Genomic DNA, 72089 nt, shown 5'->3' with positions numbered 1-72089 from the left:
TCCGAACTCTTGCCAATTCGTGTTCTGGGACTTTTGAGGTTTGTTCTGTTTTGTTTTAGTACAATGGGACTGATGTGACACTGAGGTTAAATAGCCATTGGAGCTACTTACCAAGTGTTGTGGCGAATTCTCCATCACTAGCCATTTTTCAATCAAGATTTGAAGTATTTTTCTAAAGACCTGCTTTAGTTCAGACGGGAATTATTTCAGGGGAGGTCTCTGGCCCGTGTTTTGAAGGCGGTCAGGCTAGATCACAGTGGTTCCTTGTGGCCTTAGCGTCTATATGTCTATTCCTACTCACTCTAAAACCCCTTTATATTGCTCTGTCAAGGTAATGGAAAGGGGCCTAATGACCAGACCGTATGTTTTGTATTTCTTTTCGTATAAGTGTTGATGAAAAAGTAATGAAGGATAGAATGGAATATTTTTCCAGTCAGGAATTTGAACAAAGTATAGGTAACCTTTACAATGTATAACACATCTGGAATATTATAGACCCACTTTAAATGTACATTACAGATTCTATGTCTTACAAATTACGCCAATAGGCCAAGCACAGTTCGTTGCTAGGCTGAGGCATAAAGACCGAAGTTACGTAGAATGTCTGAATACCAGAAATATTTTATTACTCTCAAGCGTGGTGCCCCCCTGCTAACCAGGGGAGGACCCTCGCTGCAGGTTACTGAGGGTTCATATACCTTTCAGTAGTGCATGCTGCCCTTGTGCATCGTAAGCTTTAGCCAATAAACAAGTCATTTAGCTATTTTCAACTTATCACAACCGAATGTTTTGCATGCTAGCCCTTAGTCAAGCAGTTATTTTACATGCCACAGCCTTCCTGAACTGTTAAGTTGCTTTTTCCTTTTTATCATATCTTAACGTCTCTCTTCCTTTTATGGTTTCATTATGTTTCAACATTGCCCTAGTGCCAACCCCGGTATGTAATGTACTTGCTTTCCCTTAATGGCGGCCCTATGCTGCCGAAATGGAGTTACTTATGCTAACTGCCCTTAACCTGTGCTACCACACTGTGGCTACTGAGGCCATGTCTATACTATGGGGACTATTGGGGCATAACTATGTTGCCTTAGCTATGCTAGCATAACCCAGCAATGTGTGCACAGCAAGGGGGTCTTCGGTCACTGTACGACCACCAACTAGCCAAATGACAGTAGCTAGTCAGTGGAAACATTCTTCTGTTGACTTAGCTGCATTTGCCATAGGGGCTAGGTCAGCATAGCTACAGCGCTCAGTTGTGGATTTTTCACAGCCCGGAGTGATGTAGGTGGATCAACCTTATTTTAAGAACATAAGAATGTCCAGACTGGGTCAAACCAATGGACCATCTAGCCCAGTATCCTGTCTTCTGACAGGTGCCAGATGCTTCAGAGGGAATGAACAGAACAGGGCAAACCATCCATGACTGCCATCCATCCATCCAGTCCCATCTTCTGGCAGTCAGAGGCTAAGGACCCCAAAAGCCTGGGTTTGCTTCCCTGACCATATTGGCTAATGGCCATTGATGGACGTGTCCTCTATGAACTTAGCTAATTCTTTTTTGAACTCTGTTATAGTTTTGGCTTTCACAACATCCCCTAGCAATGAGTTACACAGGTTGACTGTGTGTTGTGTGAAGAAATACTTTTTTTTTGGTTTTGTTTTAAATCTGTCGTCTATTTCATTGGGTGACCCCTCATTCTTGTGTTATGTGAAGGGGGAAATAACACTTCCTTATTCACTTTCTTCACGCTATTCATGATTTTATAGACCACCATGTCATCCCCCTTTAGTCATCTTCAATATGAACGGTCCCAGTCATATTAATCTCTCCTCATAAAGAAGCTATTTCATACCTCTAATCATTTTTGTTGCCTTTCTCGTACCTTTTCTATTTCTAATAACTTTTTTGAGATGAGGCAACCAGAACTGGCCACAGTACTCAAAGTCAGGGCATACCACAGATTTATATACTGGCATTATGAAATGTTCGGTCATATTTTCTATCCCTTTCCTAATGGTTCCTAACATTCTGTTAGTATTTTGACCGTCACTGCATATTGAGCAGACATTTTCAAAGAACTATTCACAATGACTTCAAGCTGTTTCTTGAGTAGTAACAACTGATGTAGGCTCCATTTTGTATGTATAGTTGGGATTATGTTTTCCAATGTGCATTACTTTGCATTTATCATCATTAAATTTCATCTCCATTTTGTTGCCCATTCAGCTAGTTTTGTGAGATTCCCTTGTAACTCTTAACAATCTGCTTTGGACTTGACTATCTTGAGTAATTTTGTATCATCTGCACACTTTGCCACTTCAGTATTTACCCCTTTTTCCAGATCATTATTCATGTGGAAAAGCACTGGTTCCCATATAGATCCACTATTTACCTCTCTTCACTATGAAAACTGACCATTTCTGCCTACCCTTTGTTTCCTGTCTTTTAACCAGTTACTGATCCATGAGAGGACCTTCCCTCTTATCCCATGACTAACTATTGCTTAATAGCCTTCGGTGGGATACCTTATCAAAAGCTTTCTGAAAGTCCAAGTACTCTGTATCCACTGGATCACCCTTGTCCACATGTTTGTTGACCTCTCAAAGAATTCAAATAGATGGGTGAGGCATGATTTCCTTTTACAAAAGCCGGTTCCCCAACAAATTGTGTTCATATGTCTGATAACTCTGTTCTTTACAATAGTTTGAACCAATGTGCATTGTACTGAAGTTAGCCTTACAGACTGTAATTGCCTGGATTGCCTTTGGAGCTTTTTTCAAAAAAAAAACAAAAAAAGAACAGCATTACATTAGCTATCCTCCAGTCATCTAGTACAAAAGGCTGATGTAAGAGGTAGCTTACATACTGTTGGTTGTTCTTCAGTTTCATATTTGAGTTCCTTCAGAACTCTTGGGTAAATACTATCTGATCCTGGTGACTTATTACTGTTTAATTTTTCAATTCATTCCAAAACTTCCTCTGCTGACACTTAACTTAGGAACAGTTCCTCAGATTTGTCACCTAAAAAGAATGGCTTAGGTGTGGGAATCGTCCTCACATCCTCTGCAGAGGAGACCGATGCAAAGGATTCATTTACCTTCACTGCAATGACATTATCATCTTTGAGTGCTCCTTTAGCATCTCGATCATCTAGCGGCCCCACTGATTGTTTAGCAGGCTTCCCGCTTCTGATGTAATTAAAAATATTTTTATATTTTTGGCTCCTTCTTGCTAGTTCCTAGTGTAAACCAGGCCTAAGAAATACTTTCTGGGCCTGATCCTCCTTCCTTTGAAGTCAGTGGCAAAACTCCCATGGACTCCCGATGGGAGCAGGATTAGCACAATTTCTAATATGATATAGGTGCATAATTGTAGTGTTCATATCAGAGGATTTGTGTTCTAATCAAGGCAGGGCAAACTCCTCTTGTCATATTGCTGAATCCTCTCAGATCTCTCCGCAGTTAGGCTCAAAGCCAAACGCGATTGGGTTCATGTTCTGTTCTGGAGGAGAGGTGGGATGAAAGGAGAAGAGATGGGTCATGGGGGGAGGAGGGAGTCCAATGAAAAGGATGAATGGAAAATAAGCAGAGAATGGAGTGAAAAACTAACAGACTCCAGGAGACGCAGCAGTGAGGGGCTGGGAGAACAAATCTAACACCAGTTGATTTTTGGGTGAGTGGAGAGTATGTGTCTATCTCACACTCCTGCAAGTCAATAGTTCCTAACCCAGCCCCTGGAGGCACCCCAGCACAGGCGTCTCATTGGGGCTCCCACTGCATGAAGTTCCTTGCTCAATTGCCCCCACACCTCTTCCCTGCAAACCATCCTCTAGTAGTGGCTGGTCCCTGCCAGCAAAAGGCTACTTCCCAGCCCAGCTCCTAGTATGCTTGCTGCCCGACCTCCCCACTGCCCCGAGCTCCCAGGCTAGTATTTCCCACATGCACCCTCTGGTTCATTATTCAGTTCCTGTAACCTCAGGATATCATTTCTTTCCCCTGTACTTTGGGCATCACAGCTGCTCTGTAAATTAGTTAACTAGAAAAGCAGCAAAGAATCCTGTGGCACCGTATAGACTAACAGACATTTTGGAGCATGAGCTTTCGTAAGTGAATACCCACTTCGTCAGATGCATGTAGAGGAAATTTTCAGGGGCAGGTATATATATGCAGGCAAGCTAGAGATAATGAGGTTAGTTCAATCAGGGAGGATGAGGCCCTGTTCTAGCAGTTGAGATGTGAAAACCAAGGGAGGAGAAACTGGTTTTGTAGTTGGCAAACCATTCACAGTCTTTGTTTAATTCTGAGCTGATGGTGTCAAATCTGCAGATGAACTGAAACTCAGCAGTTTCTCTTTGAAGTCTGGTCCTGAAGTTTTTTTGCTGCAGGATGGCCACCTTAAGATCTGCTATAGTGTGGTCAGGGAGAACACTTCAACCTCCCTGATTGAACTAACCTCATTATCTCTAGCTTGCCTGCATATATATACCTGCCCCTGAAAATTTCCACTACATGCATCTGATGAAGTGGGTATTCACCCACAAAAGCTCATGCTCCAAAACGTCTGTTAGTCTATAAGGTGCCACAGGATTCTTTGCTGCTTTTACAGATCCAGACTAACACGGTTGCCCCTCTGATACTTGACTAGACTCTCTCGCTGCCTCCTCCAGGGTGGAGGGAAGCTAACTAATAATGAGCCAGCAAATTCTTTACAGTAGCGTGAGAACGCTCATTAAATCATCTATTCTTTAGAAGTCCCCTGGCTGCTGATTCTAATGCCAATTCCCTTGCTTCAAAAACAAATAAATAAAGGAAAGAAAGACGTGGTTTTTTTTCATTTGTTCAGATTTATCTTTTAAAAAATCAATCTCGGTGACATTTGAAAGAAAAGAATCCAAACTCCAGGAGCAAATGAGCAAACCTCTAACCAGTTTCATCCAATCGAACAAAGATTTCTTTTTCTCATTCTCTATTAAACTAAATTTCCAAATTGAGGCTAGGGGAAGGGAAATCAATGTTTTTTTTCCTAGAGTCATCATTGAAAATGTCTGACTATAATCAAAGTATATAGTAAGTGAGAAATTAATCCGAAAATCCAGCTTTTTTATTTGCATATTTATGGTGACTTTATTTCTAGTCAATACAGAGAATGTTAGTTCATGATAATTTAAGGGAGATTAAATTGCTGTCTGATGAAGAATTGTGTTACACTGAGAAATGAAAGATGGTTAGCTACAGAGATGTAATCGAACTCTATTTATTCCGGATGACAAATCTGCAAATTAGGTGTGTTTCTTTTTTTAAATAACAGATATTTTCCATTCAAACATATGAGAATATTGAGACTTGTTCAGGATGTTTTTGGCCACATTGTTTTATGTGGCATTTCATGACATTCTCTGCACTCAGAGGGCCTGATCGAAAGCCACTGAAGGTAACTGGAATTTTTTCCATTGACTTCAATGGGGCTTGGATAGGTGCTAAAAATGTAGAAATAGAACACAAATAATTTATAGTTAAACATGCTCTTCTGATCATCCAGCTTCTGCCTGAGGACATAAAATTCACATACTTTATGGGTCCATGAACAAGTAAAATCCCATCCTTAACCAAAACCTTGCGTATGCGTTTTTGAGAACAGTCTGTTAATATAAATATTAGATCAAAAGCTAAAACGACGGTACTGCTCTCTCAAGTGTTCTGCACAAGCATGAATTTTACCCTTCATGAGAGTGGCAAGATGACACTACAGGTGTCTGCAGCAACCTGAGGTTAAGCAATATAAATTCCTGAGAAAATGGTGAACATTTTCAAACCTGATTACCTAAAGTAGATTTAAGAGCCCACGTTTAGACCTCTAGGGGTGAACATTTTGGTCAGCTGTCTTCAGGCAGAGTCAGATGTTAACATAAACAACATATATGACAGTGAATAAATCAGTTCTTGCTGAAAATAAAAGTTTGATAATAGGTATCATCTTCAAAAGAACCTACGTGACTTAGGAACCTACATCTTATTGAAAGTCAGTGGATCCTACATGACTGTCATTTTTGAAAGGGAGACATAGGACTTCTCTACATTGAGTAGAAATCACACTCCCATAGCATGCATTGCTAAATCACACTAATAGGTTGTGCATTCATTGGTCCATGTAGACCCTGCTGGTGTGCACTAAAGGTCCCCTAGTGTGCTCTAACATAGTGTGGTTTCAAACAGCACAATGTTAAGGTGCACTAGGAAACTTTTCAGTTTACACAAACCAATTAATGTGCAACAGATTAGTGAAATTTAGAAATCACACTCCCATCATGTGTATTGCTGCATTGCTTGTGCTCCGAAGTCACTTGGGTAACATTTTCAAAAGCACCCAACTTTTATATTTAGATAGAGAATGACAGTCATCTGTTATAGCCACACTTTATATTAAAGTTTCATTCACAAATAATTTATTAAGAGTTAATAAAGAGCTAATAGATATTTTAATATATGATTATTCAAGTGCTATGCTTCCCATATCAATGGATTGCTTAAAACCATGGCTAATAGCCATCTCTAACTACCTCAACTGTTAAGTTTATAATTAGTGCTGGTAGGAATGCTTAGTGACATGTGGTGGTGGTGTTTGTAGCATGTTTTGTTGAATATGCTGTCTGATCACAACCAAAATGTATTTGAGACATATCAATTTTGACAAGTTTTTGACAGGAAGGTCTCTGAGGTCCAGGATGGAGTCTCGTATCACTTCCAAAAAGAGACCTGAATTAAAACCTGAACTTTTCAATCTGAAAATAATCATTTCGACACAATTCCATTTGGCAAAATCATTTGAAAGGGCTTGGTTTTGTTCCAATATGAAATAAAAACAAATGCTGAAACCTCAAAAGTTATTGTGAAATTATCATTCTCCAACCAGCAATACTTATGACCTTTCATACCACACACTGGTAATGACTATATCATCCTATAACATCCATCAGTCATTTACTACCGTTGATAATCTAGAGATGTACCACTTTGTTGGTTTGTCTGAATATATCTGAGCACTCCACCTCGTCATTTATATAATTTTACTCCCCAAGCTAATTCTAATACTCTAAATGGCTAAATTTAAATTCGGGGGAAAAATACATTGTGACTGGTTATTAACAGGTCTTAAGATGTGAAAAGAAAGGAGAAAATTGATTTGTGTAAAATAAGAACCCCCTAAAAACTTGAACTGAACCTACAACTGTTCTGAGGTTTGACAAAGTTTCAATTCACTTCTAGTCTTAATAGATTTTTGCACACCTTTTTTCCGCTGCTGAGACCCCACAAGGTCTCAGAGCCCTGGCTCCAGTCCAAGCTTGAATGTCTGCACTGCAACTTCATAGCCCTGTGACCCAAGCCCCACACACCTGAGTCAGCTCATCCAGGTCTGTCACAGCCCTGCCATGGGTCTCTTATTGCAGTTTAGTCAGACCCTGAGTTTCCAGTCTGGCCAAAACCAAGAACTGGAAATCTTATGAGACTTTTGGCTAAGGAGGAGAGAGAGGCATTGTTGCCAATGCCAACATGTGCAAGTTTAGTGTGAGTCTCATCATATCTGGTGTTTTACTTAAATCTTCAGCCTCTGGAGTCATGGGATTGGGTGATAATCACAGCTTGCTTTTCCTTTAAGCACATTTCTAGCCCTCATGGTGCAGAGGAAACCTCAAAGTGATCTCTAAAGACTGAGCCACCAGGAGGAAGATACAAAGAACTCAATACTTCTTAGTGGTTTAAATCGCATGGTTTTATAGGCAATCTCATCATGTGTGGGGACCTGTTTGATGTTTGGATGCTCAGAGTTGGCATTACTGGGCAGGGATGTCCCTACCCATACTCAAAGTAAGCAGCTCCATAGGGCACCAGAAAACCTCTTCCCCATGGCCCCCGCCCCTCCTCTTTCCATCCCTGCTCCACCCCCGCCCTGCCACCACTCCCCTGAGGACTGCTGCAGGGGTCGAGCCTGCACTCACCACATGGTAAGTAGAGCAACCCAGCCCCAGCTGTGCCAGTGAGTGCTGGGGGGCAGTTCCCTCCTCCCTGCTCCCCAAGACTGGGAGCCAGGGGAGCAGAGTGGAGTGGGCTGGGGCCAGGGGGCGGTTCCCCCTGTTCCCCAGCCCCCTTCCCATGGAGGCTTGAGGCCAGCCCCCCCCGTGAAGAAAGGTGCAGAAAGGGAGAGCAAGGAGAGGGAGGGGAGCTCTCCTTCCTCTCCTTGACTGGGGTGAGCAGCCAATCTGGTCCCACGGTTCCCCTCCTTTTTGCTGGCTAGGGTGAGCGGCAGTCCCCAAAAGACTGGGAGTTTTGCTTTTCACTTCAATGGAGCCTGCATTTCACTCATTGCTTTATAAGCTTGAGCAGCCCAACTGACACCAAAGGCTCTTCCCAAAGTGCTCACAGTCATGCAGGAAGATATTTCCAGGATTGGAGGTTTAATCTACTGACCTTCCCCCAGTTAGGGCTCCCCTGACCCACTCTCTTTACTTCACATGCTCCTACATCCTGGCATCCCAATCACTAGTGTGATCCTATACACGCAAGGAGTAGATATACTGGCATCTTCTTCTTGGCCACCTGCTCTGCTCTGATACATGGATTTCTTTCTGTCCTACCTCCCCCACCCCCCAGGAAAAAAACACAAAGCAGTAAAACAGGGGAAATCTCATAAATGAAGTGTAATCTTTTTGCCTCCTTTTCACCAGGCTGTCAAGATAATGATATATTCACAGTTTTTACTTGACGTGTGAAATTTCCAGCACGGATGCGAATCAAATCGTTTTATGCTATTTACCCTTTCAAAAGGATTTAAGCATGTTTTTAATAGATGGAGACAATTGTAAAAGGGAGAGAGGGACAAAATTATCTACACTTCAGTGGACAATTCAAGGTGAGAGGTACTGCAGGCATCTTAGTGTGTACAGTCTTGCAGAAATAGTTTTACCTAGGTCCCCATTTTGTGCCTAAACTAATTTAAGGAAGGAATCTATCTATCTATCTATCTATCTATAATTGAAATAAATATATTTTAAAATGTAGAAAAACACCCAAAAATAGTTAATAAATTTCACTTGGTATTCTATTGTGTGACTATGGGATTAAAACTGTGATAATCACAATTATTTTTTTTAATTGTGATTTTTTTTATAGACTATCACGTGTTAACTGTGAATAATAATTTATTATATTATATTATTATATATTATTATTCACAGTTAACACGTGATTGTCTAAAAAAACCAATCACAATTTAAAAAAAATTGTGATTAATCACAGTTTTAATCCCACAGTAACACAATAGAATACCAAGTGAAATTTATTAACTATTTTTGGGTATTTTTCTACATTTTAAAATATATTTATTTCAATTACAACACAGAATACAAAGTGTACAGTGCTCACTTTATATTGTTATTTTTGATTATTAATCTTTGCACTCTAAAAATGATAAACAAAATAAATACTATTTTTCAGTTCCCTTCATACAAGTACTCTATATCTCTACCTCTTTATCATGAAACTTCAATTTACAAATGTAGATTTTTTTTGTTACATAACTGCACTCAAAAACAAAATAATGAAAATCTTTAGAGCCTACAAGTCGACTCAGTCCTACTTCTTGTTCAGACAATCATTAAGACAAACAGGTTTGTTTACATTACGGGACCTAATGCTGCCTGCTTATTATTTACAATGTAACCTTAAAGTGAGAAAAGGTTTGCATGTTCTTTTGTAGCTGGCATTGCCAGGTATTTACATGCCAGATATGCTAAACATTTGTATGCCCCTTCATGCTTCGGCCATCATTCCAGAGGACATGCTTCCTTCCGAATGGTGCTCATTAAAAAAAATGCGTTAATTAAATTTGTGACTGAGCTCGTTGGGGGAGAATTGTATGTCTCCCGCTCTGTTTTACCCACATTCTGCCATATATTTCATGTTATAGCAGTCTTGGATGATGACCCAGCACATGTTTGCTTTAAGAAGACTTTCACTGCAGATTTGACAAAACTCAAAGAAGGTACCAATGGGAGATTTATAAACATACTTACAGCACTCGACCCAAGGTTAAGAATCTAAAGTGTCTTCCAAAATCTGAGAGGGATGAGGTGTGGAGCATGCTTTCAGAAGTCTTAAAAGAGCAACACTCCAATCTGGAAACTACAGAACCCAAACCACCAAAAAAGAAAATCAACATTCTGCTGGTGGCACATGACTCAGATGATGAAAATGAACATCCATCAGTCCACACTGTTTTGGATCGTTATCGAGCAGAACCTATCATCAGCATGGGCGCATGTCCTCTGGAATGGTGGTTGAAATATGAAAGGAAATATGAATCTTTATGGCATTTGGCACATAAATATCTTGTGACACTGGCTACAATAGTGCCATGAGGACACCTGTTCTCTCTTTCAGGTGACATTGTAAACAAGAGGCGGACAATATTATCTTCTGAAAACGTAAACAAACTTGTTTGTCCAAGCAATTGACTGACCAAGAAGTAGGACTGAATGGACTTGTAGGCCATAAAGTTTTACATTGTTTTATTTTTGAATGCAGACTTTTTTACATAATTCTACACTTGTAAATTCAACTTTCATAATAAAGAGATTGCATTACAGTACTTTCAATGAGGGAGTTGAAAATACTATTTCTTTTGCATTTTACAGTGCAGATATTTGTAATAAAAATAAATATAATGTGAGCACTCTACACATTGTGTTCTGTGTTGTAATTAAAATCAATATATTTGAAAATGTAGAAAACATCAAAAATATTAAATAAATGATATTCTAATAGTGCAATTAGTTGTGCAATTATGCTTTTTTAATTGACAGCCATAGTATATACACCTTTACCCCAATATAATGCTGTCCTCGGGAGCCAAAAAATCTTACCATGTTATAGGTGAAACCGTGTTATATCGAACTTGTTTTGATCCACTGGAGTGCACAGCGCCACGCCCCCGGAGCACTGCTTTACCACGTTCTATCCGAATTCATGTTATATCGGGTCACGTTATATCAGGGTAGAGGTGTATATTATATTGTGTGTGAGAGCATAGTCATTAATATTCAGCTAAAGTCTGCTGTCAGGTGGGCACAAACAGCTCCCTAGAGCTGGGTGAAATACGTTGACCAAGCCTTCTACTGACCTTCTATTAACTTGATTTTTTTTTAAAAATAATTCAACAATGAAATGAGTGAAATAGAAATGAAATATTTCTGTTTTGGTTGAACAAAATGTTTTGTTCCACCTAAAATTACTCTTTTAAATAAAATGATTCACCCAAAATTTAAAGATATGTTTTTGTCCCAAATTATCTTTTTTTCAGTTTTTCTAGGCTACCAATAACTGAACAATGGTTATTGGTCCTTTCCTATTTTTATTGTCTTCCAAGGAAACTCCATCTACAATTATTATCTGAGAGCAAAATTTGCCATGTGGGTTAATCAGTGATTAGCTGTTAGCTATTATATGTGGGCTTTAAAACTCCCACCAAAGTCAATGGGAGTGCTACCAGCTAGATCAGTGCTGAGTACTCTTGAAAATACCACTCTACAACCCACTGTAGGTCACTTGGTCCAACCTCATCAAACAATAGTTTTCCATTCTCATAGGGCCAGCTCCTCATCTAGCACAAGGTGGTGCAGCTCCACTGTTCTACTCCAGCAGAACATCTGATCCATAATTCCCAATTCCAAGTAAGAAGACATTGAGCTAACTTCCACTCAGTTACACCATTATGATACCAGAGCAGCTTAACCAAATTCAGAAGCAGTGCTTCACATTGACACTGGTATAATAGGAAAAACGATCCAATGGGCCTATATCTATCCCAGTTAGACACTTGCAACCCAGTTGAGAATGATGAGAGTTGCACTGATATAGAGGAGGGATGGTTGGGATTCCATGTTTTTCTGAGTGTTTGATTGGGGATTAGAGTGAGAAAATGTTATCCCATGGGTTAAAAATGTGATTTATTATAACATGGCCAGATCCTAAACTGGCATAAATTGCCATAGCTACTTTAATATCAGTAGAGCTACACCAGTTTACATCGGCTGACAATCTGACTATAAGTACAAGGAGGTGAGAGCTTTGGGGTAGGGACCGTCTGCTTGTTCTGTGTGTATATTGCCTAGCACAGTGGCTACCTGGTTGCTGTTTGTGGCTCTTAGGTTACAATAATGCATACAATAATAAAGAGACAAGGTTATGAATGTTCATAGAATCATAGAATATCAGGGTTGGAAGGGACCTCAGGAGGTATCTAGTCCAACCCACTGCTCAAAGCAGGACCAATCCCCCAACTAAATCATCCCAGCCAGGGCTTTGTCAAGCCGGGCCTTAGAAGCCTCTAAGGAAGGAGATTCCACCACCTCCCTAGGTAACTCATTCCAGTGCTTCACCACCCTCCTAGTGATGAAGGTTGTGGGAAGCTTTCCATTTGCAAAAGCCCAATAGAATCTCCTAGGGATGAAAACAATAGGATTCTATACAAATTGTACTAGAAACCTATAGAATTTAGCATAGAAAGTTATCCTCTGTGTAGGATTTTAAAGTCTTTCAATAGAATTCTATAGATGGACTATACTGTACCTTCTTTTTAAACCCTAAAAACTGGAGAATATTTTTATATTACAGTCCATAGGACTTTCCCAGAAAATATTAAATCTGTAGGCTTTTGTGAAATTAAAATCTAATACATATTTTTTGAAAAGTGTATTGTTTCTTATTGCACTAATGTAGGGTTTGTTTTTGTTTTTGCATGTGCTGTGCATATAACTTCCATATATATATATGTATAATGGCGTAGTAGGCACATTTCTATTTTTCCAGGAAAATCTTGTAGCACAGCTACAAAGATCTAAAGCCATTTCTCCATATCTGAATGATCCTGAACAAGCAATTCCATTAGATTATATAGAGCAAAGCATCTCTAAGAAGAAACTTACAGACACAGGAATCCAGACCTAGGTCATCTAGCCTTGTTAGTAAAACTGCAGCTGGGCAGATCTTTTTGTCTGTCTAAGCAAGGCCAAATTCTTTCTTGCTATGTGGTGTCCTTGCTTCCAGCGTATGGTGGCTAAGTGCACAAGATGGCTGCAGGTTATGTCAAGTCAAGTTATCTCACAAACAAGTTTTTATAGTCTCCAAAGAATGTATCCATCAGATTGGATCCATAAAGAGAATGTCCCATAGAATTGAATAAAAAATAAAATTTTAGTTGTTTCCCCATTCCCCAGAATTTAATAGAAAATGGCTAGGCAGCTAGTGTGTTAAGATCATGATCTATCGTACTCACCAATACTGTTCCATTGCTTTGTACTTTTTAAAAATGTATGGAGATAAACCTATCTCATAGAACTGGAAGGGACTGTGAAAGGTCATTGAGTCCAGCCCCCTGCCTTCACTAGCAGGACCAAGTACTGATTTTGCCCCAGATCCCTAACTGGCCCCCTCAAGGACTGAGCTCACAATCCTGGGTTTAGCAGGCCAATGTGCAAACCACTGAGCCCATTACCCCACTGTGTAGACAAGCTCTTACTGTTTAAGCTCCTTGGGGCTACAACCATCCTTTGTTCTGTGCTTGCATAGCACCCGAGACAATGGGGTCCTACCCCATCACTGGGATCCTACTGCAATACAAATAAATAATAAACGTGAAATTTTGTAAGATGTTTAAAAAAAACCTATAGAAAGTATTTCATTCCCTTTTAAATACTACAGATTTTATTCTGATTTTGATAGAATCCTAAAACAGTCTATAAAATCGTATAGACTTCATTAATGTCTATAGGATTTCTCCATAAGGGATTGGTTTAATGAGGACAACTTTGTAATGAACTGGTGATATAGCCCTAATTGAATAACTCCTCACCAAGGCTATGGGAACCTAAAAAGAATCATAGAAATGGCTTTTCAGTTTTCTAACCAAAGGTATCAATGGCCTTTCAAATGCTGATATTTGATGATTTGTTCTGTTTTTAACAAGACTGAGGTGAGTTTCATGACATGCTGCTGAATCTTGTAAGTGGTTTCCAGTCAAGCATGCAGTAGCAGCACAAGTTAATTCTGTACCTGCCAGGAGACGCTGCAAAGCCGGATGTCATGTGTTAAAGAGAGTTACAGCATTAGTGGCCCATTATTTCTAATAGAGATAATATCTTGTTGCAGTGTAACATGAGACCAATCAGAAGTTACATTCTGTCAGCAGTGCATGTTTTTCTATTATCCTTTTCTGCAGAGACAAATCCAGAGGATGATAGAATATTGCTCATCTCATTTTAAAGACTTATTTTATATTTCACATAGACCTATGAAGTATTCCATAGGGTGCTCTATGAAAGGTGATTTTTTGAAAGGGGTTTCTTTAAATTTATACAGACTTTCAGTCTGAGACCAGTTTTAGATATGGTTGAATCTCACAAGGTTTGGCGAATGTGTTTGGATAATCAGCCAAAAGTTCAGTTGCTTCTGGACTCCTCCAAACCTATTGGAGATGGTAGAAGTTTTTCTATTGAGTTTAATGGCTATATATGAACAGCTGAGGTTTTTCCAACCTTAACTGACTCCCTCTCCCCCCCCACCTATTTAACTCAGATTTTTCTCTTTTCTCTTAAACTCCTCTTTCCCTTCTTCCCAAGTCCTCAAACATTTTTTCTTCGTTTCTGTCCATGTACAACTGACTCAGCAACTTGGCCTATGCCCACTGACATAATGTCACGCTTTCCTAATGTTTTCTTGCCAAAACCTTTTCTCTCCCAAAGTTCAAGCACAGCGATTCTGAGATGAGTCTTGACTGTGTGCCCTCTTCACCACTTACTTCTCTCACACCAACGCAGAGCTTGGGACCATCCATCCTGAATAACCTAGTGTGGTGTTTCCTCTTTCAGAAGGTTGTTGCTGATTCTTTTCCATTATCTGCAACTAGTGAGGTTCAACACAGCCAGAGGAGAGGTGAGAGAATGACTTGTATGTCAGTGAGTGATAATGGCTGTCCCAGTACCATTCTAGCAATACTCCAGATGCTGTGCCAAAAGTGGTTGCCTCGTTACCATTGGTCTGATTTATAGCAGTACTGAGATCTAAAAGCTGCTTGAAATATTTTTGTCAAGAAAAAAATAAGTTGATAAAAAATGGAGTTTCAACCAAAATGTTTTTTTTTCCATTTAAATTACAATTTTCCAGATTTGAAAACCAAATATTTATTGGTAATTTATTTTACCAAGCCCCCCACATTTTGTCTGACAACCAAAATGTTTCAAGTTTTCATTTTTCATTGAGAGGGGAATATATGGCACTGAAAATCCCAAGAAAAATATTTGGAATTTTTGACCAGCCCTACAAAGTACCCACAGAATTCACTTAGAACCTGTGGTTTGTTCCAGTGTAGAATTCCTTGTGTCCTTCTGGATCAGAATTGTATATATATTCATAAGGAAAGAGTCCTTATAGGAAAGATTTTCCCAAAGAAGGATAGGATTGTATAAATGCACTAGTTATTTAAAATTATCTTCAGACACAAATTTAATAATATGACATTTTGATTACTGAAGAACCTTTTTCTTGGAGGAAACCTCAAAGCATTTTATATGGTTTTGTTCCAAGTTTCTGCTCTTCTCTTTCCTCTTGCTTTTGTCTAATGCGTGGTTCAGCTGTTGTGCTTTTTTGTTGCTTCTCGTTTTTAATTAACTTTGCTATCTTTTTCAAAAAATCTGTCCTTTAATGTTTAAACCTTCTTATTGGGATGGTGACAGCCTCCAAAGAAGACATAAACTAAGCAACGCATCATAGGTGTGAAAGATCCCTAGACAATGAAACAGACTCTGAAAGCAAATTAAAATAAATAACATTGACAAGAAAAAAGTCTTCATTATTATACCTTTGACAGAAGTGGCAAGTGAAATGTGTTGCCAACAAGAGATACACTCTGGTATCGATGTGAAGAAGCTTCATTTCGTCTCCTTGGGTGTGTCTACACTGCACACTCAGCCCAGGTGCTTATTCAGGTTTGAGCCCGCGCTCCCTTTCCATTCACACACAAATCAGTCTAACACGAGTGAGCAAGCGCTAAGGACACAATTCCTAGACTCTTGCTGGGGGAATGGATCAGAGCCAAATCCTGCTGAGACTCAGAGTCAAACCCTGTCATTTTGTAGTGTGGACTCAGGCCTGAGTCAGAAGGTCTGCGTAGTGCAGTATGGATGCATTAGAATGGCTGTGAGACCCAAGTCTAGCAACTGTAAACCCAGGTTTACAATACAGCATGGATGCTCAACCATGAGCTTGGAAACGGAGTGCGTTGTAGACCTACCCAAATTTTAAACTGTGTATCAGAGCATTATCTGATTCATACCTGGAGTCTGCTAACTGAAGTTACCGAGATGGCTCTTGAATTTTTAAGGCTTAGTGAATGCATATTACTCAGTGAACTGCAAACCATTTTTGGCCCAATACAAATAACAGCACCATGGAACTTTACTGCTTCCATTCCTCCCAGTCTGTGGGAGGAAGAGTCCAAGGGACTGAATTTCATGAATTAGTATTTAATGGTAACATTCACCTGGTGGACGTTAGCATGAGACCTACACACCACGCAAGTTCTACATGTAGACTTAAGTGGTGTTTGGGCCTTATGCTAGTACAGGGAACATATGTGACCATCCCCTGTTTTTTGCAGAAATAAGTGCTTATTCACGCAGTCCCTCAGTCTGAACACACAAATACACTTTTGTGTAAGCAAATGAGATGCTTTTTTATGTTTTTGGAAAAGTTGAGGACCCACATTTGATCCTAAAGCTGTCACGCAAAGATGGAGATTATGGCTATTTCCATATAACACAGTCTTGAAGCTTCACAGACTCATCTTAGTTATTAGTGCACGATCATGTGGTTAGATTAATAGGATCAATTTAGGTTGATGATCTTACTTCATTGCTTTCATTAGAATGGAGTCGTGGGTGTCGGTGTGCTTTTCATCTACAGCAAACTGGGAAATTTTTCCACATTTGCTGACTTAATGGATGATTTGACTTAAAACTACATTCCACAGTAGTAGAGCACCCTAGAGATATGTTGGGTTGTCATAATATATAAAGTTTCTTCCAGATCCATTGCACACAGCTTTGCTCTGCTCATTGCAGAGCCTGAAATGAGAAAAGACTCTTTTCTTGTCTCATTGCTCCCAGGATGATGCTTAATAACTGGAGAATGAAATATTGAACAGGCATTCCAGAGTTTTGTTACATATTTGTTTTTCTCTAAGAAATAGAGTGGAAAATGGCTACTTGCAAAGTCATGTCAGATCAGTATTATGAATGATCTTTATAGAAGACCTTGGGTGTTAATAGTTTACTTGTACAGGTATGAGCTTTTGGAAAGAGAGACGTGTATTTTCTATGCCATATTAATCAAGAAGACACCCTAACCTCTGAAGTAGCATATTCAGACAACTGGGTGAAATCCTGGTCCTAATGAAATCAATGGGAGCTTTGCCGTTAACTTGCCTGTTTTCAGACACTGGGACAAATTCAAACCTGGAGTAAACAAGTACAACTCCATTTATGTCAATGTAGTTGTCCACTTTTACACCGGGACCCATTTGGCTGTATCAAAGTAATAGCTCATCTATCAATATCGGGTCAGTTTCTGCTCACCCTCCGCTAATAGGTACCTTACTCCCTGAGCAGTTCCATTTTCTCAGTGCAGCTGTTTGTGAAGTAAGGGATCTCTCAAAGAGTGGCAGAATCTGGCCCATGGTTTGGCACAGAGGCAGCCTCCATTGATGTGCAGTGGACAGGCAGTTTCGTGCCACCTGTTGTCATGTGTGAGAAGGTCTTCAGCCTGAGTTGCTCAGCTGGTTACATCTAATGCTGCATTTAGCAAATTCTGCTTACACACCCTCTGCTACTGCTAACACTCATCATACTTCATACAGAGAGGCAGCTTTAATCACACCTTCATGTTGTGACATACATGGGGTACAATCCAGACTAATGAATAAGGGTGTAACACCTGCCCTCCACCCTGGGGTGCCCTTAGCTGCTTAGTGGGCTGGACTGCTCACAAACAGCCTCCAGCATGCAATTCACTCCCAGCTATTTCCAAACATTGGCTGCAGCCTCACCTTGGTTCTTACCAGCCTGGGTTATACAGCAGGATTTACCCCCAGATAGGTATGTTTTGTATTGCCCAGGATACTGTCCAGGTCTTGTACTGGATAATACAATTTTATATAAAGAAATAACAAACTTTAATAGAAACAATATGCACCCAATTTGCCACCTCAAATGGAATTTTCCAGACACATCAATTTAAACACACTGGATTAACTAAAAAAAAGTTTAACTACAAAGAGATAGATTTAAGTTAGTACAAGTAATGAGGCATAAAAGCCAGAAATGGTACAAGAAAAGTAAACATAAGTTAAGCACCAGTTGTATTTTAACTATGTTAAATTCAAAGCAACGTTTTCATGCTTTTAGCAGTCTAACTGGCCAAACTTCTTAGGTTAGGACCCGTTCTCTGAGAGAGGTGCCTTGGGATGCTTGTCCTCCTTTTTATAGTTTCAATCTCCCTCTTGAAAAAATAACATTTCCAGCTGAAATCCAGGAGCCAAAGAGTATATGCTGAAGGATGTTCCCTGCTGTTTTTTTTTACCTCTTTGAACTTCCTTTGTCTTCTCTTCCTACTCTGTGACTCTGTTTAATGCTTAAATGCTAATTAAGCAGATCACACTTTCTCTTATTTAGAACAGACCTGTTTGTCAACTTCTGTTTGAGTAGGGCTGTGATTCGGAACATGTATTAATAACATCTTACAGGGAAATTGTATAATGTCACATACAATGTTGCCACACTTATTTTATCAGGACAATATTGACCAGTGAAACATGAGTTTTCAGATGATACCTTACAAGGCACATCTTATACAAAGATTATAACAATAGTGTGGAGGATACAAACACAGGGATACATTCTGTCACATATGAAAAATCAAAATAAATCCATAAATCACATATGTGCATAAATTCAAATCTTGGAGAGGGAAGGCCTCTGTGCACAGATTTGGGGTAGCAGCATGCAAGTTTTCCCATATTCTAACACCTAAGTGCCTTGTCCTGGACAGATAGCCTGAAGGGAAAACATATATTATAGTCCAGGCCCATTCAGTCTTTGGCTTCCCTGAAGACCATGAACCAGTTCAGATCACAAAAAAACCCACACCTGGCAGTTCATTAGGAGTTGAGGCCATCAATCCGTTTCACATTAGCTACCATATAGGCACTACGTAGTACCTGTTCTTGATTACTCCATATCGGGGGTCAATATTGTGGGGGAGGGATTGTATTGGCCTGCTAAACCCATGGTTGCAAATTCAATCCTTGAGGGGTCATTTAAGGATCTGGGGCAAAAATCTGTCAGGGGGCTGGACTAGATGACCTCCTGAGGTCCCTTCCAACCCAGATATTCTATCATTTGTGCCATCAATCTCAAAGTTTCAGTGCATGGTATCATTCCCCAATGCACCAGGACTCGCATGTGATAAAACTGTGATTCCTTAGGAGAGAACAAAACAGTGACATATTCATGTCAAATGATATGTAATCTCTAAAAAAGCTGAGATCTGCAAGGTCTGGTGCAGATGAAAAAAATAGACTTGTGAAAGACTTTCAAGGAGCTAACTGGAGCAACTTAGAATTCCAGTGCAATTTCTGTCCTCAAGCCAATTCCTCTCTCAAACAAGGAAAATAAAATCAGGGCTGGAGAAGGACAGTTAGAAACATTGCCAGTTTTTATTCAGAAATCTTGTAGGAGGATTACAACCAAACCAAAACCTGAGACGTACTAGGGCTGGATCCACAGATACCAAGTAAATGGGAGCCAAATAGTGGTGACTGGGGCCAGGTCAAAATGGAGATGTGTGCAGAGGCGGTATGATATAGTAGACAGAGCACTGGACAGGAGTTCAGGAAATATTCCTAGCTCTGCCACTGACCTGCTTGGTGACCTTGGGTAAGTCACTTCACTTCCCTGTGCCTTTGTTTCTCCTCCCACCCTTTCAGAGGTTGCAAAGGCAGAAGGGACCATTCTGATAATCTAGGCTGACCTTCTGCATAACACAGGCAAGATAATTTCCCCAAAATAATTCCTAGAACAGGTCTTGTACAAAAACATCTAATCTTGATTTTAAAATTGACAGTGATGGAGAATTCACCAAAACCCTTGGGAAATTGTTCCCATAATTAATTACTCTCACTGTTAAAAATGTACATCATTTCCAGTCTGAAAACATCCAATTTCAACTTCTAGCCATTTGATCATCTTATACCTTTCTCTGCTTAACTGAAAAGCCCATTATCAAATATTTGTTCCCCATGTAGGTACTTATAGAGTATAACCGAGTGACCCCTTAACTTTCTCTTCAAGTTAAATAGATTGAAATCTTTGTATCTATCACTCAAAGGCAGGTTTTCTAATCTTTCAGTCATTCCTGTGGCTCTTTTCTGAACCTTTTCCAATTTATTATCAGCCTTCTTGAATTGTGGGCACCAGAACTGGACACAGTTTTCCAGCAGTGGTTGCAACAGTTCCAGATACAGAGGTGAAAAACTCCATTTCTATTTGAGATCTCCCTGTTTATGCATCAGCTATTTTGGCCACAGCATCACACTGGGAGTTCATGTTCAACTGATTATCCATCCCCACCAACCAGGGAACAATTGTCAAAGGTATTTGGGCACCTAAAGATGTAGCTAGACATCTAGTGGGATTTTCAAAACGTCCTGGCCCCTAACTCCTTACTGGCACCTGGGCACTTGTGAAAATCCTCTAGACATCTACCAAAGTCATTGAGGGCCTAAATACCTTAGAAAACGTGGCCCTATGATCTTTGAGCTTGGGACTGTCTGTTACTATATTTTTGTATAAGTCTGGCACAATGGGGCCCTGGTCTTAGTTGGGGCCTCTGGGTACTTTCGTCATGTAAATAATAACATAGAACCAGTATGAAAATCTGAAAATCTATCAAAACTTACACCAATTTCTAGAACCAAAAACTGTCCTCCTGTTGTATCGAGCTGTGACTGTAAGCAGTAATGCTGGGAGTCTTGCAAGAGATTGCATGAGATTGACAGCTAATTCTACAACCTGAAAAGGTAGATGAGCACCCATTTCACCAATCACCTGACCAAGGGAAGCACAATTTTGTCCCTACTGTTGCAAAAACATATCAAATTCTCGTTGAAGTCAATGAGTTCCACTGAATTCCATTGTAGAAGGATCAGGCCTTTGTAAAGTTAGGTGCAAGGTCCCTGTGTCCTCATAACACACTAGCTTCGCATGAAAGGGACAAACATTTTAGCAGAAAACACAATGATGATGCTTTTCAAGTGGTAGGGGATTATTAAAGATTAACCCCTTTATCGCTAAGGATTTCTAAGAAAAATATTACAAACCTTAGGCTGGTACATCAACCACTGAAAAGCTGTATGTTCCTCTTTGATGTCTTAGTCAAAAAACGACATCTCTCTTTTTCCTTGCCCTCCTGCATTCTTGAGTAATCTTAAAGTGTTATGAACATCTGGTCATGTGATCACAACATTTAAATCCAAATGCAAATTTGTAATAAAATCTTTTTGAAAAATGGCATTTTTTGCAAAGTTCAGTTGTAATTTTAAATATGCTTAAAATAGGAGATGTTAGTTACTGTCTCATAATGATCTCAGTAATTAAAATATGCAGAAATAACGTCCCATGCAGAAGCATAAAAAGCCACTGATTACTCTTCTCAACATATAAAAACCTTTCCCAGAAGGCCAACAGCAGTAGGATATATATAGATTTAACCTTTATGCAAGGCAACAAGAAAACTGAATGTTATTTGCATTTCATATCTGTAACGAAAACCATTCCACATATTGATGACAAAGCAGTAGAAAAAGGATGAGACAGGTTCAAGCTTAGGTATTAGGCATACATTTCCTAAAATTGCTTACGATGTGGATTTCAGAGCTGTAGATTTATTACACATAGAGTGTGTGTGTGTATGTGTGTGTGTGTGTGTGTGTGTGTACACGTTTGTAAAAATGCAAACTGAAAAAAGAGAAATTTGATCCTATGGCATCATATTGAGACCTATAGGGGTCATCAGCACAGTTGGAACTTTTAGATCCATCACACAGACTTCTGTCACTTGAGGTAATGGAGTAACTGATAGAAGTAGTAGGTTGTTATCCTCTATGTGGACCAGCATTAGAGGGGGGATGAGACTCACACACTACATTCCACAAATATTTGCTGACACACAGCAATGGTGAAACATAGAGATCTTGAGGTCCATTCAAGGTTCTGGAGAGGAGTGTATTTGCAGAACCTTCTGCCACTGTTCCTTCCTAACCTATTTCTTCTCCCCACCCAGCTTCTTGTTCCAGTCTCCACCCTTCCAGGATGCTCATCTCAGTTACTATCTACTTGGCCAGCCAGTCATAGTCTCCAATTTTCCCTTCACCCTGGCTCTCAGTCCATGTCTCCCCCACTAGCTGCATCATTCCAATCTTCTCGCCCCAGTCTCTGGGCAAGGAGACTGGGACAAAGGGCCAGGTGGAGGAGAGATGGAGACAATGACCCTGTATCAGGAGACTAATCCTGCAAGCAGGGGGAAATGACTGAAATTGGGTGAGGAGCCCAGGGCATGGGAGACTGGAATGGGTAGGCACAGCCAATCACAGTGTCCCATCCCTCGATAACTCCTCATCCAATCTGCCTTCCCACCCATGGGTTGGTGGGTTTCCACCCCTCCTGCTCAAGCCACTTCCGTAAGCTGCCAGGAGACTGAGTCAGAGTCTTCAGAGTTAACAGTTCTGGCATTGTCCCTTTCATGACTCTTCAGTGTCAGCTGATAGGTGACTATCTCCAACCACCTCCTCCTTCCTGCCTGTAGTCCAGGCAAACTGCAGCCCAATAGCAAGAATTAATATTGTTATTCAACACAGCATTGTTATTTGAGCCACCTATAGTATCTGTCGTGTGTGTGTATAGTTTAGTGTGAGCAGATGTATATGTACGGTAAAGTGAGATTTCTTTCTAACAGCATGAGCCTTTGGTTCTTATTTTGCTTACCCGTCACTTCCTTTTAATCATTCCATTGATGCAGCAGTAGCCCAATATGACTCGAAAGCACAGCCAGAATGTCACTTCATCCCCTGCAGAGTCAGGCAGGGGGAATGGCACTGAAGAAGTATTCTTGGACTCTTCTGACCTGGCGAGGTGTTCTAATACTGGTTGGACGTTTAGCACCGGTTAGTGTTGTAGGCAAACATTTTTAGGTGTCTTTTTTTTTATCCTTGTCTGGTTTTTATTTATTTATTTATTTTAGGAGACTCGAGTCATTTTCTTTCAAGAAAAAAGAAAGAAGAAAAAAAAGGCAGTTAATGTTAGAGCAGAAGCAGAAAAGTATGTGTCAGCCCAATTCTTTGTATGATGGCTATTACCTGCAGAAAACACGACAATGTTGAGGGGCTGATAGAAAGTGACAAAAGTGAGCAAAAATAGGATTGAGCCTGTCCTTAGCTCGCCCTATTGTATCTGCAAGGTCTCCGAATATCCTTAATGCTGGCAATATTGACTCCTGCTATAGCTAACTTTGAATACTCCTTTAGTACTCCAGCATCACTTCCCTCTTGTTCAGTTGCTCATAACTTTAGCAGATAAATTCTTTCAGGGCTCAAATATTACCTGTTTGATCTCAGCCCAAACGTAGTTTAAAAATATGGGGCCAGAATTTCCAAAAAGCTCAGGTTTTGTTCAGGCACTTAAAAGATGTAGCCATATTTGCAACGACCTCAGTGCCCAGCAGCTCTGCTGGGTGAAATAAATGGAAACACATGGGCAGAATTTTCAAAGAAGCCTAAAGGTCAGATTTTTAAGGGTATTTACGTTCCTAAAGATGCAAAGAGGCATTCAGTGACATTTTTAAAAGCATCTAGACATGGATGATCTAGACACGGAGATCTAGACGCGGAGATGGACATAGGAGATGGAAGGGTGGAGAGTCTCTGGGTTAGGCTAAAAGGGGTAAAAAACACAGGTGATGTCGTGCTGGGAGTCTACTACAGGCCACCTAATCAGGCAGAAGAGGTGGATGAGGCTTTTTTCAAACAACTAACAAAATCATCCAAAGCCCAAGATTTGGTGGTGATGGGGGACTTCAACTATCCAGATATATGTTGGGAAAATAACACCGCGGGGCACAGACTATCCAATAAGTTCCTGGACTGCATTGCAGACAACTTTTTATTTCAGAAAGTTGAAAAAGCTACTAGGGGGGAAGCTGTTCTAGACTTGATTTTAACAAATAGGGAGGAACTTGTTGAGAATTTGAAAGTAGAAGGAAGCTTGGGTGAAAGTGATCATGAAATCATAGAATTTGCAATTCTAAGGAAGGGTAGAAGGGAGTACAGCAGAATAGAGACAATGGATTTCAGGAAGGCGGATTTTGGTAAGCTCAGAGAGCTGATAGGCAGGGTCCCATGGGAATTAAGACTGAGGGGAAAAACAACTGAGGAAAGTTGGCAGTTTTTCAAAGGGACGCTATTAAGGGCCCAAAAGCAAGTTATTCCGATGGTTAGGAAAGATAGAAAATGTGGCAAAAGACCACCTTGGCTTACCCTTGAGATCTTGCGTGACCTACAAAATAAAAAGGCGTCATATAAAAAATGGAAACTAGGTCAGATCACGAAGGATGAATATAGGCAAACAACACAGGAATGCAGAGGCAAGATTAGAAAGGCAAAGGCACAAAATGAACTCAAACTAGCTATGGGAATAAAGGGAAACAAGAAGACTTTTTATCAATACATTCGAAGCAAGAGGAAGACTAAGGACAGGATAGGCCCACTGCTCAATGAGGAGTGGGTAACAGTAACGGGAGACTTGGAAATGGCAGAGATGCTTAATGACTTCTTTGTTTCGGTCTTCACTGAGAAGTCTGAAGGAATGTCTAGTATAGTGAATGCTTACGGGAAGAGGGTAGGTTTAGAAGAGAAAATAAGGAAAGAGCAAGTAAAAAATTACTTAGAAAAGTTAGATGCCTGCAAGTCACCAGGGCCTGATGAAATGCATCCTAGAATACTCAAGGAGTTAATGGAAGAGGTATCTGAGCCTCTAGCTATTATCTTTGGGAAATCATGGGAGACAGGGGAGATTCCAGAAGACTGGAAGGGGGCAAATATAGTGCCCATCTATAAAAAGGGAAATAAAAACAACCCAGGAAACTACAGACCAGTTAGTTTAACTTCTGTGCCAGGGAAGATAATGGAGCAGGTAATCAAAGAAATCCTCTGCAGACACTTGGAAGGTGGTAAGGTGATAGGGAATAGCCAGCACGGATTTGTAAAGAACAAATCGTGTCAAACTAATCTGATAGCGTTCTTTGATAAGATAACGAGCCTTGTGGATAAGGGAGAAGCGGTGGATGTGATATACCTAGACTTTAGTAAGGCATTTGATACAGTCTCGCATGATATTCTTATAGATAAGCTAGGAAAGTACAATTTAGATGGGGCTACTATAAGGTGGGTGCATAACTGGCTGGATAACCGTACTCAGAGAGTAGTTGTTAATGGCTCCCAATCCTGCTGGAAAGGCATAACAAGTGGGGTTCCACAGGGTTCTGTTTTGGGACCGGTTCTGTTCAATATCTTCATCAACGATTTAGATGTTGGCATAGAAAGTACGCTTATTAAGTTTGCGGACAATACCAAACTGGGAGGGATTGCAACTGCTTTGGAGGACAGGGTCAAAATTCAAAATGATCTGGACAAGTTGGAGAAATGGTCTGAGGTAAACAGGATGAAGTTCAATAAAGATAAATGCAAAGTGCTCCACTTAGGAAGGACAATCAGTTTCACGCATACAGAATGGGAAGAGACTGTCTAGGAAGGAGTATGGCAGAAAGAGATCTAGGGGTCATAGTGGACCACAAGCTTAATATGAGTCAACAGTGTGATACTGTTGCAAAAAAAGCAAACATGATTCTGGGATGCATTAACAGGTGTGTTGTAAACAAGACACGAGAAGTCATTCTTCCGCTTTACTCTGCGCTGGTTAGGCCTCAACTGGAGTATTGTGTCCAGTTCTGGGCACCACAATTCAAGAAAGACGTGGAGAAATTGGAGAGGGTCCAGAGAAGAGCAACAAGAATGATTAAAGGTCTTGAGAACATGACCTATGAAGGAAGGCTGAAGGAATTGGGTTTGTTTAGTTTGGAAAAGAGAAGACTGAGAGGGGACATGATAGAGTTTTCAGGTATCTAAAAGGGTGTCATCAGGAGGAGGGAGTAAACTTGTTCACCTTAGCCTCCAATGATAGAACAAGAAGCAATGGGCTTAAACTGCAGCAAGGGAGATTTAGGTTGGACATTAGGAAAAAGTTCCTAACTGTCAGGGTGGTTAAACACTGGAATAGATTGCCTAGGGAAGTTGTGGAATCTCCATCTCTGGAGATATTTAAGAGTAGATTAGATAAATGTCTATTAGGGATGGTCTAGACAGTATTTGGTCCTGCCATGAGGGCAGGGGACTGGACTCGATGACCTCTCGAGGTCCCTTCCAGTCCTAGAGTCTATGACTTACATAGACTCATATGAGTCTATGAGTCTATGTAAGTCCCATTTGTAAATCTCACCAGATGCCTATCAGCATCTTTAAACATCTAAATACCTTTAAAAGTCTGGTCCTAAGTGACTTAGGTGCACAAGTTTCTTTGACTTTAATGAGACTTCTGGATAAGATTTTCCAAAGAGCTTACGTGACTTAGCAATAGGATGGGTGATATTTTTTGACTGAAACTTTTTTGGGTTGAAAAATGCAGATTTGCGCATATCAAAACATTTCACAAATTTGCTTTGATTTTGCCAAATTGGGTTAAAAAAACAAATTAAGACTAAAAAACCTTGAGAAAATTGATGTCTCATATTGACATTTTTAAATGAAACGTTTAAATTTGTCAACTTGAAACTTCTTATTTCAAAATTTTCTTTAATTTTATTTTAATTTTAAAACATTCAAAAATGCTCAAAATCAAAACAAAATATTCATCTTAGGTCAAACAAAATATTTCATTTGACCCACAATGACCATTTTTATTTTAAATTTTAATTCACCCACTTAAAAAAAATAATCATTTTCAATTCATTCTGATTTTTTTTTTTAATTTCCAATGAACTGCAAAATCCATTATTTTGCTTTACTTAATAGCCCATGTCCCACTGAAAGTCAGTAGGTCTTCTGCTTTTATGGCATCTGTGTGCTTTAAAAATCCCACCTAATTATGGCTAAGTGTCACTTTGAACCTCCAATGGCATGATTTGGATGCCCTGTTGAAGGAGCCCACATCTGAAAATATCTAGGCCTAGTTATCCATATCCATTAAATACAAATCCAGGAAGATGCAGCTCAGTCCCAAAATAACACAATGCTAGAGGTATCCTGGCTGTCCAGTTCCAGTGGGACGTTACAAATGACAATCACAGCCCTATGTAAATGTCAGGAGATTTCATTTCCAGCTGCAAGTGGGGAAATCAGCTGTGTAGAAATATGGCTGATATTTTTAATTGCAAACAGCCTCACCTATTTTACATCTTCTTGCCACTTTAATTACCATAACTTAGGGAACATAGATTGCACAGCTGGACAATGCTGATTGCTTCTGTAAGTCATTTCAGGTTACAAACATATTCCATAATAGCTAATTACACTAATAAAGTACATAAGTTCATAAAAGCCAGATTTATCAGTCACTAAAAGAATTAAATTCCTACTTGTTAGCAGCCCATGCTTGGTGCCGTGGGAGGAATCAGATGCTGAGAACAACAAAGCTAGGATCAAATTGCAATTTAAAAACAATTCCTTCAATTATTGACCCACCAACCCTCCTCACTGGAATCCCAACTCAGAACCATTTCTTTTGCCTTACTGCACACCACTGTCTTGCCTGTTCTCTGTGCTCTTCCTCTGTTACCCCACCTCCATTTTTACTTATTAATAGCAAGTCAGCTATGATTTCCTGGCCATGTGATATTATTGATCTTCCTGCTGACACCAGAGTTGCCACCTATCTTAGAGGTCAGAGATATCCAGGACCTTGCAGCTCAGGATCTCAGTGGAGAGGAAATAGGTGATGCACTCTACTTCGCAGAGCCATTTATTCACCCCTGGAGCAACTAACCAGCTCCTCTGGCCTGTGAGTGTATGTAGGCCCCTGTGCCTCTCTGCTCCCTCCATCTCCACTTGCTTGCAGTGGGGGCCTCAAGTGAGCTGCCCCTGCGCTTCCCACAGCTGGAGTCACAATCTGAGCAGGACCAAGCAGGGGAGTAAGGGAGGCTTTCTTCCTCCTCCTTTTTTCTCCCCGTCCCTGCACTGCAGGCTGAGTGGAACACATGTGGGAAGAGTGCTTGGCCCCAGGAAGTATTAACTCTTCCATGGATTCCTTTCTCTGTCACAACCTTTGGTGACTTGTGCTACCAGGGGATCAGGAGGGGTTTATGTGATGGTGGCCAGGTGTAGAGGAATGAGGCATCCACACAGGATGTGCTCAGCTGGGGGTCATGCCTGGAGATCCACGAAACACGGGGGCAGGCCCCATGGCGAGCCCTGTCTCCCCGATGGCCTCTTGTGAGACCATCTCTGGGTGGAAATGCTGGGGGGATATTTCCATGGAAAATGTTCCTTCCAGTAGCTGCACCAACCATTGGTGGGGAGGGACAGCAATCTGGTTCTAAGTCACCAAGTCATTTCCAACACTTCCAGCGGACAATGCTATTCTACATGAATGAGACAATGCAATATTGGCTACCCCTGAACACTTCAAACCTCGTGCTTTAAATAGTTAATTAAGGCCGATGTGCCCGGTGAGTGCTGTGCCCCAAAGCATTCTTCGCACTAGCTCTGTGCTTTCAGTAGGAACAGTTGGTCTGATATCTAGCCTAAGATGCAGTGCACTCTTGTGTTCCTTTACGGGAATATGTAACCAGAAGTTTATACTTCTAAAATACACACCACAGAATACTTCACCTTGCACATCAACTCAAAATTTGTTTTATTTTATTGTGATTTTGATGAGAACACAGTTAGGCCATAGGAATTATCCTATTGGGTCAGACTTAGTGTCCGTCCAGGCCATAATCCTGCCTCTAGCTGTATCTACAGTACGGAACCTGTGCATAGTGCCTCGTGTAGATAGACTCATAGATTTTAAGGCCAGAAGGGACCATCGTGATCATCTAGCCTGACCTCCTGCACATTGCAGGCCACAACCTGACCCAACAACTGCTGTAACAGGCTCATAACTTCTGGCTGAGTTACTGAAGTCCTCAAAAATCATGATTTAAAGGCTTCAAGGTACAGAGAATCCACCATTTACACTAATTTAAACATTTGAGTGACCCGTGCCCCATGCTACAGAGATGCATCATATACCAACAGAAGTCTTTCTGTTGCAGAAGGAGCCCACCTTTCCAAACAATGTTAGCAAGGTTGACAGAAGCCCTCTTCTGTTGAGATAGCTGCTGCTATGCCGGGATTTTTCCACATCCTGGCTGACACAGCTATGCCAATAGAAGTTTTACATGTTGACCGAGGGCCAGACGCTCAAAAGGAGTTAGGTGCCTAAGTCAATATTTTAGGTGCCTAAGTCCTAGTTTTGGTTCCACCACGATGCACAAAACTCCTGTTTAACCCCTGTAGGCACCTAAATTAACTCAGCACTCAATTTTTCAGAGTACAAATTCCCTAGGTGCCACTGTTTCTGCCTCTGTTTCTGCCTCTGGCATGTGTATGCTGCCTTCCTGTGAATGTCCAGATACCTATCTCCCATGTAAGCCCCAGGACAATTCTCAGACCAGCGGAAGATAGGCATTTGGCTACCTAAGTCATGTGCAGGGCCTGCTCTAGTAGACGTGTTCAGAGACCGCCTACCAAATCAGCTTTTATTCAAAACCCAGCCAGAGGAGCAGGAAGTAGAGGTGGTAGTGTCCACTGTATAACATTAACCCAGTGCTTAGCACTCTGGGATGTTCCAATTTTATAGGGATAGTCCCCATATTTGGAACTTTTTCTTATGTAGGCCCCCATTACTCCCTGTCCTGATTTTTCACACTTGCTATCTGGTCACCCTAGGTGTGTGTGACCCAGGTGCGATTCTCACCCTCTGCCAGAAAGAGATAATGGATTTGAACAGGGCTCTCCCATCTCTGAGGTGAATGCTCTAACTGCTGAAATAAAAATGATTATTCAGACATCTTTTCCTCCTCTTCCAGCAGCTTCTTGCTAAAATGGGCATATGACACCTAGCTCTAAAGAGGTGACAGGCTTCAGCTTCCCAAGCCAAGAAAGACACTTCCCTACAGCCCAGAATAAGGCATATATCTATGGGAAAGAGGCAGGGCTTAGCAGCACCCATCTGGTCAGCATCTCCTATTGGTTAGCTTAGGCAACGCCCTACCTAGTGTGTGAGCTTTTGTGAATGGCTGTCTATGGCATCTATCTCTCCCCACTCATTGTACAGGCACCTAACTCCGGCTTTGTGAATCAGAGGGAGTTTTCCAGGCACCTAAAAGTTAGGCACTGTGTCGCTCAGCATCACAACACCTAAATCTTCCTGGGCATCCAGTCCCCAGCCTCTGACAGTGGCCAGTCCCAAATGCTTCGGGGAAAATATAAGAAACCTTTGATTCAGCAGCTGTGAGATCATCTGCCCCCGAGAAGGTCTCTTCCTCATCCCAGTAGTTAAAGACTAAAATCTAAAGTTTTGTATCCCTTCAGATATATGGAGACTGGATTTTTGAAAGTGCTCAGCTCCCCCTAGGCACTCTGAAAATCTCACCCTTTGTCTAGGGGTCTTTGTTTTGGTGGCTTTTTTTTTTACTTCATATGCCAATAACTATTATGCTGAGCAACAGTCAGTGAGCAGCTGCACAGTTTCCATTCTAATAAAGCTCTAGCTCTCTCTTTCCCCTTGCTAGTCTGTTGCCAGTTGAATCAAGCCCTGCTTTGAAATCACGGGAGTACACGCCATTAATCAAGGAGCCTGGATGTTCTGCCTGAGCAATGCTTTAATTCACCATAGCCTGGTCTCTGAGGGAGAGATGCCTTTGTGGTGTTCCTCCCTCGTTGGCCGTGAGTTGGTTCATACCATCTCTGCAAAGAGGGGAAGTGGAAAGAACAACCCATGAGGTTTTAGATTTCTAAGTCCCAGTAGCAGAGACCTACTCAGATAGTTCTCACTCTAGCACTCAAATAAACCCATAAAGCTCAATTTCTTTGTCACTCCAGTTTTTACACCAGGGGAAGTTCCACTGACTTTGCAGGAGCTATTTCTGAGTAGTGTGAGGAAAGATCCATACAGCTCTCTGTGAAATGGCCTGATCTGCACCCCCTTTAAGGTGTTGTTACATTGCCATATCAGTGTAGAGGATCTTAGTGTAGCTGAGAGTCAGGCCCTCAGATTCTGGGCCGGATTTTCCAGAGCTCAGTTCCCATTTAGGCACCTAAATGATGCGGGCAGATTTTCAAAAGGCTTCATCTTCCATTGAAAACAATGGAAGCTACCAGCTGCTGATTTCTTTGGGAAATTTGGCCTTTGTGAAGACAGGCAAAAAAAGCATTGAGTACACTAGTTTTTTCCACATCCTCTGTCACTAGGTTGCCTCTTCCATTCAGTAAGGGGCCCACACTTTCCTTGACCTTCTTCTTGTTGCTAACACACCTGAAGAAATCCTTCTTGTTACTCTTAATATCTCTTGCTAGCTGCAACTCCAAGTGTGATTTGGCCTTCCTGATTTCATTCCTGCATGCCCGAGCAATATTTTTATACTCCTCCCTGGTCATTTGTCCAATCTCCTACTTCTTGTAAGTTTCTTTTTTGTTGTTAAGATCAGCAAGGATTTCACTGTTAACCCAAGCTGGTCACCTGCTATATTTACTGTTCTTTCTACATCTCGGGATGGTTTGTTCCTGCAACCTCAATCAGGATTCTATGTGGGTAGTCAGTGTCAGAGCTGTGCTGATTAGGTGGAAATGATTGTAAGTCACAAGGGGTTTGTTTGTTTCCGGATTGAATGAGTATTCCCACATGTCCAGTGCAAATGTCCACTTACTTCCGTGTACCATTATTTATCCATGAATCCTTACAGTGGATTCGGAAATATGTTTGTTGCCAGCATTCATGCCAGTAAACACTGACTTCAGTTAGAATATCTTTACATTTCATTGACATTTTCCTATAAATCTCTGTTGGCAAATTAAAAATAAAGCCATTTGATGCAATGCAGTTTGGTTAGCAAGAAATTTCACATTTAATTGTAAAGTTTGTAAGACTGGCCAAAGAAACTGAAGTCTCATATGGATTTTTTTAAGGAAACTCAGGGATAAACAGTTTGTAATTCAATAAATATTTTGACCTAAGGTCATTGTCTCCACAAATTCACTTCACCAAGAGGAATTTTTTATTCAGGAAACTGCTTAAAAATGACAGAGATTTCCAAGAATGCTTTTAAAAATGTTTCATCTATATTAACTGCAATAGGGCAGGAAATAAGCTGGTGGCAACTGGGAAATTCACCCTCTTATACACCAAACAATTACTGAAGTATGAAAAGCATACACAGAAAATCACATTCCCTAAAGCTAGGTATGATATTAGATTTACTCACTTATAAGTAAGCCATCATCTAGCTTCTGGCTATACCACTTGTGAGTTATGCTATCTTCCAAGCTGAAACTTACATTTTTCTTAATGCAGTATGATGTGTTCATTTTAAATCAAGATGTGCCTGATAAAAACAATGCCTCTACTTAGTGACACAGATATTTAATGGGTTGCAGGATTTTATTTTGAGTGTTTTAAATGTAAAGACAGTGAAGAATAGCTTTCATTTATTAAGGCTACAATTTCTTCACCATGGTAATAAGAAAATCAGATCATTGCAAATCAAGCTGATGGCTCAGGCTCAGTCTGTTGTAGGGTTTTGTTAAAAAGCTGGGATTTTTTTTAAAAAAAGTTTAAGTTCCTAATACAGCAGAGTATACAAGCATGGATTTAACCAAGAAAATGGGACCTGAACCAAAGAAAATGGGAATCTTTCTATTGATTTCAATGGCCATTGCATCAAGCCCATGAAATCAGTAAGCATGTGCTTAAGTGCTTTGCTGATCGGGGCCTTAATTGGGAGTTGTCACTGATCAGCACCATTCCAGATGAGGCCCTGTGACAGGAATGTGTTTCCATTGCATTCATCACATGAACAGCAGACAAGGCATCACATTTGAGTCACACAGGAAGAAGCTGAAATGTTTGGCCTATTCAGTGAGACATAGGAAAATTGCGATATAAATTAGTCATTGAAGGACCTGATCTCTCAAATGAACTGAGGGGAGAATTTAGTCAAACTGATACTGAGAGAGACACATTTAGCTCTTGATGGACATACCTCCTGGGAGTTTTGCCATTCCACCTGTCCAGCAAGGGACTCCATTGAATAGCATTGATTTGCTGGGGAGTGTCCTCCCTTCGGCTCCATGCCAAAGCCCCAGTGATGCGTTCTCCAGGGTTACCAGACAATGGGGTGTTACAGGCTCTGTTTTCTCCCACTCCACCATGTCGGTCTCTGGGGAGTACATGGCAGGGTCATATGAAGAAAACTATAGAGGAAGGCTATTAAAGTCACAACATGAAGCCCTCAAACGCTCCCCCCTATTGTGTGGAAGGAGGTGGGACTCCTGTAGATCCCTTCCCCTATTCTCAGCACCTTTTCACCTATCCAATAAAAAATGGTCAGTGGAAATCTTTCAATTCCCACATCCTTGGGAGTGTGTCAGTCCCCAGGGTAAGCTAGTGCAGCCCTGAATGTGCACAAAGCAGTGCAACGGGGATGTAACATCGGTTCTACATGTTGGGTCTTATACAATGGTTGTTCTTTTATCCTGGGGTTCAAACTAAAATGTCCCCCATCCTATTCCCTTCCAAGGGTAGGAAGTAAGAAACTGACCCCCTGTAGACTGCCTAGAGTACTGGTGCTATTATTTCTTAATTCAGTGAATAGACCAAACTTCATATATATGCTGAAATGTACTGGGCACTGTGTCCACGTGATCACAAAGCCATTCAGTGGCCCACAGCAAAAAACAGAACAGAGCCAAGTGAGAACTGAAAGGGAAACATAAGATGGCCCAGGAATCACTGGATGAAATTCTAGGGCCTGTGTTAAGCAAGAGATCAGATTAGATGACCACAATGGTCCCCAGTGACTTTAAAATATAGGAAAAATGATCCATCTTTCCCTTTCCTCTCACTGGACTATGGCACCGGTTAATTTTTTTGCACTTAAACTGGGTAGGCTCAGAACTCTTCTATTTTGTGTCTAGGATGAATCAAAGGCAATCTTTGCTCTTTTTTTTTTTAAATTACACATTCCAGCCAAAGTTTTTGGGGCCATGTGCCTGTCTGCCATCTGCTAGTGTTGGATAGAAAGGGTAGGAGGAATAAATATTTTATCATGAATTCAATTAATGGCTTTTTAGACCGAGGAGAAATGAAATCTTTTTATAATGCTCTGAAACACAGCAGATGTAGTTGGTAACGAGCGAGTCCTTGCACTTATGGGACTGCAGTTCAATTCCATTATCTGCCAATCAGGTCACTAATCACAGAACAAAGCTCCTGGAACTGGGAAAGGAAGGCAGTCCAAAAAAAACAATTGCCCTTTAAATTAAAATGAGGCAAAACAAGTGTGTGAAGCTGGTAAATGGCCATGGAGTTGACACATCATCTAAGAGAGGAGCAAAGATTCCAAGAGCTTCATTGAAGGAATAATACAGGATTACAAACAAATCAAAGGCACAACCTGCCAGAAAGGAGAGAACCAAGATAACCAAAAATAGTCTTAGAAGTGCACTTTTTTCTAAAAACAGCCAAGAAATAACCTAACCTAATATATCTGGCAGGCAGTTAGTTGAGCACATTAGCAACAGAACGATTTCCGTAGCATGAAAGTAGGAAAGAGAGGACTGTATCTCATCTAGTTGAGTCATTGTTGCCCCAAAGCCTTTAGTGGCACTGCATTGATCTGAAGGTCTGTTCCAGAAAGTATAGTAATATCCTGCCCATGAATCTTTACTTTCTAATAAGCAAAAAGATCATGTATTGCACATGGAAAACATGCCTTCTTATACATGGACTGTATATGGAAAACACCAAAACTCACACACTTCTAGTGCATATGAAAAAAACATGCATTCACATACATGCACTGCACATGGAAATATACAATCATACATGAACTGTATATAGAAAATATGCACTCACTCAGGCATGTATAGCCTATGAAAAGAAGGCACTCAAATACTTGTAGTGTTTATGAAAAACATACATTATTTTGATGGATGACAAAAATCAGCTGATCTGCATCCCAAAAGGCTTTCCAGCAGCAGCATTCCTTATGCTTGTGCATTTTCGATTTGGTATCACTTCTATGCAGCAATCTTTCCCAGCGGCACCCCGTCCCACACTCAGGTACTAGGTTTCATTTGTCAGCAGAACTCACCTTTCCCATATGCAAGCCTCAAAGCAATTGAGGCGTAGGGTAGAGAGAGAGCTTGTTGTATTGATATTGGTCTCAAAGGCCCAAAGAGTTAAAGGTGTTTTAAACTCTCTCCTTGTCCTACATTAAACGGTGATAGATAGGTTTGGGGTTCTTTTTAAATAGAGCCCTTGGTTTTACTCAGTTACTTGGTGAACACCTCAAAACATCCATTCAAATGGAAAGTTTATTGGTTAAACACAAAAGAGAACAAGAAATTAAAATAAACATCTATACTGAAATTGTGGTTGTGTGATTATACAGGATGGACTTAATCATAATATAATGTATGGAGATATACCTATCTCATAGAACTGGAAGGGACCTTAAAAGGTCATTGAGTCCAGCCCCCTGCCTTCATGAGAAGGATCAAGTACTGATTTTGCCCTATATCCCTACTCAGGGATTAAGCTTGCAACCTTGGGTTTAGCAGGCCAATACTCAAACCACTGAACTGTCCCTCCCCCAAGGGGGGTTTATCAAAATGTCTCTTCTTTTGGAGTCAAAATATCAGTCTCTTATATTCAGAACACCCTTTCTTTGAGGAGAAAGAAAAGGTTGATTTTTCTCTCAGTCCAGATGTCACTTATCCTGTTCTGAATAAACCAAGAGGGAGGAGAGACAGGACAGAAAAGATAGATGAAATCAGGCTTTTGTTGATGTTTTTGGAAGACTGGACCACTTGTTATTTGCAAGTGGATGCTTTGGCTGGCAAGTCAACCACAACACCTAGTGTTTGGACCCTGGTTAGTTACAATTTGGTCGAGTCTGTCATCTGGTTGGAACTTTTCTCCTCAGACAAGGCCAGTATGGATTTACGCAGTACAGTTGACTTCGGGATTTGAAGAAAAGCCAAGAGAATGAGGAGTAAAGCAACACTGGGGCAGAAAATAACATAACAAGAGAAGGGAATACAATCTAGGCCCTAGGGAATAAAGGATCTTGTGTGCCTTTGTGGTGCTGCTAATTAGATCTCCACACTGGTGGGCTGAGGATGGAATATCATGGTTTTGTGATGATTTTCAGCACTCACAAGTGAAAACAAAGTTCCATGAACAAGAGCAAGACCAGTCAGCCTTCTCTTCAGGAATAAAGTCGTCGAGATGAGTTGCAGTGATGGCAGATTGAAGGACGAACTGGGGAAAGATGAAAATGAGGCTAGATGAGCTGGGATGCAAGATGGAATGCAGCATGGAAAACACAGCTGAGCTGAACTGATCATGTGTTTTTTAAAGTCTTTTTTAAAGATGCAAAAAAAGGGGAAAAGTGGGTTGTGATAACCTTAGTCCCAGATTTGGACCTTAGCGTCCAAAATATGGGGGTTAGCATGAAAAACCTCCAAGCTTAGTTACCAGCTTGGACCTGGTACCTGCTGCCACCACCCAAAAAATTAGAGTGTTTTGGGGCACTCTGGTCCCCCTGAAAAACCTTCCCTGGGACCCCAAGACCCAAATCCCTTGAGTTTCACAACAAAGGGAAATAATCCTTTTTCCCTTCCCCCCTCCAGGTGCTCCTGAAGAGATACACAGACACAAGCTCTGTGAAACTACACAGAGTGACTCCCCCTCTCTGTTTCCAATCCTGGAAACAAAAAGTACTTTCCTATTCCCCCAGAGGGAATGCAAAATCAGGCTAGCAATCCAACACACAGATCTCCCCTGATTTCTTCCTCCCACCAATTCCCTGGTGAGTACAGACTCAATTTTCCTGAAGTAAAGAAAAACTCCAACAGGTCTTAAAAGAAAGCTTTATATAAAAAGAAAGAAAAATAAGTACAAATGGTCTCTCTGTATTAAGATGATACAATACAGGGTCGATTGCTTAAAAGAATATTGAATAAACAGCCTTATTCAAAAAGAATACAAATCAAAGCACTCCAGCACTTATATTCATGCAAATACCAAAGAAAAGAAACCATATAACTTACTATCTGATCTCTTTGTCCTTACACTTAGAAACAGAAAATTAGAAAGTAGAAACTACTTCTCCAAAGCTCAGAGAAAGCAGGCAGGCAGACAAAAGACTCAGACACACAATTCCCTCCACCCAAAGTTGAAAAAATCCGGTTTCCTGATTGGTCCTCTGGTCAGGTGCTTCAGGTGAAAGAGACATTAACCCTTAGCTATCTGTTTATGACATGGGTGATACAGTCCATCCTCCACACTATTTTGTCTGCCAATTAGGGCTAATATCTGTCACACCAATTTTGGTCTATTTGCTTTCAGTAACACATCTTCTGCTTTTAACAAGCAGAATTTCAACAGTCCTTGGATTTTATCAACATGGCCTTTTTGGTTTAGAGCAATGGTTCTTAACTTTTATTGCAGTCTGCACCCCTTTGGTTTTCAAAATATGTTCTCACACCCCTTATCAAAAATCAAAATATATTCTCACATCCTTTAAACCTAGGTGTATTTTTGTTTGTATATTACAGTAATCATTAAAAAATGTATAATGTTAATATAGGTTTGATGAAACTTGTACTTAGGTGCCTGTGCTTAATTTGTGTTTTCTATGATTTACCTTCTAAAAAAATCTGGCATGTCTCACACCCCCAGAAAGGGCATCTTGCACCCCCAGGGGGTGTGTGCACCCCAGTTTAAGAACCACTGATTTAGACTAATCTAGTTTCACTGTCTTGTTCTCCAGCACTTGTTATAACATTCAACTTCAGAAACAACTTGGCCTAATTTTCATGGTTATTGTTAACATCTCACAATAGGGGTACGTTTGTAGGCCCCAGTGGTTACAACTGGTCTCAGCGTTCTGATTAAGTCAGGTCACACTGAGCCTTCCTTCAATCTCTGTGGAGAGACAAGTGGGTGAGGTAAATAATTTTTATTGGACCAACTTGCATTGGTGAGAGACACAAGACTGAAGAAGGGCTCTGTGTAGCTCGAAAGCTTGTCTCTCTCACCAACACAAATTGGTGCAATAAAAGATATTACCTAACCCCCCTGTCTCTCTAATATACTGAGACCCAAACAGCTGCAGAAACACCACATTCCATCTCCGTGCTATCTCTGTGCTCCTCTAACATCCTCAGTCATTAATAGACTCACACAAACAGGTCATTGCCATATATTTTGGTGACAACAGAACTTAAAAGGACACAGGTTATCATTAACCAAGAGAGGCTTTCATCTGAACGTTCCCGGTGAAAGGCCATTGAGTGATTCCTCAGACAAAATTTGTGAGACAGCACAGTTGATAAATCGTAGGAATATTTCCTACGGTGCTCATAGCAGTAGACATAACTTCTCTGGACTTCTCCAAGAGAAAAGATAGCATCAGCAATACCTGCTCAAGTAAGCAACCAAACAAGTTTACCAGTAAAATCAAATAATGAAAATGCCAGTGGGTCAGACAGGTAGAGCTTGTAGCATATTAAAAGTACAATAAAGACACAAAAATAATGCAGTGTTCTACATCAATAAGCCGAATCATTGTATCCTACTTGAGCACTGCAACAGTACTTGGGCTCTTATCTTCTATAAGAGAAAAATAGCCGAGGAAGGATAATTTTGTCCATAAGGCAGCTGACTGGGCCTCAGAAAGGCTGAATCCAGTTATTGCCTTTGACACAGACTTCCTGGGCAACCTTAGTGTGAGACCCTTTGGCCAAGATTTTCACAAAGAAGAGCCTGAAGTTAGGCTTCTGACATCAGCGGATGCTGGTGAATGCTCAGCACTTTTGGAAACCAGGCCCATTAGTTAGGTGTCTGAATATAAACGTAGGAGCCTAACTGCAGCATTTTAGTTGTGAAAATCTTGGTCTTACTCTGTGTGGGTATAGAGCCCCACCTGTCCAATAGGGATAATGCATTATACTATTTCCTTTGTCAGCCATGTGCATTCGACTGTAAGATCTCTGAGGCAGGGATTGGATTTTAGTTTGTTTATGGACAGCTTGTAGCACAATGGGGCCCCGATCTCAGGCAGGACCCAGGAGCGCTCTTATAATTCAAACAATAAATAATTGATAACAATTTGCAAGTGTCCTTGGCTGCCAGAATATCAATCTTAAAGATGCAGCAGACAAGTTCTCAGTGTCCTTTAAGCCTATGTACAAAGTTACACTGATGTCAGAAAGAATGGTTTATCATTTCAAATGGATAGTCTTAAACAGTGGGGGAAAGTCCCACATATTTCCATCTGTCCTGTAACAATGGCTGCGAAAGTCATAAATCTAGTTTTAAATCTATCCTTATATCCTCAGAGAAATGTTTACATGTATTCTGAGCCCACAAAAGGTGACTCCAAATGAATTTAAGGCTAAATATATTTATATACCATGATCAAACCTTTTTCTACATTACAATCATTCTGGTGGTTTATGAATTCAAGTCTTCACCAATGCAAATAAAAGAAAACCTTGTTACTATAAAAATGGAATTGGAAATAGAGAAATGATGGAATAAAGCTCTGAGACAAATTAAAGACTTGATAAAAGTCTCTCATTCTAAATGAACAGCTCAGCAAAAGCAGTGAGATTGGAAGTCATTGTATGTGGGCTGCACTTTCTCAGGAAGTTTTAATGAATTATCCTTTGCAAGTCCCAGTCAAGCACATACACATAAAAGATCATATTAAAGAGGAAGTGGGACTATTTTTCCATGCCATTGTCTTGGGTTTTGTCTTCACTGCTCCCATTAAATTAGGCACTTGCCCAGCTCACAATCTCTTCATCTCCGAAATGTACTGGCATATGTCTGACAACCTCATACCCCAAAGCCAAGGAGGCAGAGCAGCCCTCTCCTAGAAGCGCTGCAGAAATCTATGCTGTAGCTTGCTCTGCATCCCTAACCAGCTCCCTGAGCCCATTTGGCTCATGGAGTGCACAGCATACGAGATCGCTCTGTGTTTTGAAGACAACTGGAGAAATGCAAAGTAGCATCTGTGGGTGGCTTTCAGATCCAGCCTCTATCTGCCCCTCCTGGGTCCCAGCGATAGCCTCTCTTTGTTACCCTGCAGGCCGTGGCAATGCCTTTGCTGCTCCAGCCCCTGCTCCCGTTCTCTTTCATCTCCCTCAGCCTCTTACGGCTTTCCCGGTCACTTTGATCCTCTCTTCAGCCTCCACCTCCTTTCTGATCCTTTGGTGCTCATCAGACTGTCTATCATCTCTTCCTGCTGGTCTGGCTGCTTTCTCAGCTCCTCCAGGCTGCTGTCCATTTCTTTGTTCCCACCCTGATCCCTCTCCATTCTCTTTCCTCAGCTCTCTCCACAACCTTGTTCATCTCCCTCTGCGTGCCCCCGGTCACTACGATACTTTCCCTAAGCCAGTTTGTGCCAGGTTTTCAGCTCTTCTCTTTTCCCTCAGCTCCCCTATCCAACTCCAGCACCCTCTACCTCCCTTCTGATGTTCTTTCAGCTTGGCCTGGCCCCTCCCTACTCCTATCTCAGAATGCTTCTGCTCCCACTGAAACTGAGAGCAAAATTGATGTGACATTGACAGCAGAACTTCCCAGGGGCAGGGTAAAGCTCACAATGCATAATGCTGTAGTCCTGGCCCTGGCCACCAAAACTGGCATTATTCACACTGGTACCCAAAGGATGATGGAGTGGAACTTGCTTCCCTCTCCTCAAATCAGGCTGGCTAATGCCCCAATGTGCTACCCTCAATATAGAAGCTCCTCTGCTTGGGCTGCTAGTGATGTCTCCCACTGCATGACTAAGCTGCACACATCCCTACTGGCAAAGGAGAAGGGAGTGATGCACTTAGTCCAGGGGCAGTGTTTCCTCCTCATCTGTGGGTGCTGCTGTATGCAGCTGTGTTGTTTCAGCACGGTGCAGAGGGACCGAGCAGGGCACAGCAGGCTGGGAATTACACTTACAAATGGAAAGAGATGAAAGGGGGTGGGCCAAAGGAAATTAAGCGATGCAACAGGAGGCAGGAATGAGGCAACATGGGAGGGGGAAAAAAAGTAAAAGAGGAGGGAGAAGAGAGCAGACAGAGAAGAAGAGAGACGGGAAATCCATCTCACCAGAAACAAACCTCTCTTATCAATTACAGGAATGAGATGCTTCTGCAAGATCCAATTCCAGATATCAGGAGGAGGAGCGACAGGGAGGGGATGAATCATCTAAATAACAGGAAGGATTCTTTAACACTGGAAAATCAATGCTTTGGGGGTCCGGATGGCTAAGGGGTTCACTAGTAAGGTTGGGTGTGGGGTTGGCAATGGGATAAGATCTGAGTCCCCACTGTGTTATAAATTCCTAGATTCCAAGGCTGGCTGTGCTCATCGAGTCTGACCTGGATAACCCAGGCCATCGAACGTCCTGGGGATAACTCCTGGAGCAGGTCTCTTAGAAAAACAGCCAATCCCGAGTTAAATATTGCCAGTAATGGAAAAACTGCCACAACCCTGGGTAAGTTGTTCCGGTGGTTACTTGCCCTCACTGTTAAATATGTATGCCTTATTTCCAGGCCAAATTAGTCTGTCTTCAATTATTAGCTGAAGTATTAGCATCACTTGAACTTCAGCCTATATCCCCTGATGGGCCAGCTAGATTGAGTTTAAAGCATCACTTAACATTATGTAAGTGGGGGAATGGTCCCGCTATTGTGGGGAACTTTCCTGACTTCTGCACTACTCCGGTGAAGTGGGCTAGCAAAAGGATCTGAGTCCTCGCTCCCACTTCCTTTACCCAGAGGCCTTCCTGCCCTTGAGGACTCCCCTTCCACTCTCCTGTCTGGCAGAGTCCTCGTAAACCCAAAAAGGCTCGGCCCAGGATTCCTGGGGGGGTTCAACCCCCAACCCTGCTGTGGTCACCTAGGACAGGGGCTAGGGTGTCCCCACTCCGGGGTACTCTCTTTGCACTGTACACCTCCCTGACCCACTGATCACATCATACAATTTAAAGCAAATACAAGTTATTTAATTAACAATTAATGTTTAAAAAGAATAAGGAAAAATGGGAAAGGTTAAAGGAAAACACATCACCCCGCTCTGTGGCAGGGACCATCACAAACAGTGTCTCTGGACATCAGGGCACTTTACAGTCTGTTCCTCAGGCCCTGGCTGTGCTGCAGGGACGCTGCTGGTTGGACACTTGCTCTGGCAGTGGCCACACTCTCTCAGGCTCTGGGTGGCAGGACCCTTCTCCCCAGTGTCACCCCTGCTCTGTCAGGGTTACGATCCCCCTCCAAGTCTGGCCTGCAGAGCCTCTTGGCTGAGGCGTCTCCCTATGCTGGGCCCCCTGCCCAGAGTCCCCCTGGCTCTCCCCAGCTGCTCACCGCACCCAGCTCCAGACTGCTTCAGCCCCAGCTCCACACTGCCTCAGCACGGCTGCTGCTGCTGCTCTGCCTCCAGCTCCCTGGGCTGCTTCTCTGGCCTCTCTGGCTCCAGTTGCTACAGTTCTGCTCCCAGGGCAGGTCTCTCTCTCTGGGCTGTGCTCTGGCTTTTTGGGCTGCAGCTCTGCTCCCAGCAGCTTAGCTTGGGCCTCTACTCTCTCCTTAGCTCGGGCCCACTCCGTCTGACTGAGACAATTCCAGCGCACACAGAGGATGGGACCGCCCTGGCCTCCTGACTCCTTGATTAGCCTGCCCACCCTGTGAATCAGGCTGATCTAGAGCATTGGCCTCTCCACATTGTTCTTGGAGACTGTCAGTCTCAGGCTCCTGATTTCCCATCGACCCCTCCGTTTTTAGTGCTGGGAGCTAGCAACCAAACAGTCCCACTGAATGTTAGTAAGAGGGCAACAGTCTCCTTACATTAAGCTAGCAATTGTTGTGTGTCCCTTGGAAAGTAACATCTCAAACCTGGCTATTTCCAGTTCCTTTCCCTTCCTCTAACGTTGGTAACACACTCTCCTGAAAAGCCAATTAACTTCTTCTCTAAGAAGTCATCGTCAAGCTAGCTATTACCACTTGGGGAGGTGGATTAGCTACAGCAACAAGAGAACCCCTCCTGCCACTGTTGTGTCTACAGAAATGGGCTACACAATGCCACTGTAGCATTTTAAGTGTAGACACAAGGCTGTTCGTCTCTGATCACATCGAATCATAGAATATCAGGGTTGGAAGGGACCTCAGGAGGTCAACTAGTCCAACCCCCTGCTCAAAGCAGGACCAATTCCCAGCTAAATCATCCCAGCAAGGGCTTTATCGAGCCTGACCTTAAAAACCTTTAAGGAAGGAGATTTCACCACCTCCCTAGGTAACCCATTCCAGTGCTTCACCACAAAGGCATTAATATTAAAACCATCTCAGTATCTGCCTTTATTGCTACTCTACCTTAAATATGCATTATGAATACATGCAAATCAGTCACAGGGAACATCCAATTCTAAGTGTGTGTGCTGTACACATAGAAGGGAGAGCTACCACTTCCCTCTGTTAACACATTGAACTAACCTGCTTCTTGCTTGCTTATATATACCTGCCCCTGGAAATTTCCACTACATGCATCAAACGAAGTGGGTATTCACCCATGAAAGCTCATGCTCCTAAACGTCTGTTAGTCTATAAGGTGCCACAAGACTCTTTGCTGCTTCTGTTAACACAGTGAGTGAATGTGGTGGGTATTGGGTAGGACTTTGGCTCCACCCCATCATACCAGCCATTGTAGTTGACCTTGTGCAGAAGGGGACATAATCTACTCCTGGTACTAGCTGCTAGCAGATTTCTTGTCTCCTGGAGCGATAGGGAACCAAGGAAGGGAGTGTATGACAATCCCTTCCCTTGTTGGCACCTGTGCAGAGCAGCTGCCTACTGCCTGTTGCACAGGACTAGATATCAAGCCTAAGTGTAGCCCATCATGACCACTTATTGGATATGTGAAAATACCCAATGTGTCTGTGTAAACAGGGCACAGTATGTGTATGCATAGATGACCTGGATGCGTAACTACATCTGTTCATAGATTTATCTGCACTAATAGGATATTTGCATGTATGAGAAAAGACCATTTGCCTTGCTTTTCAGTTTCAGGTTCTCGTTTTCCTTCTTCTTCTATACCATCCAGCAGACAAAATGTGGCAGAAAGAAGAGGCTGATGTCAGCAAATGCGTAGAACTTCTCATTTGAGAACCTCAAGCTGTCAGACACGACAGTGAGTGTAGATAGTGGTGTTGCCACAGTTTCACATGAGGTGGGCAAATTTAGAATACAGGTAGGCTGAGGTTTTTTAATCTCTTGTAGATACCTCTGCCATTACTGCAGGGTCTTAGTTTCTCACAATCTTTAGTGTAATCTTTATTCTGCCTCACCTGTGCCTAGCAGGAAAGCATCATATCCATTTTAGAGATGGGGAACTGAGGCACAGCGAGACCAAGGACAGATTTTTAAAGATTTGTAGATAGATGCCTAGTGGGATTTTCAAAAGCATCTAGATGTCTAATTCCAATTCAAATCTATGGAAGGGAGGTGTCTAGGTGTCTGTCAGCATGCTTAGGTGCCTACATAGCTTTAAAAATTGGTGTCAGTTAACACGCCCATGGTCACACAGGAAGTGTGTGGCAAAGCAAAGTTATGGGTCCTGGACATCTTGGTGCTTTAATAATTCCATCCTTCCCCCCACGGTAGCTTCTGGTAAATACAGCATGAAAATGCACTTGTCACAAAACACAGGCTCATCAGGCAGCTGGCTATATAAGACATTTTGTTTGCATTTGAAATTGGTGAGGTGCACACGGAGATTTTATAAGCTTTGCTTAGTACAGAGAAGAATAATTGACATCATAGGAAAATACGAACGAGTTTGAAAAGTATAGAAAACTGACCCCCTGGATCATGCATGCTTACAATCCTCCAGTGTTGACATACTTACAACCTTGTGAATGCTCACAACCTAATGGAGCCAATTAGACACAAAGATGGAAGAAACAGTCACCCCAAGAGGAGATGACATTTTGGGCTGATGCCCACTCAGTCACTCCCCAGGACCCACTTGTGAACATTTGTGCATCATATTTTACACTCCTCTTTCCACACACTTACTTGTTCATGGCCCTATTTGCTTAGGTCTCAGTCCCTTGTCCATATGTGGCTTTCCAGGCTCCCATATTCAGGGTTCCAAATGCAGACACTGGCTATTTGTTTCAATATTGCATTAATACATTTGCCAATGTTTCCAGTGTGTGAATGCTGTTAACCTTATGGCTTTACGGGCTAAAAATCTGTCATTTTATATTTCTGTGGGGTTCTTGTTTATTAAAAGCTACCTAGTGCGAAATATTGCTAAGTCTTACAACCTTAGGTTAAGCAGCCATGCTAGTGCCTTTGCTATTTAGGCTAACTAGTATGAGGCCTGGTCTACACTACACGTTTATACCGATTTTAGCAGCGTTAAACCGATTTAACGCCTCATCCGTCCACACATCAAGGGCCTTTATATCGATATAAAGGGCTCTTTAACCCGGTTTCTGTACTCCTCCCTGACAAGAGGAGTAGCGCTGAAATCAGTATTACCATATCGGATTAGGGTTAGTGTGGCCGCAAATCGACGGTATTGGCCTTTGGGAAGTATCCCACAGTGCACCATTGTGACTGCTCTGGACAGCAATCTGAACTTGGATGCACTGGCCAGGTAGACAGGAAAAGCCCCGCAAACTTTTGAATTTCATTTCCTGTTAGCCCAGCATGGAGCTCGGATCAGCACAGGTGGAGATGCAGTCCCAAATCCAAAAAGAGCTCCAGCATGGACCTTACGGGAGATACTGGATCTGATCACTGTATGGGGAGACAAATCTGTTTTATCAGAGCTCCGTTACAGAAGACAAAATGCCAAAGCATTTGAAAAAAATCTCCAGGCTATGATGCAGAGTCCACAGCACAGTGCTGTGTGACAAGCATAACGGAAAGCCAAAGAATCAAATGGACGCTCATGGAGGAAGGGAGGAGGGACTGAGGACTGCAGCTATCCCACAGTCTCCGCACTCTCTGAAAAGCATTTGCATTCTTGGCTGAGCTCCCAATGCCTGTAGCGTCAAACACGTTGTCCGGGGTGGCACAGGGTATATCTCATCAATTTACTCCCTCTCCCACCCCCGTGAAAGAAAAGGGAAAAAAATCATCTGTTGACTTTTTTCAGTGTCACCGTATGTCTACTGCATTCTGCTGGTAGACACGGTGCTGGGGCAATGAACAGCAGCATCCTCTCCCCTCCCTTCCCCGGTGGCAGACGGTACAGTGCAATAGGACTGGTAACCGTCCTCGTCATCAGCCCGTGAGTGCTCCTGGCTGGCCTCAGGTGAGGTCGGCCGGGGGCGACTGGGTAAAAATAGGAATGACTACCGGTTATTCCTGGCAGATGGTACAGAATGGCTGGTAACCATCCTCATCATAGCAACTGGGAGCTGAACTGCATCAGCCCCGCCCCCTTGAATGTCTAAAGAAAAGATTCTGTACTGCCTGGACTATCATAGCAGCGGGAGGCTGCGCTTCTCTCCCCTCCACCATTTAATGTCCTGCCTCGACTATCATAGCAGCTGGAGGCTGCCTCCTCCTCATTTTATCTCACTAAAAAGTCAGTGTTGCTTATTCCTGCATTCTTTATTACTTCATCACACAAATGGGGGGACCCTGCAATGGTAGCCCAGAAGGGTTGGGGGAGGAGGGAAGCAACGGGTGGAGTTGTTGCATGGACACCCCCTAGAATGGCATGCAGCTCATCATTTCTGTGGGATCTGACACGGAGCGACTGTGCTCTCTGGTTCTCTGATACACTGGTTCTCTAGTACACTTGCCCCATATTCTAGGCGGGACTGACTCTATTTTTAGATACAACATAAAGGAGGGAATGACCCAGGGGGTCATTCCCATTTTTGTCTTTGCGCCCCCGGCCAACCTCAGCGAAGGTCAGCCAGGAGCACCCATGACAGCAGCAGACGGTACAGAACGACTGATAACCGTCATCTCCTCACCAATTTACAATGGCACAGCAGATGGCGCAGAACAACTGGTAACCGTCTCTGCTACCTTGCAAAGGCAAATGAATGCTGCTGTGTAGTGCTGCAGTTCCGCCTCTGTCAGCAGCATCCAGTACACATACGGTGACAGTGACAAAAGGCAAAACGGGCTCCATGGTTGCCATGCTATGGCGTCTGCCAGGGCAATCCAGGGAAAAAGGGCGTGAAATGATTGTCTGTTGTTGCTTTCACGGAGGAAGGAATGAGTGATGACATTTACCCAGAATCACCTGCGACACTGTTTTTGCACCATCATGTATTGGGATCTCAACCCAGAATTCCAATGGGCGGGGGCGACTGCGGAAACTATGGGATAGCTACGGGATAGCTACCCACAGTGCAACGCTCCAGAAATCGACGCTAGCCTCGGTACATGGACGCACACACCGAATTTTTGTGCTTTGTGTGGCCACATGCATTCGACTTTATACTATCTGTTTTACAAAACCGGTTTATGTAAAATTGGAATAATCCTGTAGTGTAGACGTACCCTGACTCACAGGCCTACTAGGCCTCAGCTTGTTGCCAAGCCTATCTCATTTATTATACAAATTCTTATGTTTCTCTACTAGAATTACTTGCATCACAGATTTAGTATCATCTATTTTTCTATCTCAAAGCATTTTAATATGCCTTAACATGCAATATACAATTTAATCTTGCACTCTAGGATCACATTAGGGTTACAGGTCAACACCACCAAAGATTCTTCTTCAAAGCTGCCTAAGGGATTTGGACACCCAAATATCACTGAAATCAATGGGAATTAGTTATCCAATTCCTCCATGTGGCTTTGAAATTCTTACCCATGTGTGGTTTGGTTCCACCAAGCCAATAATACTGTATTGCAGAGTTTGCAGGTAATTGTATTTCATTCAGGAGAGACAGGACACTTGGCACATGATGTACTGGAGCTACATAAAGAATAAACTATTAAATGTAAATGTGTTGAATAGTACCATAAAGGGCAATGAAATATAAAGAGCCAATCCAGGAGCCATCTCATTTACCAATGGATGGGCACAGTCTCCGGTGTCTCTAGTGTGTAGGAAGAACACCAGATATTAATAAAGTTTCAGTAGACAAGGAGAATCAGCAACCTGCAGGCTCTTCACTTAGATTGGTCAAATATTGACTAAGACCCATCAACCATTTTTCCTATAGTATGAGTGGCTCCTTTGTGGGGCATCAATGGAATACTATTTCCAGGTTAGTATCTGATGTTGGATCAGGAGGACAATGCAGAATGGAAATTTGCCTTTTCAGAAACAATTTATCTGTATAGTGAAAGCAACCAACTAATAAACAACTGAAGTTTGGACATTTCTATGGCAGTTGTAAGATCAACATCCAACCTCGTCACCTAGATGTGTTTCATAATCACCGGGTTGAAATCCTAAACTAGCAATTGGAACTTAGTATATTTTTTCTTTCCTAAATATTTAATTTCTTTGGAAATAAATTGAGACAGGGAGAAATTTGCATGTAACAAAAACCTACTTCACCGCAGTGTAAATCTCCAAGTGGCAGCAAGTTGGCCATAAGCCCTTCAGAACGGACACAAGTCATCTGTAAGATGCTTGACTAACATTTGATCTAACATTTGGACGATAGATAAGAAAGGAATCACGTGGTTGTAAACAAGCTCTCTGTCTTGTTTCTGGAGCAGAATAAAGATGGAAAGGACTTTGCCTGTAGGGAACTTATGTTATTTCCTATGCAAATAACCTGTTGGCAGCTAGTTGGACACTAGCCATCCAAAGTTAAAAGAATGACAGCCAACTGTCCCCTTAATTGCTAGGCCATCATATATCATAGCATGTCTATTTAGTTGGAATGTATACAAAATTAAAACAAAAGAAAGTTTGTGCTGTAGGTTAAGACACTGGGAAAGCATGACATTTCATTTCTTCTTAGGCAGGTCCACAAGTTACAAGCACTTCTTTCTGACAGGGATCCGCTACAAGAATCTTGGCTTCCCAGTAATATGGATTTCCCATTCTTTGCCCTGCTTGGCTGCCAGCTAACAGATATTTAAAAAGTTGTGACATTTTTAGGAACAGAGAAGCAGTAGTTGATGCAGGACTGAATGAGGGATTCTGACAGGTATAATTTGGGGAGAAAAGGAGGAAATATTTCTCTGGAAGGTTGGGATAAAAAACTAACTAGATAAATCAGCTGTTTGTGCCATTCAGAGAGTTGGAATGTTAGAACAAGTACCAGAGAAATGACACATTGGGCATAGGACAAGTGATGTGGTCAAAAGTGTATTTGTCACATGGATGTCACTTGACAAGGAGATGTGAGGAACTGTGTGTTTGGTGGAGGCTGGGGAATAAGCATGGGGAAATAATTTTACTTTGTGTGATGGTCCATCCACTCCCAGATCTTGGGAGACAGGCCAGTCCTTGCTTACAGACAGCCCCCAAACCTGAAGCAAATTCTCACCAGCAACCACACACTACACAACAAAAACACTAACCCAGGAACCTATCCTTGCAATAAAGCCCGTTGCCAACTCTGTTCACATATCTATTCAGGGGGTACCATCATAGGACCTAATCACATCAGCCACACCATCAGGGGCTCGTTCACCTGCACATCTACCAATGTGATATATGCCATCATGTGCCAGTAATGTCCCTCTGCCATGTACATTGGCCAGACTGCACAGTCTCTATGCAAAAAAAATAAATGGACACAAATCAGACATCAAGAATTATAACATTCAAAAACCAGTTGGAGAACACTTCAATCTCCCTGGCCACTCGATTACAGACCTAAAGTTGCAATATTACAACAAAAAAACTTCAAAAACAGACGCCAATGAGAGACTGCTGAATTGGAATTAATTTTCAAATTGGACATCACCAAATTAGGCTTGAATAAAGACTGGGAGTGGATGGGTCATTACACAAAGTAACAGTAGCTCCCCATGTTAAACTATTTCCCCATGTTTATTCCTCCCCCCCCCCACACACACACACACAGTTCCTCACATCTCCTTGTCAATTACTGGAAATGGGACACTTTCATTACCACTACAAACAATTCTTTTTCTCTCCTCCTGATAATAGCTCACCTTAACTGATCACTCTCATTACAGTGTGTATGGCAACACTCATTGTTTCATGTTCTCTGTGTATATACATCTTCTTACTATATTTTCCATTACATGCATCCGATGAAGTAGGCTGTAGCCCACAAAAGCTTATGCTCAAATAAATTTGTTAGTTTTTAAGGTGCCACAAATACTTCTGTTCTTTTTGTGGATACAGACTAACACGGCTGCTACTCTGAAATATTTCACCAGTGTGTGAAGACAAAGGAAGCATACAATGCCCTGTTTAGGGAACTCAATGCCAGAGGAGATCCACATGAGTCCAAATCTGACTGTTGCAAGCATTACCTTCTTGCAAGAATCCTTGCTACACTAACAGAGGTTGAAACAAGAGGGACAGGGGGGTAGCATAAAATCAAATAAACGAGTCTGTGATGGTGGGATCAAAAGCAGTGAGTGTTGGCCTCTCTCTGCTTCCATTGAGGTCAATGGTAAAACTCCCAATGAGTTCCATATGGAAGCAGAATTAAGACACCTTTGAAAATCCCACTCTATGCCTCTAAACCGAAGAATGGGCATTGGCCTCACATGTTTAAAAAGCACAACACTCCCTGTAAACTGATTTCTGATTCAAATCACATGGCTTCTTACTCTCTCTTTATCTTGAGTTTTGAGTTTCTGGGGTAACATTGGCCCTAACTTCAAAGTGAAGCTCTGTTCCAACCGCCAAGACAAAAACAATGAGTTTTAAAGAGCCATCAATCAATTCAGGTTCCCTCGGATACCTGAGTTCCATGAAGCACAGTGGTAGGAAATTTCTAACTGGCTCCCAAGACACTCACCAAAATGAATATTATGTACCATGCAGGTGGCTGCAATGATTGTACCTTGCCACAGGACCCAGCGTGGTGCAAACAAGTGGATAATTCTTTCCTCTTTAATATAGCTACCATCTTAAGGCAAATTGGCTAAGAAGCCTGAATGCCAGTATTTTTCAAGAGTCAAATTCTTCACTAGTGTAAACAGGCACAGTGACTCCAGAAGAGATCTGTCCCATTGCCCCAGCAGAGAATTTAGCCCCTCTTCACCCTCTGATTCTCTCTACAACACCAACTCATGATGGCACTTCTCTGTAGGTGCCTGTGCCTTCCTCACTGTGCCATGGTATCCTGTGAGTGACATCAGTGGCAATGGCTACTCTCTAGCACTATTTGGGTTGTACACCTCTACATCTCCAAACAAGGGAGTTGTTAAAAACTGATCTAATCCCCTGAGAGCACCTGCAGGACTTGATGTTTGAACACGTAGAAGCAGAACATTCCTCTTCAGCTGAGTTTTCAAATTCTAAAGCTTTCTGAACACAAAAACCAAGGGCTGGCAATCAGTGATTGATGAAAGCATTTTGCCTCTGGCTAGTTCAGTTTACAGAAAGGATGTCTGCTTCGTGATTCCAGCTATCTCCATGGATTGTTGCACTAGCTGTTTACTCTGGCAGAGTGTGACATTTGGAGTTGTATTTCCAGAGAGTGATAAATAAGGGCGTTCCCCCTCCACACAGAATTGTTGACAGATCTCTACAGTAAATTTCCCGACATGTATTTTAAAGACTCCCATTGCCTCTGTAAATGAAGTCATAATGCACTGTCCCATGAGAGAGGAGTTTATTCTGCAGAGGCACAGAAAGAATCAATTTGGTGGGATGTATTTCTTGCATAATGGCATCACTGATTCAGTGTTTTCCCCCTATAGAAAGCTTAAAAGTCCTAGCAGCATCATAATCAGAAATATCCAGACTAGGTATCTTCTCATAAACACTTCTATAACTCAAGTTGTGTTATTTTACTTAGAAATACAGGGGACAAGCCAGCCATTTATTTTTACAGTGCCTACAACTTTCCATGTTGATGCTAGATATGGGTGTCAAATCACTCAGGATGGAATGGTCTGAGCATTGGATTAGCAGCCTGGAATTCTGAGGGGCCAGTCCTTGCTTTGTGGCCTAAGACAAGTAACCAGGAGCTTCGTTATGGTTCTCAGAACCAGTGCTGTGTTTGGCCATGTGGGAGATGCCTAACCAATGGTGTTTGGACAAACTGGCCCTGCATGAGGCAGAGGTGGGCAATGTGGCCAGATTTTCACCTAAATATGCGGATAGGCACCTAGTGGGTTTTTCAAAAGCACCTAAGTGAGTTAGGTACCAAACTTGCAATCACGATTGGGTGATTCTTGATTTTCCATTTTGGAGGAGATACCTGCACTTTCTGTGCACTGCCCAAATGCAGCTACATCCAGTCCCCTGCCTACAGGGAAGATGGAGTCCCTGGACTTTAGTTGGATCTTCCACCAGGTCTTCGTTTGGAACATCACAAGTGGCTCATGATTCGAGCCAGAGAGTGCCAGTGTCCTTTCCATTGCCCTATAGCACTGATGTTTGGATCCATAAAGGCTTCCTGGATTTGCGCTGGGAGGGTGGCAGTGGATTGAGGTCTTGGTATATTGGTAGGATCTTATTGTGCTTAGCACAGTACTTACCATGATGTAGAACAAGTTCCATAGAAATGACATAAGATCCACCGCTTGGGATATTTAACATTAGACTGAACAATTAATTACAACGTGTTCTGCAAAGAACAACCCCGCACTGGTGGAAAGGTGACCTGGGTGGCCTTTAGGCCTTTTCCATTTCTGACTCCCATAATTAAGCAGAACATGTTCATTATTATGATGCAAACATAATCATGCTGTGGGTTTGATTTGCAGCCTCTAACTGTGTAATGGCAATGCACCAAGAAAGACTTTTTCTGTGCTTTCACCAGCAAGTCCACATCAGGAGGCAGAGAACCACGTGCCATGTGCAGGATTCTGGGCTATATAATTATCTTTTCAATTCTAGTCACCTCTTTTATCTGAGTTTTACTGTGACTGCTTTAAAGTTGAAAAAAAAATACATTCTCTCCATTCAAGAGAGATGCAGTAGCTCATTAGATAACACGTTATTTCCCTAATTGCAGAATATTTTATATATTGTGGCAAATTGCCGGTACTGTTATGCTGGGTCTCGTGCTTTCTCTTCTTTGGGGAAGGTTCAGGGCGCCATTGCTTGCCTCTGAATCAGTATTTTAATTACCCCACTAGTGTCCTTGAGGAGGGGAGTGGAGAGGGAGGGACCTGGGCCCGCCCTCTTCTCCAGGTCCCAACCCAGAGGCCCTGAGGTTTGTGGTGAACTACTTGAACTAGCGGTTCCTTCCCCTGGACTACTTCTCTCTCCTGCCCTTCAGCTTGTGAAGGAGCTTCTTGCCCTCCTTCTACATAAGCCAGGTGCCCCTTACCTAGGGTTTCTTTTGGATTTCTCAGCCCACCGCAGCACTCCTCCAAACTTTCCTTTTGCTCTCTCTTCAAAACTGTTCTCTGTTCCAACTCCTTCAAACTGCTTTCTGCTCCAACCAAACCTTCCTGCTCCAACTCCCACCCTGTCTGACTAAAGCAAGGGTTTTTATCACACGACTGACTGCTGGTGCTCTAATTGGCTTCAGGTGCTCTAATTGGCTTCAGGTGCTCTAGTTAATCTATAGCATACCTTCCTCCCCTTGCAGGGAATAAGGCTTCCTGCTAACACTCTCCTTCTGCCCTCTGGCCATGCCGTATCACAATATATATTTCATATATATATATATATGAGTGTGTTGTGACGAAGTTCCTCCTCTACTCTGGTGGGTCCTACGCTTATTGGCAGATTTGCTCACCTCAGTGATCTTCCCCACAGTCTAGGTCAACTCCTCCTGTGTCTGAACAGGAGTTAGGAGGTTTGGGGGGAACCCGGGCCCGCCCTCTACTCTGGGTTCCAGCCCAGGGCCCTGTGGATTGCAGCTGTCTATAGTGCCTCCTGTACCAGCTGTGTGACAGCTACAACTCCCTGGGCTACTTCCCCATGGCCTCCTCCAAACACCTTCTTTATCCTCACCACAGGACCTTCCTCCTGGTGTCTGATAACACCTGTACTCCTTAGTCCTCCAGCAGCACAGCCTCTCACTCTCAGCTCCTTATGCCTCTTGCTCCCAGCTCCTCACATGCACTTCCTCTCCTCTGGCTCCTCCTCACCTGACTGGAGTGAGCTTCTTTTTAAACCCAGGTGCTCTGAGTAGCCTGCCTTGATTGGCTGCAGGTGATCTAATCAGCCTGTCTGCCTTAATTGGTTCTAGCAGGTTCCTGATTACTCTAGTGCAGCCCCTGCTCTGGTCACTCAGGGAAAAGAAAACTACTCAGCCAGTGACCAGTATATTTTCCCTCTACAAGACTCCTGTACCCCACTGGCCTAGGTCTGTCACAGTGTGCATTGTTTATAATCAAAACTATAGGTAAAGAGAAGAAGGGCAGAAACAGCAGTCTGCATTTTCATTGATAGTTAATATTTCTATTACCATATTTCCCAGGGAGATGTCTAGGACTGGGGTTTCAATATGTGTGTAGGCTATTGGTTGTTTGAACAATTCCTTCATGCTTTGTTCCACTTGCTAATAAACGTACATTGTTTTAAGAAAACCGTGGGTCATTGTATCCCTGGTCACAGGCTCCCAAAGGGAGGATCAAACACGTGCCCAAACCCATGTGGGCATGCATGCTAATAAGCAGCTGGGCTAGACAGGCAGTTGTATCCAGTTCCCAGTTCAAGAGCAGGAAAACCCGAGACAGATAAGGGCATGAGACTGAACAGCTGTGAGGACACACTCAGAGAGATAGAAATGGGAAACAGATGTGGCTAGCCCCATAACTGTGACATTTCCAAAGCAGTTCCTTCTGCAACATCCTGTTTGATGACCAGGGTGATTCCTTCCCAGTGACTGAGTGGGCTTGTATTAGTTTTGCCAAAGCACGAGCATTGTCAGCAGCATTTTGGATATCATCAAGAAACAAAGAGTGGGTCTTCTCCTTAGATGGCCTCTGTACCTCCTGTAGAACTGACCGACAGCACTGGCTCATGTGAATGACCTTGATGTGGATGGTACGGTTGTTACCATAGCAATGCATTCGCTGTACTTAATGAAAATTTCATAGCTGGGATATTTTCTCATCAATGCAGCATTCTTGTCTGTCCAGAGCAAGATACCTTGGCCTCTGTTCTTATACCTATCTATGCCCAGATGAGTGCTGTGCAGTTTGCTTAACCTCTCCAGCCTCGGGCAGAAGACTAGAGTCATGTATTCATTTAGGCACCCAAATGAATGAATGGCCTGATGTTCATAATAACTGAGCATCTCTCAGCTCCCACAGATTAACTGTAGGGTGCGTTGAAAATGTTCCTCCATGCTCCTGACAGCAGAAGTGCTGATGGTAAGAGTTGAGCCAGGGCTAGAAATAAAATCCTCCTCTTTTCACCAAGCACGCACGGTCTAACAGCTAGCCTACTGCAGGGCAATCATTCATCAGCTGTGCATATATCAGAGGGTAAATGTATGGCTCCAGCTACTTCTCCTGAGTGTCTCACTCTGATCAATAAGCTATCACACATGAGGGTGCAGCAATAGCGGAGAAGAATTTTCACCTTAGGAGGCAATACCATAGCTCAGAGGTGGGCAAACTATGGCCCGCGGGCCACATCCGGCCAGCATGACCGTCCTGCCCGGCCCCTGAGCTCCTGGCCCGGGAGGCTACCCCAGCCCCTCCCCTGCTGTCCCTCCTCCCCCGCAGCCTCAGCTTGCTCACTCCACCGCTGGTGCAATGCTCTGGGCAGCGGAGTTGTGAGCTCCTGGGGCAGCGCCGCTGCAAAGCCCAGCCTGATTCAGTCTCTGTGCTGCGTGGTGCTGGCAGTGGCGGCAGCGTGGCCCAGATCCATCCGGGCGGCACAGCTGTAGCGCCACCAGCCACGCGTACTCCAGCAGTGCGGTAGGGGAAAGGGAACAGGGGGGTTGAATAGAGGGCAGGGGAGATCAGGGGGGCCGTCAGGGGGCGGGAGTTTGGCTACAGGTTGGGGTGGTCGGGGGGGAACAGGGGGTTGAATAGGGAGAGAGATCCCGGGGAGGCAGTCAGGAAGGAGGGAGGGTGGTTGGATGGGGTGGCAGGGGACAGTCAGGAGCAGGGAGAAGGGTGGTTGGATGGAGCAGGGGTCCTGGAGGGGGCATCAAGAATGAGAGGAGGGATTGGATGGGGTGGCAGAGGTCTGGGGTTGGTCAGGGGACAGGGAGCAGGGGTGTGTGGATGGGGCAGAAGTGCTGGAGGGTGGGGTGACAGCTAGGAGGTGAGGAGACCAGGCCACAAGCCCCTCCTCTAACTGCCCCTCCATACAATTTAAGAAACCCGATGTGGCCCGCAGGCCAACACATTTGCCCGCCCCTGCCATAGCTTGATAGTGTCTCTAAGGTTCCATACACTTTCCTTTCTGATTGGGCATGAAGGCAAATTGAAGACAAATATATCTGCTACTAATGTACGCTGTGGTTGGATGATATTTTAAATATGTTGCTTTACAAAACATAAACCCAACAACTTGCTGCAAGCTAAGGCCAAAATTTTCAAAAGTGCCTAATGCTGTTGGGTGCCCAGTTTGAGACACTTGAAAGGGGCTTGATTTTCAGGGAGTGGGTGATCAGCATTTTCTGAAAATCCAGGCTCTTTTAGTGCATGCAGTGTAGTTGTAGCTGTGTCTGTCCCAATATATCATAGCAACATTAGAGTTATTAGAGAGTTGAGGTCATCTCTTTTACTGGACCAACTTCTGCTGGTGAGAGAGACAAGCTTTCGAGAACAGAGCTTCTCTTCAGCTCTGGGAAAGGTACTCCAAACATCACAGCGAAATGCAAGGCTCTTTAAAGCCATCTAAAGTGGGCAACCGAAAATGAAGACGTCCAAACTCAATGTTCATTTTGGCTGGGATTGTTTTCCCGTCTTATGTGAGCAGTGAGTTCCTGCCTGGAGGAGATGGGCATGCGAGGGGACAAAGATTGCCCATCAGGGCCGGTGCAACCATTTAGGCAACCTAGGCGGTCGCCTAGGGCACTGGCATTTGGGGGGAGCCATTTTCTTCAGCAATGACCATGGCGGCCAGATCTTCAGCCGTCCCGGTCGCCGCCGGCATATAGGTGCAGGGAGCTGGGGCAGAGAAGCGCGGGGAGGGCTGCCTGCAGCAAGTAAGGGGAGGGGGGTGGCACACAGGGGAACGCCCCGCCCCAGCTCACCCCTGCCCCACCTCCTCCCTGAGCACGCTGTGGCTGTTTCAGGTCTCTCGCCTCCCAGGCTTGTGACGCCTAAGCTGATTGGTACCGCAAGCCTGGGAGGTGGGAGAAGTGAAGCAGCTCACCCCTTCCCCGCCTTCTCCTCGAGTACGCTGTGGCTCCTTCACTTCTCCCACCAGGCTTGCGGCCCCAATCAGCTTCGGCATGCTCGGGGTGCTCGTGCTCGGAGCAGGGTGAGCTGGGGCAGGAGATGCCTCAGGGCAGAGGGTGGGGAGCTGCCGCAAAGGGGGCACCTCAGGGCGGGAGGGGGGAGCTGCCGCCAGGGGGTGCCTCAGGATGGGGGCACCAGGGGGGAGGGTGCAAAGTGGAAGTTTCGCCTAGGGCGCGAAACATCCTTGTGCCAGCCCTGTTGCCCATTAGTGACATGGAAGTAGCTGTGGAATCTGCAGAGGTGTGCTAGCACAAACAGGATGAATTCTCCTGTCTCAGACTGCTATTGCTGTCTTTCAGCATGCACTATTTTAGGCTGGCAATCAGCAGCAGGATTAGGAGAAATATCAAAGAGGCAGAGCCAAATATTTGATTCAGGTCATTACACTGAAGATGACTCACCGGGGCTGTGGCACTCAGAGGACCAGCAATTTGCCTCTCTGTTTTATGTGCCCTTCCGAACAGATGTGTAAAGTGTGGCACAGATTATCCTGTTGCCCAGAAAAGTGCTCCTTGGGGAGCTGATTCTGAGTGATGATTGTGAGACTCTCACTGATGAGGAATCCATTGTACCAGAGGAGATGGAGAGAAAACTCAGTGCATGAATAGCATTTATTCAAGCCTCAGAAAAGGTGGGGATGGATTGCTCAGTGGTTTGAGCATTGGCCTATTAAACCCAGAGTTATGAGTCATGAGGGGGTCATTTAGGGATTCGGGCAAAAAACTGTCTGGGGATTGGTCCTGCTTTGAGCACGGGGTTGGACTACATGACCTCCTGATGTCCCTTCCAACCCTGATATTTTATGACCCATAAAAGAGTTTGGGGCCACATGGCAGCTCCAAGAGACATCAAAGAGTATGTGAGGAGCACACAAAAAAATAATGGAGAAAGGCACTATAGTGGCATGAGGCCTATGCAACAGCCCTTATTCCACCCATATAACAGCTGCATAAGAAGTGTAGCAGGTACTTCCTGGAGGTACAAGCCATTGCATACAGAGGGAGGAGGAGGAGGCTTCTGGCCACACCCCCATCCCAAGCACATACACTGGAGTACTCCAAGGGCTAGATCCAAAGACTCTCAAAGTGAATGGCAAGGCTCCAATAGGCTTCAGGTCAGGGCCCTGTCTGCTAATGGGTGAACAATGCTATGCAGAAAAGAAGCCTGGCACACTAACTCCCAAAGACCAAGACACAGCCCTGAGATTCAATTGCTTTCACTCTGAGTGAAAATTGTGTGATTTGTACTTTATCCTTTACCCAGGTGTAGAGAAAATCATCTTTCCATGATTTCAGGAGAATCCATTAATTTATATTTACACATCCGCTTGCATCCTGAAGGCAACCAAGGTGCTTTACTAATCAATACACAGCCAGCAAGACACAGGGCTTGATTCATCCCATTTGTGGTACCTTTGATCCAGAGCTTCTTCATCTCCTCTAAGCATTTAGGGATACCCTAAATTTTGGCAATTAATTGATCTTTGATTATTAGCAGTAAATATGCTCAATGGCCTGTGATGGGATGTTAGATGGGGTGGGATCTGAGTTACTACTGAGAATTCTTTCCTGGGTGCTGGCTGGTGAGTCTTGCCCACATGCTCAGGGTTTAGCTGCTCGCCATACTTGGGGTCGAGAAAGAATTTTCCTCCAGGGCAGATTGGCAGAGGCCTTGGAGGTTTTCGCCTTCCTCTGCAGCGCGGGGCACAGGTCACTTGCTGGAGGATTCTCTGCACCTTGAAGTCTTTAAACCACCATTTGAGGACTTCAATAACTCAGACATAGGTTAGGGAGTTGTTACAGGAGTGGGTGGGTGAAATTCTGTGGCCTGTGTTGTGCAGGAGGTCAGACTAAGTGATCATAATGGTCCCTTCTGACCTTAAAGTCTGAGTCTATGAGTCTAAGCACCATCATCCCTGAAGAGTCTTTGAAAGAAGGTCTTCTTTAAAGTACTACGAGGCTCCATAGGAACCCCTTGGCTAGAGCTCACAAAGAGGGAGTTGGGGTGGTCCAGTTACTAATGCACCAGTTTCTACTTTAGGCTTTGCCATAATGTGCTGTGTGACCTTGGTCACGTCACTTCTCTCTGCCTCTCTGTTTCCTCTCCACCTCTTTGTCTATTTGGATTGTAAAATCTTCATGACAGAATTAGCTCATGCTATATATTTGTAAAGCACTCAGCATAAAGGATCTCTGATCTCAATCAGGGTTTCTAGGAGTTACTGTTACGATAATCCAAGTCTGGCTGAAATTCTGTGCAGAATCACATATTACCTTTATTTTACCGAAAGATATCCTAAATCGCATGCAAATGAGGGAAAGATATTTATTTATGTGCAGGAGCAAGGATTTAAATTTAGGGTAAATGACAGTCATTCAGATAATACACTATTACAGTGCAAAATTATGTGCTGAGATCCACCATTAGTCTTTTACTAATCTGCAGTATGCAGAAACTGTGAATTTAATGAGCTTCATAATTATTTTGTTCTCAAAAATCCTCACTTTTTGGTAATGACATTATTTCAAATGGTAATTTTTACACCGTGTCCTTAGTCAATCATTTTAATTTCCAGCATGTGTGCCTAAAGTAAACTAGTAAAATCAGGAAAGAGAGATTCGTCTCAAGAACTTTGAACCTTAAATAGCCAGTCAAATATTAAACATCGCTATCAATAACAGGTGGACCATATTATAACTAGAGTCTTAGGAGTGAAATGACATCTCGCTGAAACGATGTCAAGAATTTCATTTAGTCCTTTTTATAGTGGAGACCATCAATCTGTCTTAATGTCCATTGGAGAGAAAATAATTTTCTTTTCTTCTTATGCAGTAGGATAAATAACATGAGTTCAAAGCAAAATAAGATGAGAATGTGCCTGTATTTGTTTTCTCATGGTTCAATTTCTTCTTGTTTAATTTCATGTTGAAGAAGGCACAGGTCTAATTAAATTAAGACCATTTCTATTTTTAATGTGCATCTTACAGTCAAACCAGCAAAATGATTTTAGTTTTCAAAGTTATTATATTCCAATTGATCTTCCAGGCGTTGGGATTATGATCTGATTATGAAGATGTATGCATTTATCAAAAGCCGGAGCCATCTGTCTCAATTCTATGTAATGTCATTACAGATTCATCATTTATCCAGTCAGAGTGTGTGACATGGGACCCAAGTAACTAGCAGTTCTATACTTATTATCACTTTGCACTGCATATGGCTGGACATGAGGCTGTCGAATTCCACTAATTTACTTTTGAAGTAAAAAATCATCATCCTGGGCTAATCCTCCAAACTCCTGAATAACCAGGCAGCACTGATACCTACAGTACAGGCACAGGCTTTTCCACAGAGAAACCTACAGCATTTTGCCAGCCTGCAGACAGATTCTGCCCTGCAGCTGCAGCTGCTGAGTGGAAGCATAAGTATATTGATATGTAGCATGCAAAGGGCACTGCGCAGAAGCAAGGGTTAACCGTCTGAATTGGGAAATGAGCAGGGTTTAATGAACATAATCAGGAAGCTTTCTAATTCAGAAAGACAATCACAAGTCCTGCAAGGTCCAGTTTATTTAGAGATTAGAGGCTGCATCAGACCAGGCCCAAATCTGAGGGCATTTATCCTCGGGCTTGTCAGAGTAATTTACAGTGACTGATTACTTTACAACAGTAGTGCGGAGAAGTAGCTAACTACACAATAATATACGAAAAGGGCTTGATCAAATAACCAATCATCACTCTTTATGCTTTGTTTATATGCTGTACCCTTTCCCCCTTCCCTTTTAGCCGTTGGGTTAAAATTGCAAGATCTCTGGGACAAAGCCTGGGAACAGACCCTCAGCTAGTGTAAATTGGCTTTGCTCCAATGATTTACTGGGGTAATCCCGATTTACACCAGGTGAGGATCTGACCCTGTACCTTCTCCTATGTTGCTCTGCACATTCCGGGAGCTACTAAAAGCAAATAAATTATTAATACTAGCAAAGCAATGAGCCTGCTAGCCTGCTCATTATTATTATTATCCATAAATATTGACTCCGTTTCACTTGCAGAATCAGGCCCAGGTGAATACTCCATAAATATTAGTAGAAACTTTGACATTCATTCATTTTGAATGTGTCCATGCCCATTGTGGTCTATTCCTTAAATACTGGAGTGAGCACATTTACAGGCAGGAATAATTGTCAAAATGGGCGACTATTGAAGAATATTTGAAGAAAGTGATTTTTTTTTTTTAATTTTAGGGGCAGGAATATTCACATTGGCACCCTAGGAGGTAGGCTCATCCTGCGGGGGAAGCACAAAAAGGTTGTGTGATCTGTCTATCAAGTGAAATATTTCAAATTGCACTTTTTGCATATCTGAAGCAATATTAGAGAGACAAGGTGGGTGAGGTTTTATCTTTTATTGGACCAATTTCTCTTGGTGAGAGAGACATGCTTTCAAGCCACACAGAGCTCTTCTTCAGATCTGAGAAATTTACTCTTGCCTGGTCTACACTATAAAATTACATCAACCTAACTTATGTCGGCATACAGGCAATGAAGATATTAAATCACTTGTGTGTGTGCACACTTGGCTCCTTCTGTCAGCAGTGAGTATCCTCACCAGGAGTGATTATATCGGCATTGACCTAACTACGTTGACCTTGACTCTACGTCACTTGTGGAGGTGGAGTTATTAGGTCAGCATAGCTGGTCCGTTACATCGGCGGGAACAAACTTAAGTGTAGACACTTCCATAGGTAGGTCAGCGTTAGCTGCCTTGTGTTGACTTAACTCTATTGAGTAGACCAGGAAATAGAGAGGCAATTACGTCAGACATCACAGTAATTAAATTGGCTGTTTATGTCCACATTACCCTCCTTCTGCTGGCAACGTGCATCCTCACCAGGAGCGCTTGCATCAGCTTTAGCGGGGCCTTGTTGGGGGCTGACCAAGGCGTCGGGGCTTTGGCAGTCAGATCCATGTGAATCTGAAATCTTCAGCTATCAGCACCAAGTGGCGGGCTCTGGTGGTCAGCCCAGAGTGGTGGCAAGGTTGACAGCTCAGGGTGTCAAAGGCAGCAACAGGTGATGTAAGAAACACAGTGGCTACACAGACACTGCATCAACCTAACTACAGCGACCTAAGTGTTACACCTTTTATGGAGGTGGAGTTATTAGGTTGGTGCAGTGGGTGACTTACATTGATGGGAACTACATTTTAGTGTAGACACTTCCAGAGTTAGATGGATGTAAGTGTCTCACATCAGCCTAACTCTGTAGTGTAGACCAGGCTTTAGAGTAAGTTTCCCCCAGCTGAAGAAGAGCTCAGTGAAAGCTTGTCTCACTGACCAACAGAAGTTGGTCCAATGAAAGATATCACCTCCTGCGCCTTGTCTCTCTGATATCCAGAGACAACATGGCTACAACAACACTGCATGAAGCACTATTAGTCATTTGGGAAGGGCGTGGCTGCTTTGTAGCACCCATGTTCACTGTTGGCACTGCCTGCCTCAGTTTCCCTTCTGAAAGTTAGTCTCCTCAGCTCTCCACACCAAGGTTTGGTGTAGCTGTGGCCTAGCCCACCAGCCAAGTCACAACAAACATAGCCCCGTCCAGGGTGCAAAGAGTCCAAACTGAAAACTCCCTAACAAAGGGGCACAGTGCCCTTCAGCTTGCCCTGTGGGCTCTGCTTCCAGCCCCTCTTTGGTGCTCTGTGTCTTGTGTTCTATCTGGCTGTATAGAGCCATGGACTGGTGTACCCTTTTCCTTGCACTCCTTGGCTCAGGACCTACCATAGGAGCAAGTGAGAGAGACAGACAGACAATCTGCTCCCTGTGGTTCCAACTCCAGACTTATCTCACTCTCAGTCCTTTGATAAGGCTCAGGTGTCCATCAAGCTATCACCAGATGCTCCTTAGTTCTGCCCCTTCAGGCTGGGAAGCAGCTAATTAATTATGGCATAGGTATGACTGACTGTAGCTACCCTTAAAGGGGCCAATCACGTTGTGACATGCAAGGAATCCTTAGGTCACTAGGAGATAGGATTTACACCCAGCTTTGCTACTAATTAGCTGTGTGACCTTGGGCGATTCAACTTGCTACATTGTCTCAGTTTTCCCATCTATAAAGTGCAGATAATGGAACTTGCCTACCTTTGTAAAGAGCTCTGTGATAAATGGACAACAAGTTCTATACAGAAAGTTATTATTATTATTATTATTTTATTATTATTAACTGACTCGTAGAAACCATGAAGATTTATGATTCAACAGACAATTCATGAATAGAAAGCAGAGCTAATTCTAACAAACAGATGGCTGTCATTTATGGTATTACTAGTACCCTCAGGATGAAGAGTAACATGGACTTCTCAGCACTTTTATGAGCTGTGACCTAAACAGGTATCATAAATGAAGGGCCTAAACAGGTGAAAACCCAGGTACTTCAGAAAGTCGTAATGTTGCATTAGTAGGTTGCACTCTTCTCTCCCTGTTAGTACAAACCTAAGGTCCAGTCACAATATAAGGGGTCTTGTGTTATAGAAGAAACTGGATAAAATGTTGAACAGCACCTATATGACTTAGGTGGCTAAGTTTAATTGACTTTCAGTGGGACTTAGGTTCCTAAGTCACTTCAGACCTTTTGAAAATGTTATGCACCATCGTTCAGGTGAGATGTAAAAACAAGTCACTGCCCACTTGTTGCCATGAAATGCCCAGTGACATTTTCCACAACAGTCAGGTTAACCATAACATAGCATTCAAGTTCCAACTTGTATAACTGCATTCCCTCTGCTTTTCCAGATCCATGTGATTTTTTTTTAACCTCCTGCACTAAAGTGCTGTATAGCATGGTTCTAAATTGTCAAACATTTGCCCTCTTTCATCCCAAATGTAACTATATTTTACTGGCTGAGCAAGTTATCCTGTGTATAGTTTGCACATCAGTTCCTTGACTTTGCAAAGTGATTCCCATTCTTCTGGGTGAACGGCCCTAGATATGTTGCAGCATTAATTAATTTTTTTAGCTAAAAAATGTGGTTTAAGTTTTGCCCATCTGTGCACTGCTCCTAACGAGTTTCTCCTTCGATTAAACCTTGCAATGAACCCTTTGTGTGCCTTCAGATCCAACACCCACATGGGTCAGATTTGCACAGCTGCTAGACACTGACCTCTTTTGAATTTCTGAGCCTCATTGTGGGTCCCGAGCACCTTTGAAAATCTGCATACAGACTAATAGAATCATAGGGATGTAGGGCTGGAAGGGACCTTGAGTGGTCATCAAATCCAGCCTCCAGCACTGAGGCAGGACCAAGTAAACACACACCATCAAGTGTTTGTCCAACCTGTTCTTAAAAACCTCCAATCCTGGGGAGTCCACAACCTGGAAGTCAATTCCAGAGCGTAACTACTCTTATAGTTATAAAGTTTTTTTTTTCCTAATATCTAACCTAAATCTCTCTTGCTGCAGATTAAGCCCATTACTGCTTGTTCTACTGTCAGTGGGCAGAGAACAATTGATCAAACTCACCTTTATAACAGCCCTTAACATATGTGAAGACTATAATCAGGTCAACTCTGGGTATTTTCTTTTGAGACTAAACATGCCTGTGTTGGCCTTTTTTTAAAAAACAAACTTTCCTTATAGGTCAAGCTTTCTAAACATTTTATAAGTTTGATTGCTCTTCTCTGACTGGTTTTTTAATGTTATAATTCTTGGCATCTGATTTGGACACAAACCAGTTGGAAACACTTCAATCTCCCTGGTCAATCGATTACAGACCTAAAAGTCACAATATTACAACAAAACAACTTCAAAAACAGACTCCAACGAGAGACTGCTGAATTGGAATTAATTTGCAAAATGGACACCATTAAATTAGGCTTGAATAAAGACTGGGAGGGGATGGGTCATTACACAAAATAACAGTAGTTCCCCATGTTTATTCCCCCACACACACTGTTCCTCACACCTTCTTGTCAACTGCTACAAATGGACCATTTTCATTACCATTACAATTTTTTTTTTCTCTCCTGCTGGTAATAGCTCACCTTAACTGATCACTGTTGTTAGAGTGTGTATGGTAACACCCATTGTTTCATGTTCTCTGTTTATATATATCTTTCTACTGTATTTTCCACTGCATGCAGTTGATGAAGTGGGCTGTAGCCCACAAAAGCTTATGCTCAAATAAATTTGTTAGTCTTTAAGGTGCCACGAGTACTCCTGTTCTTATTGTGAGACTGTGTCAAAAGCCTTACTAAAATCAAGATATAGCACATCTACTTCTTCCTCCCCATCACTAGGCCAGTAACAATGTCAAAGAAGGAAATTAAGTTGGTTTGGCCTGATTTGTCTTCACATATCCATGCTGCCTATTCCCTATGACTTTATTATATTCTAGGTGCTTACACACTGATCTCTTAATATTTTGTTACAGTATCTTCCCAGGTGTCAAAGTTAGGCTGAGAGGTTTCTAATTCCCTGGGTCCTCTTTGTTCCCCTTGCTAAAGATAGATACAAAGTTTGCTCTTCTACAGTCTTCTGGGGCCTAAGCTGTCCTCCATGCCTTCTCAAAGACAATTGCTAACAGTTCCAAGACTGTTTCAGCCAGTTCCTTATGTACCCTAGGGTGAATTTCCTTAGGCCCTGCTGACTTGAATACATCTAAATATTCTGTAACCTGTTCTTTCCCTTTTGTGACTTTTGTTTCTTTCCCCTTGTTGTGAATATTAATTGGGTTGGGAATCTGGTCACCATTAACCTTTTTAGTGACGAATGAAACAAAATAGGCATAAAACAATTCACCTTTCATGACGTCACTAGTCATTAGCTCCCCTTCCACGCTAAATAGAAGACCTACACTTTCCTTCATCTTTCTCTTGCTCCAACTGTATTTAAAGAACCTCTTCTTATTGCCTCTTATGTCCCTTGCTAGGCATAACTCAATTTGTGTGTTAACCTTTCTGATTTTATCCCTACATCCTTGTGCTATTCTTCTGTACTCCTCTTTAGCAATTAGTCTGTTTCCACTTCTTGCAGGATTCCATTTTGATTTTCAGGTCATTAAAGAGTCTCTAACTATTCTTATTTTTCCTTCTCATTGGGATATTTCACAGTTGTGCCATTAATATTGTCTCCCTGAGAAACTGCTAGCTCTCCTGAACTCCTTTATCCCTTAGATCTGGTCTGTGATGGGATGTTAGATGGGGTGGGATCTGAGTTACTACAGAGAATTCTTTCCTGGGTGCTGGCTGGTGGGTCTTGCCCACGTGCTCAGGGTTTAGCTGATCGCCATATTTGGGGTCGGGAAGGAATTTTCCTGCAGGGCAGATTGGCAGAGGCCTTGGAGGTTTTTCACCTTCCTCTGCAGCATGGGGCATGGGTCACTTGCTGGAGGATTCTCTGCAGCTTGAGGTCTTCAAACCACAAATTGAGGACTTCAATAACTCAGACATAGGTTAGCGGTTAGTTATTGAAGTGGATGGGTGAGATTCTGTGGCCTTCATTGTGCAGGAGGTCAGACTAGATGATCATAATGGTCCCTTCTGACCTTAAAGTCTATGAGTCTATGAGTCTAGATTTACTAACCTTGCCTACCAGTGCTCTGAATTTGTTAAAGTCTGGGTTTTCTTGAAGTCCGTTGGCCTTATTCTCTTACGCTCCCTCCTTCCTTTCCTTACAATCATGAAATCTATCATTTTGTGTTCTTTCCACCAGATTGCCTTCCATCTTCATATTTACAAACAATTCTTCCCTGTTGGTCAGAATCCAGTGTAAAATGGCTGTCCTCTGGGTTATTTCCTCCACTTTCTAACACAAAAAGTATTCCCCAGCACATTCTGAGAACTTACTGGAAATGTTGTGTTTTGCTGTATGCTGTATGCTTGCCTTTAATTAAAATAGAAAGATTTTTTCCTCTTCTTTCCTGAGCTTTTCTGTTCCTTCTGATAATTATAGCTAGTACATACTAAAATTAAGCCACACAAGCACATCTCCGAAATAAGTGTTTGAGGCAAATTGTAACATCTCCTTGTCACTTTATGGATATCTGTGTTGTCACTCAATTTATGTTCTAATACTACATTATTAGCTATTACCATAGTTGTTAAAAACCTTACTTTTCATGCCAGTGAAAATGAAGAAAGACAGGGGTTTTGACATAAATATTGTTATAAGAATCATATTAATGTGACAGAATATTACTTCTATATGACAGACTGTGAAATCCTGAGTGACCATTATAGAAAGATCTGTTAACAGCATGCTCATCCTTCCCTTGTGACTTGGAGGTACAGGCTCCATGCCAGTGGCTGGAGAGAGACAGGGAAATCGGAAAGAGGCCAGTGATTGTCATCATAAAAAGAAATGTTTCCCAGAGTGCAACACTTTTGAAGGGACTCTGAGCCAAGATTTTCAGAAATAGGATGCTAAAATCTGATGCTTTGTCTGTTTAGGCACCTCATTAAGTAACCGTGGGTGAGATTTTAAGAGCAATCTACATGATTTAGGATCACAAGTGCTGAGTGAATGGGACTTGTGCTTCTATGTTAACTAATTCTGACTAAAACATACATCCTGATCTTCATAATGCAGTTGGACCTCTCCTACTGGGGAAGGTCCAGTTACCTCTGTGAAGTAGGATACACATCTAACTGTGGGTGAAACCCATGTCCCACCATTGTCTCCAACTCAGGCAATGAATAAACTTGTTCTGCATGTTTGATCAAGTATTTGAAGGATGTTCATGAACAAGCAACTAATAGATTAAGACTCAGCGAAGGCATGAGGAAGGCTGTAAGGTGTTTCCCATTAGTCAACTGTTGCTGAATCTTTATTTTATTTTTCTGTGACTTAGTCTGATAACATTGTTGCCAATGCCCTGTGCCCCCATACATTCTGAGTCAGCTGCAGGTACAGTCTCTTTATTGGCATCTTTCATAGCGCTGCTGGCAGGACGCTGCTGTGTTTTGGTCTGGGACTGTATTCTGCAGTAGCAGAGGGATAGACCTGGTGTTCTACAGCTATCTACTCCTCTTCCATCTCCATTTATCTCTTACACTAGTTGTAAATCAGCATGATTCCCATGGACTTCAGGAGAAGCACTGTTATTTTACAGCAGTGAAAGAAAGATTAGAAGTGAGTCCTATGATCTTACGCAAGGATTTGTCCCCTCTCACCCTGTCTGCTAATGCCTCAGGAGAGGGCTTGGGAACAGTTTGCTCAGTGCTGCCACTCCAAAACTTCAAAAATCAGGTCTGACAAAATCATGAGATTGGCTTAAAAATCATGAGATTTAAAAATAATAAATCTAGGATTCTTTTTATTTGCCTTTTTGTGCTAGAATGATTTGGGGTCCTGTTTTCAAGCTGATCATTGCAACCAGGAAGGACAGAAATTTCCTTTTTTTTTTTTTTTTTTAAATGAAAGCCAAATTTTTCAGGTAATTAACCAGTTTCATTAGCTGAGGCTCAAACAAAGCCATCCAATAGTGTGAGACAAGAGTTGTATATACTATAGCCTTCCATTGATCTAACGGTACAAATGAATGGCAGACATTGGCCCTGAGATAGTGTTGGGGAAATAATTTTGTAACAAGATCTTTGTTTTTCCAATTTTCAAGCAGAGTCCTCAGTTTGCAGCATTTATTATTTTTTGTACTGTGGTATCACCCAGAGGCTGCAGCTGAAATCAGAACTCTTTTATGCTGGGTGTTGTTCTTGTGCAGAGTAAGAGCCCATCCCCTACCATGAGAAGTTTACAGTCTGAAGAGAGAAAGGTTGGAAACAGAAGCACAGAAAGAGGAAGGTCACACAGAAGAGGTATATACAATCATGAATGGTGTGGAGAAAGTGAATAAGGAAAAGTTATTTAATTGTTCCTATAATATAAGAACTAGGGGTCACCAAATGAAATGAATGGGCAGCAGGTTTAAAACAAATACAGGAAGATCTTCACACAGCACATAGTCAACTGTGGAACTCCTTGCCTGAGGAGGTTGTGAAGACTAGCACTATAACGGGGTTTAAAAGAGAACTAGATAGACTCATGGAGGTTAAGTCCATTCAGGGCTATTAGCCAGGATGGGTAAAGAATGGTGTCCCTAGCCTCTGTTTGTCAGAGGGCGGAGAAGGATCGCAGGAGAGAGATCACTTGATCATTACCTGTTAGGTTCACTCCCTCTGGGGCATCTGGCATTGGCCACTCTTGGTGGACAGGATACTGGGCTGGATGGACCTTTGTTCTGACCCAGTATGGCCATTCTTATGTTCTTAAGATCATAGATAAGACTAGAAGCTAGATCTCCTAATTCTGAATCCAGGGCCCAATTCACTGGACCAGATAGTGCTTGTGATAAATGCCTTTTCATCTGTGTTAGGTAAGTCTCCCCCCTGCATAGTAGTACAGGGCTTGGATTATCCACATTTCTCCAATCAGTGGGTATGCGGCTCGCTGTTATTCTATTTCATGCATCCTCATTCACAACATGATGCCACAAAGTCAGCAAACTTTGAGAAAGCTAAGAAATACAGATCCTTGACTGGCTGCGTTGTTAGTTGGGACTCGTGGCAGTTATTCATTGGGGAATTGGGCTCTGACAGTGATTTATTTGTCAATGCACTGCCCTGACAGCCAGATCAGTGAGCGAGCAAACAAGAAATAAAAGACCACAGGGGAAAGAAAGGTTGGGTTTGAAATTGTTCTCAGAATTTTTAATAAAAAAATCAATTGCTAAGCAAGGAATTATTGTGTAGTGTCTAGGGCTAGGCACATTGAGTTGAGATGAGAATCAAAGTCATTTATCTTCACGTCAGCAATTGTGAACGAAAACAGGAGAACAATATTTTTTACTTGAAAATTCTAGGCCGATTGGATTGCTAATTTGATTTCAGCACTAACAACAAACTGCCTCAGTTACCAGCACTATAGGTTTGCAATTTCAATTTGCGCATAGCTACATGGCCTACTTCTCAGAAAAGTTTCATTTCACAAGCTCCCGCTACAAGCGATGAAAACAACTAAAAACTAATGTACAGCTGTGGGTAAGAAAGATGGTCTTTGTGGAAAGACCCTGGGCTGGGCCTCAAAAAAGCTGTGTTCAATTCTTGTCTCTGTTGCATTGCGCCAAGCATTTTAGCTCAGATCCACAAACTACTGAGGCTCTTACCTCCCATTGATGTCAACGGATGTAGTGTTGTAGCCATGTCGCTCTCAGGATATTAGAGAGACAAAGCAAATGAGGTAATATATTTTATCGAACTGACTTCTGTTGGTGAAAGAGACAAGCTTTTGAACTACACAGAGCTCTTCGTCAGGTCTGTAGAAGAACCTGACGAAGAGCTCTATGTAACCTGACAGCTTGTGTCACTCACCAACAGAAGTTGGTCCAATAAAAGATACTACCACACTCACCTGGTCTCTCTAATTGATTACTCTGGAAGTTAGACGCTTCAGTATCCTTGCGGATTTGGGCCTTGACCTCTGAATTCCCTACCTGTAAAACGAGGGTAATAATACTTCTTTTGTCTATTTTGGCTGTATACTCTTTGGGGGTAGGAACTGCCTCTTATCTAGTAGGTGTTTGTACAGTGCTTAGCCCAATGTGATCTCTAGATGCTCTTGTCATATTATTAATAAAAAGCGGGGCAGGGTGCAGTACCACAAATGTAACCTCTTTGGAGCAGATATGATCTTTGATTTCTGTACTTGTACAGCCCCAAGAACAATGAGTGGTCCTGGTCCATGATTGGGGCTCCTAAGCGCTCCAGTAAGACAAATATATAATAATATTAATAATTTAAAACTGATGTGAACAGAAATTGCCAACAGATCCCATCATCTCTTGCCATCAATCAAATCTGGGATAGTGGGACATGCTAAGATCACATTTGCTACTCCTGAGTCTCTGACCAGTGTCACTGCACATGGCCCATCAAATGAACACTTCCTTAAAAAAACAGCCTAATTATCTGAACCTGACTACTGGCACCTTTTGCGATTCACCTACCACTCATCATAGGTTTATAGATTTTAAGGCTATAAGAGACCATTGTGATCACAACACAGAGCAGAGAATTTCACCCAGTGAGTCATG

The sequence above is a fragment of the Gopherus flavomarginatus genome, chromosome 3 (genome assembly GCF_025201925.1).
Source record: "Gopherus flavomarginatus isolate rGopFla2 chromosome 3, rGopFla2.mat.asm, whole genome shotgun sequence".
In the NCBI taxonomy this organism is placed as follows: domain Eukaryota; kingdom Metazoa; phylum Chordata; order Testudines; family Testudinidae; genus Gopherus; species Gopherus flavomarginatus.
Note: the sequence above shows the minus strand (reverse complement) of the source record.